A 72,089-nucleotide genomic window follows, 5' to 3' on the forward strand; every position below is an offset into this window, starting at 1 on the left:
AGAGCCAGGGACTTTTGGACTAAGGAGACCCCCCACTGGTCTGCCTCCACCGACGGAGGATTCTTCTTTAATAAAAGTTTTAAATGCAGAGCATTTCAGTAACTCGCGATGTCACCCGCTTTGACGTCCGTAGGCGTCCGTAGTCGTAGTCCGCACCCCTCCCCCTACACTATATAAAAAAAATACTATCCGGCGCCTGGTTTCGATCCCTCGACCGTGCGGGCGGAACGCACTGTACATGGTGCTCTACCCACTTCGCCACAAAGCCGACACAGAATGGGAGGCTATGAACGAGCCTTATATCCTAGACTGCTTCAAAGTACTGCTGACGAGCGCTCTCTCGTCAGCAGTTGCCACAAGTGCAACAACATTAACGAAACGCAAACTACTTAACGTCGTCCGCCCCCGGAAATGCTCTGCATTTGATCGTGCCCCTCGCGAGGCGGATGTTTCACTGCATCGCCATGCGAACAGTTTGCCATTATAGTTTCCGCCCGCTCCTGTCGGTGTCGCCTTGGTTCAAACCACGGCAGGGGAGCTGCGCTGGCGTTCGTTGATCCGCGTGCGTTCCGGCGGGGTGGTTTGATTCTCTGTGAACTTTTTATTTTCTGTCCCTTGCCAACGTTTACAGGGCATTGTAATGCCTTATGCCCAAGCCGACATCCCTGAAAGCGTAGAATTTGTTTTCGTCTTGTATTTTCGCTGTTGTCGGTTACTAGCAGCTGGCTGTTACCTTTGTTCGAAAGATCGTTATATACAGAATCTGGCGCCTAGCTCCGACTCTTCGCGATCTGCACAGGATTGGCTCCGCAAGCAATGGGGCCTCGCGGGCAATGTTTCTTCCGTAGCGGTATTACAAACTATACTTTTACTGACACCTTGAAGTAGTGTATGCGATGTGAATTCTACTATACGGTTAAAAAATTACGCATACGCAAACTCTGGTGCGGGCAAGACGTCAACCGAAGGCAATGACACAGCAGGGAGCGCGAGCCCAAATGAAGCAGACGGCAAATGCAAAAATCCCTAAGCCAACATCACTTTGTTGCGCTTCGCAGCGCCGCCGGTGTTCGCGCTCACCGCCGATACAGTAATCGAAACGCTGATTACTACACATGCGGGATGCTTGGTACAAGCTAGCAAATCACCTGTGTTGCTTGATAATTGGAGCAAAATATGTCATACATATGTTAAAGAGACTGATGGACGCAGCCCCCAAGCTATAACCGAAGGTATCACAGGCTCCTTCAGATGTCTAACTTCAGAACGTTAGTACTACCCATGCTTTATTAGGGTTGCTTGCAGATAGGCTAAAAAAGCTATATAGAGTGTCCTCTTGTTACGACGAACACAATTAAAGTTATTTTTCGCTTAGGCCGAACGATGTAGGAACTTTTGTCTGGTTTCCAATAGACCCACCGAATGAAAAAAAATTCCGCTTCGGTTAATAAAGCCCGTACCATTTGAGCGATCCCCACGGCCTGTTGCCCTATGCGGCAAGCGATTAATTCGCTTCATCTACACAGATCACCCGTTATGGACTGCCGCCTTTCCTGCCCCTCGCCCGGTTGACCGCATACCGAAACAAAAATGCTGAGTGACGGATAAGCTACGCGAGCGCCACCAATGATCACCGAAACTACTTTAAGTCAGCGACACAACAGGCACATCACCATTTCAGCGATCAGCACAAGCTGCTGCACTTCGCGGCAAGCAATTATTTCGCTTCTTCTACCCAGGTTACCACCCGTTGTCGTTTGAGACCGCTCTGTATTTGGAGGAGAAAGGCGCATAAGTAAGAGTACAAAAAAGTAAGGAAAGCGACGACGCAGGCATCCTGTACGATAACGTTGAAGCTCTCCTGACCAATGCCGTTTCTCAGCGGAAGCATGTGAGCTCGCCACGGTTGGCCGTGCGAGTCCTACCATGTCACCGCCGAGGCAGGGAGAATTTCTCTCTCTGCCTCTGCTGCGTTGTTGCTTGAGGTAGCGGGAGCACGCTCTCAGTCTCCGCCTGAACTGGATAAAACCAGTCAATGCATTTTAAGAGTCAACTATTATGTTGTGCTCTCAAATAAATAATTTCTTTTCTTTTTCGTCGATTGTAAGCCTACTTCCTTCAGCGTCCTGCCGCATACATCTGCATGCACCTGGGCTCGTTGCGGATTCTTTTGTTGGTTGTGGGGGGGCTGCTGATAAGAAAAATTCTTATGGAACGACGAACTTAGCATGATGCCTTCTTATTCGTCTTAACGGGAGCTCGCTGCATGTTCTTACGGTTTACCGTAACAACCCGCGTATAATACGAGGTTTTTTTTCCAGATTTTACTATGTTAATTTTGTGCCTCGTATTATATGTGGATCCCAAAGTTTTCAGCCGAAAATTTGCACTTTCGGTTCCGGTTTCAGTGGAGGCTGCGCCATCTTGCGGTGGCATTAGCTGGCTGCTGCCTCTCTGTTCAGTCAGCCGGTGCCATGTGGATTGTTTTGACCACGCGAAGAATCGGCACGTTCACCGCGAGTCTATCACGATGTCGGGTGTACGAAGGCAGTATTCGGCTGCAATTAAAAGAAAAGCTAATTTATGTGCCGAGACCATCAGGAATTGCGCCGCAGGACGGCAGTTCGGAGTCACCGAAGGCAGCGTTCACGGGTGGAGAAAGCAACTGGTGCTTGACTGGATAAAGTCTGTGTGATGTCGGCGGCCTCGAGCACTGTTGGGGGTTCCGTCAGTGCTCGTGTTGGATGCCTTTCGCCGCCACCTGGCTGATTCCGTGAAGAAGGTGTTGCGCGAACCCCGCACCGAACTCATTGTCATTCCAGGAGGAATGACATCCCAGCTGCACCCGCTAGACGTTTGCATCAACAAGCCTTTCAAAGACTGCATCAGGTCCTGCTACCAAGAGTGGATGAGGTCAGGAGACCCGTAAGTGACAGCTACCAGATGGCTGACGCGGGCTTCTCCAGCGGTGCTTTGTGGCTGGATCGTGGATGCGTGGGCCAGCATCCCAGAGGAGCTCGTCAGCCGTTCTTTTAAGAAATGCGGCATCTCGAACGCCCTTGATGGCACTGAGGACCACTTTCTGTGGGAAGACATTTCCGACAAGGCGACTTCAGGAGACAGCGGCAGTGAACCTGACGATGACTGAACGGACGTCGGGAGACAGTGCCAGCAAAACCTGACAATGACTGAACGGTAACTGCAGTGCAAATAAATGTTTTCTGTGCTCTTTACCTCGGAATATATGCGGATGAAATTTTTTTTCTGATTTTGATATCCCCGAATTACACCTCATATTATACGCGGGTCCGTATTATACGCGGTTTTTTACGGTACTGCCCGTGTCAACGCGTTATATATATTTTGGGAGATTTTTTGCTGCCATTCCAAGGACGCATTGTTGGCATCAACCTTGCAGCAAGCTCAGAGGCCAGATGCAAAACGGCAAATACAGCCAAGAGAGACAAGTTGTCTTTGTCTTACACAAAGCGAGTTCATGGGCGATCTTCCATTGAAGTCTAAGAAATCTGGAAGCTGATCTTTTCATTACATCTGCGGCCGCTTACCGACCCTGCGTAAAATTTTGAATGCCATTCTGTGAAAGCTCAATTTGAATCTAAGCCATCAAATTGCAAACAAAATCTGGAAGAACCACGCGTACAGTATTTTTCGGCAAAGTATAAAATGCAATAAAATTTAATATATGTTAGGCAAACGGAATGTGATATCCCGATATTCCTAGAATATCCAATTTTATCTGTCCAATTAGAGTACAGAGAAATGGCTCTGTATTTTGTGTATCTTTTGGCTAGCTGCGGTTTAGTCGACCAGAGAGGAACAGGAGTATTTCCCGTCATTTTTATGTGCTGCTGGCCCCGTCCTTCCGTCCTTATTTCCGTAGGTTTCGTCGGCCGCTGTTGTAGAGTGGTTCACAGTGAATTTCTCAACATGCAAGCGCCTCTTTGTCTCAAACATAATCTTGCCTTAAGAAGAAAGTTTCATAATAATACCAGACATCTGAAATAAAGAGGAAAAGTCTACAGACAAGCAAACTAATCAGTTCAAAGTTCTCTCCGCCCACCTATAACCAATATTTTAACAAAAGGTAAAATAAATAAATAGTCATTTGAACAATACACCCCACGCACATATGCATTCCCGTATTAACTCACACAGCCGCTGCTTCGTGCCTAATTTTTCATTGCGAGTTGAAACGCTCCCTAATCACATAGTTCCTGGGGTCGACAGAAAAAATGCAGGGTGTTATGCCATACAAAATATGAACAACCCCATTTTTTTCAAAACGCAACGACGGGTTTTCCAAACAATCCAATCAGACAAAAGAATACTGTTCTGCCATCAAAACCAAAGTGACAGGTATGTTTACACCTATTGTCCAATCCAGGCTGGCAGACTAAAAAAAGAGTCAAGCCTGTGGCTACATGGCTGAACAGGGAGGCAGAACTAACGTTTCTACATAATAGTCGTTGCGGTTTTCGTGTTGAAAGAAATGTGGAGCGTAAAACACGCCTGTATTTGACTTTGTAACGATGTAACATACGCTTAGTCGATCTTTAGTGTGTAAAGAAACAACCTAAGTTGGGAGTGTATTTACCTTGAATATTTTCGAAGCATTGCGTCTTTATTGAGGCCTCGATACGTAACTATGAATGGACGAAGTGTTATGCTGATTCTTGTAACGCTGGGAGTTATCACGTGAGTGTGGTTCTATTTCTTTCGTAGGACTTCTAGAGTTTTGTTGCGATCATCTGGCTTGTAGTCGTTGGCATATCCACGTAGGATTAGGGGTCCCCAAAAATCAATTTTTGTCAGCGTGGTCTCAAACAATTGCCGACAAGAATAAAACCTTCCTGGTCCTGCAAATTTTTTATCTGCTGTTAACCGAATTGCGCCACTTCAAACAAGCTATCATGATCAGATTTGGAGTATATATTTTTATTTATTTCTTTACAAGTACCCTCAGGGCCAAAGCCTTATAGAAGGGAGTAGTAAGTACAAGGAATAATAATATTAAAAAAAGGCGAGCTGTGAAAAATACATGTACATTTCAAGTAGGCTCAAAGCCAATAACATTCAACATCGAAGAGGATTTACACCGTGCTAGTCCAAAAAATACAACAGGGGTAAATCGCAAAAAAAAACGTTATACAACTCTAGGGGTTTCAATTTCACTGGTGATTGCAGACCTGAATTTATCAACGTTATCTATAGCAGCTGTGGTGGAGGGAAGGCGGTTCCAGTCAGTTGAAGTCCGTGGAAGAAATGAAGCAGCGTAAAAACGAGAGTGACACGAGGGGACAGCAACTTTGTGCCCATGGTCAAGTCGTTCAGACACGTTGGCGGGGGCATGAATGAATTCTGTTTTCAAGAGCGGGTGATGGTAAATTTTGTGGAAGAGACAGAGACGAAAAATTTTCTACGGAGGGCTAAGCTTTGTAAATTAAGTGTTGATTTCATAAAACGTATGCTGGCAGCTCTAGTGTAGTTGCAAAAAATGAAACGGGTGGAATTGTTTTGAACCATTTCACGTTTATGAATAAAAAAAGCGGGGTCAGGATTCCAGATTGAGGCGGCATATTCAAGTTTTGACCTTATAATCATTTTGTACAGAAGAAGTTTTATGGATGATGGGACTTGGGAAAAATTACGTCTTATAAAGCCCAAAGTACGATTAGCATTAGCGGTAATGTGATGGATGTGCCTATCCCACTTCAAATTGATTGATTGTGGGGGTGTAACGCGCCGACGCAACGCAGGCGATGAGGCGCGCCGTAGTGGAGGGCTCCGGATTAATTTTGACCAGCTGGGGATGTTTAACATGCGCCGAAATCTAGCACACACGGGCGTTTTTGCTTTTCACCCCCACTTCAAATTATTGGTGATACGGACTCCTAGATATTTATATGACGCGACTGGTTTTTTATGGTATCCCTTTAACAAAGTACATAGGAGTTAGCGTTGAAGTACGAGTTATTCTCATTGCCTTGCATTTAGAAATGTTGATTTCCATTCGCCAGTTATCACACCATGTAGCTATATTATCCTGGTCTGTCTGCAGGGTTGTTGCATCGGCGCCATTTTTAATTTCACGAAATACAACACAATCATCAGCAAATATAACGACCAATTAGGAAGGTCGTTATATATATCAAAAATAGTAACGGGCCTAAAAGTGAACCGAGTGGTACTCCAGATATTACTATTGCATGGTAAGATTTGAAATTATCAGCTGAAACAAATTGGTACCCGTTAATACCAAAACATTCAATCCATTTGAGTAAACTAGTATCGAGGTTTAGGCTACGGAGCTTTAACATTAGTAAACGATGACATATCTTGCCAAATGCCTTCGACAACTCCAAAAATATCCAATCTGCGGATGAACGCGCGTCAAGAATAACATGAATTTTCTGGGTGAACGATAAGAGTTGCGTTTCACAGGAATGGTGTTTACGAAAGCCATGTTGAGTGGGATGCAAGGAAGAATTAGATTCAAGAAATCGGACAAGGTTAGAGCAAATGATGTGTTCCAAAGTTTTACAGGGGATGCTGGTGAGCGATATCGACGATAGTTGCTAGGTGATACAATACTACCGGATTTAAAGACTGGAACCACCTTAGCCATCTTCCAATGAAAAGGCAATTATCCTGATTCTAAGCATTGTTGAAAAATCTTAGCTAAGAACATCAAAGAGTACTGGCATGCGCTTTTTAGAAACTTCACATTGATTTCGTCAATGCCAGCAGAATAATACATTTTCAAAGAAATAATTATGTGCAAAATGCCTGCTGGGTGTATCAAGAAGGACAGTGTAGGAGAGTATTCGTAAACGGGAATCTGTGGAAGTTGATAGGCATCAGTAAAAGTGGAGTGAGAGATATTGTTTATGAAAGTTAAATTTAAGAGTGTAGGACAATCCTCGTCTGCAACCTTGTTGCCGTCACCATCTATTAACGAGATAACTTTACTGTCACGATGATTTATACAATTCCAAAACTTTCTAGGGTTTTCTAACAACATAGGGGGCAATATGTTTTGTAAGAAATTAGCTTTGGCGGTCTTAACAGCAGAATTGTATGAATTAAGATGCATCATAATACGCCAGCCATCGCTCATTGGTTCGGGATTTTTTTGCGGAACGGTAAAGACGTTTTTTTTTCGGTTACCTAACCTTTTGATATTCCAGTTGTACCATGAAGCATTCGGACTTGAAAACATTTTTCTTAGGGGAACATATTTGTTTGTTAGTTTGTGCACCTTTTCTTTAAACATATCCCCGTTATCTTGAATGGAGTGTGCTGCAAAGCCAGCGATAAATATATCAAGAAATGAGCAGAGGTTGGCGTTAATTGCATCAAAGTGAGCTGCGTGGTAGTCCCTAATAAACTTAGTGGTATTAATTTTGGTTTAACATTGGCAATAACCGTAAAGTTAAAGAAACAATGGTCACTAAGGCCAGGAATGTATGTTATGTCTGAAGAAAGATCAGGGGCAGTGGTCAACACTAAATCCAGAATGTTGCAAGCAGTCGCGGATGTCCTGGTGGGCTCATTGACAATTTGAGACAAATTAATAATTGAGCACATATGAAAGAAGTCCTGGGCCGGTGAAGGACATGATGGGGGAATGGCTACATTGCTGGCCCATTGAATCTGGAGAAAATTAAAATCTCCCAGAAGAAAAACTGGAGAAGTCGGAAAGCGGGTGATGACCGTATCAATTACGTCATGTAGCTCGTCAGTCAAGCCGCGGGGGCACTGGGGGGCCTAAAACATACTGCAAATATTATTTTTCTACTGCCAGTTTTAATGAGTACCCAATTTGTTTCGAGAGACGAGTAAATGTGTATCGGTTATGACGTAATGTTACTTTTTACAGTGAGAAGTGTTCCCCCTCCATGCCTTTGCGTGCGGTCACATATATACAGGGTGTCCCAGCTATCATGCACCAAGATTTAAAAAAAGGGTAAAGGCGTAACTCGAAAGAAACCAGCTGCATAATGTTTGCAGTACTGTGAAGAAGCGGACAGTATTTTTTTCTTTAATGAGACCTAATTAACTAATTGTAATTAATTATCTAACTCGAGAAATACTGTCCTAATTACTAAAGTGTCAATGAGGCATTTCTAGGAAACCACGAGGGGCATCTAACTGCGGTATTTTAAGCGATGAACTAATTGCGTACGCATTTATTCTGACTGATAAAGGAAACCCGCGAAATATGAAAAATACCACGTGACGGCGCCTCCGCGCGCACCGTAGAGCAACGCCCTCAAACAGGCTGCCTCTGAGTTAGCCAGAATGAAATAGACAAAAGAAAGAAAGTAGAAATCGCGACCGAGTTTGTTCCTTATCTGCACACGCGTCCCGCGAATCTTGCTGCTGCTGCTCCTTCCATGCATGCTATTATCAACGTGATGCGCTGTCTCTTCGGGCGGGTAACACGCGACGCAGTTGCTTTCAATCAGCTTTGTTTGGGGACGCTGCTTTACAATGCGCGCGTAAGCGTCGTCACGTGGTATTTTTCATATTTCGCGGGTTTCCTTTATCAGTCAGAATAATTGAGTACGCAGTTAGTTCGTCGCTGAAAATAGCGCAGTTAGATGCCCCTCGTGGTTACCTACAAGTGCCTCATTGACACTTTAGTGATTAGGACAGTATTTCTCGAGTTAGATAATTAATTACAATTAATTAATTAGGTCTGATTAACGAAAAAAATACTCTACGCTTCTTCACAATACTGCAAACATTATGCACTAGGTTTTCTTCGAGTTACGCAATTTCTCTTTTTTTAAATCTTGGTGCATGATAGCTGGGACACCCTGTATAATCTGTAACTGCTACGTCGATCGAAGATCTCGGTATCAAAAATATTACGGTTCAGCCAGGTTTCCGTTAAAACTAAGATATCAGGGTCGCATGTGTCAATGATAGAATTGAGAGCGATACGCTTGTATGTTACGCTACGTATGTTAGTGTAAAGAACAGATAAGTTTGACGAGCACGCACCACGACGCTTCGATGTTTGCTATGAAGATGGCTGCCCTGATTTTGGAGATGTATTTTGTGCCGAGTCGTTAGTAAGGAAAAATTGAGGTTTGTCGTCGACTTCTTTGATCGTGGCAGTAAGCGTGTGGTAAGCATATCGCTTTTTGTTCATATGCAACTGTTTGTATTTGAGCTGGAAAGCGGGAGAACCAGGCTGCGATTTAGCGAATTCTATTAGCTTTTTACGGACCAATCTTGTACCAGCGGAAAAGTCTTCAGATATGGGTAATTCTTGGCCATTCAATTGAGTGTGCAGTGAAAAAACTTTTTCTCTTGTCTTGTAGTGATTAAATTTAACAATCACGGGACAGCGTCGAGATTGAGAGTATGAGCCAATCCGGTGCGCACGTTCAATACTGTCTGTGTGAAAACGTTCCTCTGTGCAGCTGGACAAGATTGCCGCAACCTTGTTTTCGGTTTCCGCTCATGTTTCTTCACAGTGAGGGATACCATAAAAAATCACATTATTCCTGCGGGAACGGTCTTCAAGGTCGTTTGTGGCGTAGGCCAGAGAATCGTACTGTGTAGCTAGGTTGAAATCTCAGTTCGTGCCTCAGACACTTCAGCGGAAAGACTGTGATTTCCAGCGATTTTTTTTTCAACGTTGGTGAGTCTTTGACTGATGTTGTCTAATTTCAGCCTAATATCATTCTGGCAGTCTTTTATTTCGCGAACATTTTGAGCCAGTTCGTCATGCTTTGCCGCGTGATCATGCGAACTAGCCGGAATGTCTTTCAGCAGCCGTAAGATTTCGCGGAATTCCGAGGAACTTCCAGCATTTTCCGTTACTTCAGTGGTGTCGTCGGTCGGAACTGCATCTGTTCCACAGACTGCATCGGAAACTGCATTAAAGCGAGTTTTAGGGCCGGCATTTGACTCTACATCTCCCGGGCGTAACAGAAGAAAACCCATATCGATACACTCGCATACCAAGTCAAAAAGCACTTGTGGGCACGGGAGCAACACTAGACAAACATTGCTGTTCTTTTAGCGTACAAGGAATGCCTTTCACTAACCTGCAAAACGTGAAATTGCAAAACGTGAGCCATGCTGAACGCACGGTAGCTCCCGTGCCCACTGAAGGGCGGCTGGAAGGGCCGTGGCTTTATATCCGGAGCTTGCGATGATGGCTTTGTCGATGATGTAGCCGGGGGGAACAGCCAAGGGATCCAAGAGGGCGTGGAAGTGACGTTGTGCGTTGGCGGATCAGGGGCGCATGTGCTGATATCAACCAGCGACGGAGAGGAGGGGACGCTAGTTGAACCGGCGTGGACTGGTTGAGCGCAGAAAAGCAGGCAAGTAGAAATGACCTGCAAAACGTGAAATTGCACAACGTGAGCCATGCTGAACGCACGGAAGCTCGCGTGCCCACTCATTAGTGAATGAATTCATATATAAGTGAATGGAGGTTAAATTTAATTGAAAGCCTAGAACGTACGCGATTTTTATTGTGGTGATGGCAAAATCTGAGGGAGAAAATACCAGCCGTATGGCTTTTCTGGAAATAACGAAGCTTATAATAGCAGAACTGCTAGGAATACCACTTTGCCCACCATCTCTGAAATGCATTTTTACACCCGTACGTAATACGGGAAAGTAGTCTTACCCAATTCAAGCCTTTACTTATAGTTGTGTTCATCCTATAAGTGACGGCGAAATTTGTCATTTCTTGATTCTGTGTGCTGCAGCCACATTGGCAAAAATGCAAGGTTTTTATGCAAATCGCATCTTTAATCATTTTGGATGGTAGAGCTTCCAAGAGGGTAGCATACGTTGAACCAAAGAGCTTCGTATTGCGTTGAGCGTTTCACTTCTTTAATTTCTTCAGCAAAGTTTTTTCCATTTACTCAAAAATACTTGGATAGTACAAGTATCCTCATCCAACTTGTAACGCATTGCTCTCTAGTTCACGCACCTTAAGCAGGCACGTTTAGGTGGAGTAAAAAAAAATTAGTGCCTTTCCACTCTGTGAAGACGGATGAACAACGAAGCTGCACTCAGGCTACGCAGTGCACGAAGGATAACACGTTTGCTTGTAATTTGCAATTGAGCATCTCGCCAATTAGCTAAATTAAACTTGGAAGAAAACGATCTTCCGTTTCGCAGAAAAACACGGAGCGGACAATCATCACGAGGGAGTGTTACTCTCGCGTCGTAGGCAACTTACTATTTGTGTACCGCACTAACCCAAAACGCTCTACCACTGAGAGGACGCAGCAGAACACGCCTTGGGCCGTTCGACAGCCTCGTTTAAAACTTCCGTTAGCTCAACGAACTTGAAATCAGTAAGGGCATACAGCCTATAGCTTCGCGTGCACCGCTCCCCGTTCCCAGCCCATGCACGCCGCAACCGTTTATGTGCGTGAGCTCAGAAGTGCAAAACGCATCCGAAATTTCTCTAGAAAAGCGCTGTAAGCTGAACAATTAATATTGGCCCATGTTCGCGTACCAAGCGGGAAAGCTGGGTTCAGCAGGGAGCAGTTTGTAGCTACTCGACGAGCAGGAACCTGAGGACGCAATTATGGCGGCCGCGGCTTCTTGTTGTTTGCGTGCCTATTGGCGCTTTTTTTCGGGACGGCGCTTCTTCAATTCCCGTTCTTCTGCCACGCTAACGACCTTCGTGTGTCCCATCGCGAGCTGAAGGTGGATCTCGGTCTTTATTCTAGCGGAAGAACATGTCACTCTCTGTTTCCGTCCCCCACCATCGGCCACTTGCTGTCTGTATAACACACCAAAGCAGACTGAAACTGCTCTATTACGGAGGCCGGCTTACAGGACGCAGTGAGCCATGAGACTTCCATGTTTTATATCTCGAACCAGCCCAACGGGCATTATCGGCAGTGGCCTGGAGCCCCGCTTTTCGTGCACACCCTACTTCTCCACTCCGACCCCCCCCCCTCCCCTCCCCAAAACGTGCACATATGAACCGGCAACGGGTGATGGGCGCATACGTAGACGTGAAATACACCGGGAAAAATGTCTTTCGGAAAGCTGTAGAAGTCCAAGAAAAATTATTGGCTCATGCCAGCGCTCCAGGCGGTAAAGTAGCTCCTCAATTCACACCTACACGACGAGTTGGGATTTGAGGCGGCAACGGCGGAGGCGGCTTTCGGCCATTTTACGTTCATTTGCGCTTATCTGTGTTCTCCGCGATCATCTGATAACTGCACTACCGCCGTTGTCAGCTGATCACGCAACTAGTGAAAGAGGCATCGGTGCAGATGAGAGATGAGGGGAATATTACTTGTTATAGAGTTGTCGGTGGTGGCGAGGACGATCACTGATGCGGCGCTGAGTAATTTGGCGTCAACGGAATCAAACTAAGGGGGCGGGGGGGCCAGAGCGGCTAGACATATACAGCTTCGCCGTAAAAAACGCGGATGATTTCTATATTTTTAATTTCGAAATTCTTGCTCCGCACGAGCTGCAGTCTTATCAGTCAAGCCGCAAAGGCTCAGTTTCTTACAAAGTGATGGAGTCACCACCGAACGATCTGCGGCACGCGCTACTCTGCCATTATCACAGAGCGCGTTGCCGCCCCCGAGCATCATGTTGTAAATAGTGTTTTATGCCACTTTGTTCGAATGGGTCACACAACAACGAGGACGCCGAAGGATCGATGTACATGCCCCACGCAGCGCGTGCTGGGCCTCGGTCACGCCTGCTCTCCACACTGCCCTACCTTGCACAATTTCGCCAAACTTGCGTCGTCCGCTTTCCTGTGCGTAAATATTCGGTGGCGCCTTCGTTCTCTCTGTTATATCGCATCGTTTGGCCGCCGGACAGCTGCTCGAGCCACGTCGGCATACCACCCTCCTCTCACACTCTCGTCACACCTTCCTGCATTTTTCTTCGGTTGTAGTCGTTCTTTGCGTTGAATGGTTACCAGACCGGACACGGCGCGAAACCGAAGTAGCGGACGCTTAGTTGCTCCGCACAAAACAGCTCTGCAGAGTTACAGTACCTCTTTTCTTAAATTCAAGGAAGACCATAGTCGTCGCGGAGGTTCGGCAGCCTACTTGGAACAACGCAATATGCGCAATACGGGGCTCACTTGAATTCACTCACGTGGCTCTACGCAGAGTGAAACCAGTTATTCTACCAGACATTACTGAATATCGCGGTAGCAGCGTCCCGAAAGCGGCAGCAGTGTTGGCCACGGCCGGGATAGAGCGGCGGATGCCACCGCTGTAGCCCGGCGATGAGTCGGGAGAAAGAAAACGAAGCGGAGCGTGTTTCGAAGGGTGAGACAACGGAACCTAGCCATCCTGATGTACTAGCTCAGGGATACACCACCGCGTGACACAAACGCCGACACCGAAACATCACGGCATGTAAGCCTAGTGATTCCCATTTATACGAATTTGAGCTAGTTAGTTTAGAAAGTTTCAGAAGTGAGAGAAAGGTGAGGGAACCTTTATAATCGCTATTTATCAGAACCAGTTGCTACTTTAGCCTTTCGTAATACCTCTTAAAAGAAAACCAAATTAGAATTCACCAATTTAGAAACGGAGTCCCAATTGCGGTAAGCACGGCGCAAAAGTCTGTATGTGGTTAGTACATTTTGTTTTCCCGCTCTGCAAACCAATCCTGAATGTAAGATTGCCGTAAGACTACTTAATTCCCTCGGGTGCGGGTCATCCTATAGGCGCTGTCGAACATGCCAATCAAGCCCCGCAATGGACGCGAAGCTGCACCAAAACAGGCCCAAAACAGTCGCCCTTAAAGCAGACCACGAAGCTTGATCGATTTATTGTAAGGTTTAACGCGCCGACGCAACGCAGGTGATGCGGCACGCTGTAGGGGAGGGCTCCGGATTAATTTCGACCACCTGGGGATCTTTAACGTGCGGCGAAATCTCGCACACATGGGCGTTTTTGCTTCTCGCCTTCATCAAAAAAACGGCCCCGCCGCCGAGAATCGAACCCGTGACCTCGTCCTCAGCAGCGCAATGCCTTAGCTACTGAGCCACCAAGGCGGATCAGACGACAAAGCCCTACCGGCGACGCTGCCGACGGCGAGCAGGCTCTTCCGCGCGGGGAACCCTGTGTAAATTCGCTTCGCTATCTTCGGCACGCCACGAAAGAACCGTTGGTTGGTAGAGCTAGAAAGCTTTGCTTTAATAAGGAACGTCGCGTGCCCCTGTCTACCACCGCCAAGGCCCCCTGGGCTGGCCGAGAGAAACATGGGCGAGGGCGGACAAAGGAAGGCCAAGCCGAGCAACACGTACCTGCGTCCACTTAGCTGGTATTAAAGAGAGCAAAGCTCCTGTTCCTCCGTCGTCCACCCACGACCGGCCCGCCGGCACTTCGGTCACATTGTTCACGTGGGGGTGTTGGTAGCGCTGGAACCGTCATCTTCCCGCGGCGGGGAATCGCGAGGCCGCTAAGAGAGACAAAATGACTCGCCTTCTCTAGAGCCTAGAGGGCCCCCCTGATATGGTGCTTACACCCGACGCCAGGCAATGTCGGTCCGTTTTCATCCATATCCCCCTCTTCGAAAACCTCTTAGCATAGCGTAGCGAGCCTAGAGAGATAGAGAAGACGGCTGAACCCAGTATTCCCAGCGGGTTCAAATATAAATAACAATAATATGCTTGACTGCGTTCACGCGCTGCAACGTAATATCAGAATAGCGCGCCGCTGTGCGTTTGTTGATCCCTGCGTCACTTCCTGAGACAAGGCAGCTGTGTGACTTTACCGAGAAGAATGCAACTCGGGCTGCGCACACATTTTGAAATTCGGGAGTATCATATTCGTCAGCAATTTTTCATTTAGATTTGGTTTCACGCAGTGCCCGATAGGAGCGAGGGATCTTATATAGCCCAAAGGCTGACAGCTTGTAAATGCCCCCTCCCCCCCCCCCCAAAAAAAAGAATTAAATAATGAACTCGACGGAAAGAATCGAAATATGACAATGCAATCTTGTAGAGTAATCATACATGCATTCATTGGTAAATTTAGTTGTGATGTACGGAATGCAGTGGTGAATGAATTGAAGATGAGCAATTCAGATATTCTCGCTAGTTTTTGGACGCTGCATAATGTTCCATGGGGTTCTGGATCTGTATGTAAGTCACAAAAATGGGCTTGTGCGCTCGTCACACGCTCATCACCCCTAAAAAATCTTCCCGAAGCTATAAACACTGCGAACGTTTTGTTGAGGGCGCCATTTTCTTGAGATAACTAAAATTATGGGGGTATTTTACTACAATGAGCTTTTTTAGCAATGAAAGTCTCAGGTTTTGTTGTTTAAGTAAACGAAGTTCGATGCTTTATGTTTACAAACATCTAAACCTAAGGTAGCGCGTTTCCACGGTGCCGGTAGCAATATAAATATTCGTTAGGCAGCATAAACGAATGCAAACGTGCTAGTGCACAATTGGAACATCGCCAGTCTCATTGTGTATTTGCTTTTACAGAAAAATATTTTGCGGGGTTTCTGTTTCTCCCCTCTGGCTTGATAGCGATCCAGCGTGCCATAAAATGGCTGGGAACGGACGCGCCATCTATCAGGTGGAGCTAAACGTAATCCCCGACGTCACCAGCTTTGCTTAGCTCGCAGTGTGACCAGCGACTAATGCCATGAACGTAGCCGTTCTACCAATCGACACTGGCCCGTCTCGGAGTTGCAGCATTGGCGTGCATATATTTCCGTATATGGTTACGACTGAGCGTGGTTAGTGTTGCGACTGATTTGACGGGGAAAGGGAATGAGAAGTTCGTAAGTTGAGGGTGCCCGAAAGAGAAAAGCCCGGAATGGCGTTGACCGCCCATCATAAACAGTGGCTGGTGTAATCGTTTCGCCGTGAATCGGTAACCGTTACCTTTTGTTTGGTTCAGTTCCGGCTCGGGTTCGGAATGCTCAAAAGTAAAGGTTCATGTTCAGTTCCGTCACAAGTACCGGTTCGGTTCAGCTCCTGTTCGACACCCTGGTTTATAGGTAGCTCTATTTTTTCAACTCCACTTAACCGTAATGTAATGATATAGAGAAGCTTGAGTCTACGAATTCTTCTTTGGGCGCATAATGTTTGTCACCCTAAGTCATCATGGATGACAGCTTCTGATAACAAAGCCGAAGTTGCCTGTAACCTATCTTGCTGCGCACTCCTTTAGCTTTTCGAACTGTTGTTTTAAACCTTCTGTGTACGGGTCCTCACTGCACATGCATAATCGAAAAATATGCCTGATGATGTTTATATAAGGTTTTCCTTAAGTGATTGAGGTGAATCGTACAAATTTGTCTGAAAATGTGCAAGAGTCCAGAAGCTTGTGCCGCTGTTGCATGAATATTGTCAGTGAAATCTAATATATAGCTCAAAGTCACACGAAGATATTGCGCCATTTGTACGCTTTCTGATACATCATTGTTTAGCTGACAGCTACATTGCAAAGGTTTTTTTATTAGTAAAAGTTACAAAGTATCATTTATCTAAGCTTTAATTTATCTGCCATCGCGGACACCAATCTGAGACTTTAAATACCTCTGTTTGTAACACACGGGAAAGAGCGACACTCTCGAAAGTGTTGTTTGAATATATTGCGTCGCACGTAGTAAAGTAACCAAAATGAAGAAGAGGACATGACCCGATGACGCCAAGGAAAAAAAAAGTGATGGCAAGGACTAAGTGCTGCGGACGCCATGATCATGTTAAGAAATAATACAGTTTTATGTGAAGACATTCTTTGTTTGTGGCAGCTTCAGACTCCTTTGCTCATCATCTTACACGCAGTCATGAGCGTACAATCGATGATATTATCGGAAACCATCGGGGAAATCATTGACATAAAACAAAAAAGAGCAGGGGCCAAAGAACCGATTCCTGAGGCACGCCATACAAAACCTCAGTGAGGGCGCAATGATGATTTGCATTTATGGAAACTCCTTGGAGACGCGTAATAACATTCTGTTTTAGCCAACCAAGAAGGCGAATAGAGATTCCCATAAGGGATAACGTTTGTGACAAGAGGTTGTATGGTACTACGCCAAACATTTTTTTTAATCTAAAGATACTGCTTCCGGTTGAAGACGTGGTCGAAAGAGAAACCAACATCATCAATAAACTTGGTTAGTTGGGTAACACCAGACAAACCAGCACGAAAACCGTGCAGCGCTGGTGAAAAAAAACGGTTAGCCTCAAGTGGTTTTATGATAGACGAGCACAAAATATGCTTTGGTTTCACACAGCAAACCGACGTTAAAAACGTACACATGATTCCTATTCAAAGATTAGTACGTGAGTGTGCCATGTGCACTTTTCCGATCGCGGGGTAGAATTTCGATTTCCAGCGATACATTGAAAATTAAAGATCAGGAAGAAGCCACTGCGGCTACGCTTCGTTTTAAAATATCGTTAGATACCATCAAGACCATGCAGGGAGTGCGGTTTCAGATTAGTAAGTATTGAAGTTCACACCCTGCCCGGCAATAGCAATTGAATTCTTATATGGCAAATTTGGTAGCGCATGCGGCAGGAATGTGGAATCTTGGATCTGAAAACATTGCAAAAAGTATGCGGTACAAGACTGACCTTTAGGGGAGCTATCTGGCAGTAATTGACCGTTGTCTGTGATAGCAGTAATGCCAGGGTAGCTGACACTTTATTTTTGATATACACCGTAATTCTCTGGGGTGTTTCTTTGTTATACCAGTAGCGAATGATAAATATCGGAATTTGAAAGCGTCAGGTCGTTTTTCAGTGCGGACATATTGTTTTTCAGCTGTCTACTGATGATTAAGTTGAGGTTTAATGGCGCAGCAGCCTTTCGGTTATGATATACCAAACACATCAGCTGCCTTCTTAAAGGAGCCATGAAGAGAAAATGCAAGTTGGTTTTATTCGAAAGATTTCGTGTTTTATAGTGCCCCCAGCGCTTGTCCGGATACAAACGGTGCTTTATTCACTGAGAAATTAAACAATTTAGGTTAAAATTTTGATTTTCCCGCTCAATCGTGCGTTTTCGTGGTCCCAAATGACATCACAGGAACCGACCGCTCTGCAGCCTAGAGTACCTTCATTCACGTATCCGCCGTACAGGGTAGAGACACGTATACGCTGGCGCCGCCATTTTCGGTTGCTCGCTCGCCGCCGAAGCAAGTCATTGTGTCAAAACCGCGCTAAAATTATCGCCGCAACGCGGTTTACTGAAGAAGTTTGAATCACATTGTCTGTTTCGCGTTGCTAGGTCTCGCGGGAAACGAAAAGAATAACGCGTTGAGCCCGTTGGCCCAATGCGGCGGCACGGGACCGTTCAAAGTTTGTCTCCACCCTGTACAGCAGTGTTGGTTTGTTCCCACGTTTCTTTACGTTCCGTAACCTAGATGGCGCCACCATACCGTAGCAAGCGTTTGGTTTGTTTTTTCCCGCATTTAAACCTGGCTTGTTTTTGTTCTGGGAGAAAATATTCGTTCCCTGAAACAGTGCTCGCTCGACAAATGGGGTCACGTAAGACACCGTTGCTTGCGTCAATTGGCCAGTGTCGTCTGAGACAACCCCAAGCCCCGTAGTGCTGTGCAGCTAAACCAAGCATGCTGTGCGCAGTACGAACAGCAGAAAACATCAGTACTTCTATGTTTACATGTGCTTTCGTAACTTCCACTTTTTGTCCCATCATTCTTATTGCTTTGTAAAGAATGTGCCCTAAATTTAAGCGCAAATTGCTCGTTTGTCTAGTTTGTAAGCTCTACCTAATTTGCGTCTGCTTCTGCCAGCCTCCGCCAATCACAGAGCTTAGCTCATGTGACATCATAGGTTCTGTTACGGGAAATGAGCTGGTGGGTCGCATGACCATTCCCGTTTTTCCTAATTATGTAGCTTATTTGAGCGAAGTTTACGTTAAAAGTGGTGTCAGTATGATTCTAACGAGACGATCTTTTGAATGAACCAAACTTGTGTTTTCTCTCATGGCTCCTTTAATAGGCTGTGATAGTATATGTACATTCTAGCCTTGTACATTCTAGATAGTATATGTAAATGCTTTGTACATTCTAGCCTTTGCTTTTCTAGACATACGTAATTCTTTTCTTATACAAGGTTCTATCGACACACTGATTCTTCTTTTTGAATGACAGAAACTTTTTTGTTATTGAAATAATGTTCCCGTTAATAGGATCCAAAATCTATAAACTGGTATCCGTTGTAATCAAAAAAGGATGCAGGAAAGAATTCAAATTCGCGTGCAAGTATTCGTAATTCCTCTCGTCATTTAAACAAATTTGTCGTAAACATGGTATGCTGTCTTTGACCAGCGTACACATCCATCTACCAGTTACAACTTCATGATCGCTAATTAATGGTAATGGTATAACCGACCGAAGAAAATCCTGTTGCTTGCTGAATAGCAAATCCAGGGCACCATTTCCTGAAGCTGAAATTCTCGTAATAAAATTTCATTTTTGGAAAAAGCCGTGTGCTCAAACCATTTAAAAAAGCTGCACGTGACTTTCCGATCGACTATCTTCAGCCGCATTTGTATTGATCCAGCGAACGCCAGGAGTCTTGAAATCCCCATCGAAAAGACCAATTTCAGACGAAAGGGGGCGGGGCGGGGGGGAGTGATCTTGATAAACTAAGAAGGGGTGCGGTGCTTACAGAACCAGACGGTCAATAAAAGGAAACCAGGAAAATATTCTGTCCGTACGGAAAAATTACCGTACCCCGCACAGATTCTTAGGTAGAGTACCGGAATAACAGGTATAGTATAGCGAACTACAATGAAGAAACCAGCACCTTGCGTATTGCGATCGCTCCAGTAGGTAGTATATCCCCAATAAAACACTTCATAATTGCAAAGGTCACCATGCAGAGAGCACTCATCCACAATAATATGCGGTTCGGTGATGTCGACCAGTCTTCGAAATTCGCTGGCCATTTTTTGACGCTGCGTAGTTCACAAGAACAAAGTACAGGTTATTTAAGGAAGTTTTATTTCTTTGTGACGTCCCATGCGTTGGGCGCTATTGAATGCATTCACGGGCTGAGTCAGTGGTGCTATTATACATGAAGTACTTGCCACACAGCATTGGGGTATTGTACCGAAGTTTAATTTTGGCATCGTGCTCCCGTGCAACATTGATATGCTTTTGTTTTACTCGTCGGATGATTTTAAAATCTTCCTTTTTTTCAAATTTAAGTAAATATATTTTGGCGCAGCCGGAAACACCCATTGCTTGTCTCTAAAAAGGGCGGACTTCACTAGTGTGGTAGAGGGGTTATCATATTTAGGTTTGCCTACTTAGTGAGCCCTTTACATTGATTACGGGAGAATTCATTTATTTATTTCAATTCCTTCTATGGCCGCATGGCGTCATAGAAGGGAGTAGTTAAGCGGCACATAAAAACAATTCTACATGGACTGATTATTTCAGTTACACAAAAAAGTGCTTTACTCAACGCAAACAATAAAGTTTTCAGAAGTTACACAGCGCTAAAAGGTTAGAAATTGTCACCGTTGTTTCAATTCAACATAAGCGGTGCAGAATTTGTTGATTCAAGCTTTCCTGTTATATACCTGCGGCAAAATACTACCACACATTGAGATGTGTGAGGTAAGTCAGCTCCTTCGCACCCTCATCTGTCCTTGCTTGAACACAAAGTAAAAATAAACCATAAACGAACTAGCCAACATGAAGACTATGAACCAACTAACTAGCAAATACATCTTATTAGTAGTAAACAGTGGTTTTCCGCATGAATCAACAAATTTTTATTGTGACGCGGTATTTAATTTTTAACCTATCCTGGTAGCCATTGTAACGCGTACCCTAGAATTGGATCACAATTTTATGGTAAGTAACGATGCACAAAGCATCGCTGTATGACCACGGTAATATTCCCTTGTGGGTTACACAGAAATCTCCCCCGAGTTATGTTTTTCGCTAATGCACAACACCGTTCGTTCACTGAGTGTAAATGCCAGGAACGCAACATGCTTGAGTCTGGCGTCGACGTCGGCTGTTCCGGACAATGTAGCTGTGAAATGTTCTTCGATGCGCCACATTGCTCGCAGGGACAATATGCCATAAAAGGTGGCTTTTACTATTACAACAGGTACACGAAAATAATGAATTTACACTTCCAGCTCTGCGTTGCAGCTTGACGCATTTATCGTCATCCGTGCTTTCATATACTGAATATGCGTGTAGAGAGAGAGAGAGAGAGAGAGAACAGTCTTTAATGAAAACTGGCGATGTCAGCCCAGCTAAGATGCCTGGCTTGCTACGCCAGATCAATGCGATGACAATGATAATTATAATGATGAAGAGGAATACATATGATTTTAACTAATTACAAAGTCTGATCAAGACTTGTGTCTTTTAGGTATGCCAATAAGGCTTTCGTTGCATGAGCGACACGTTTGGAAGAGTTCCAAGGACCTAATACGTCGCTCAGTTCTAGTTTTGCGGACAGCGGCCGGCCCAGGGACACTGAGAGAGACACTCTTTGTGTAGTAAAGCGCACACAGTCACATATTAGGTGTTGGAGGTCTTCACGCACACCACACTGTGGGCACAGAGGCGAGGAGGACTGATTGATTTCGTAGCAGTAGTATCGCGTGTAGGCGACGTTCAACCGCATGCGGTGCAGTACTGCTTCATCATGCTTGGATAGTCCTGGTGGCATCTTAAAATTACAATGCGGGTCGATAGAGTAGAGGGGCGCGTAATGGCGGGATGCGTCTGCCCAAAGCGATCGCTGCATGCTCCATGCCACACTAGATGCAAGGGCTGAAGCATCTTTGCGAGAAAATGGCACCGGTATTTTTGATCCGCGTTGGTCATGCGCTTTGGATGCTACAACGTCCGCCTTCACATTTCCAGTTATCCCGCAATGGGCAGGGAGCCACTGAAGTGCTATTTGATGGTGCGCTTGCAGAGCTTGAAGATGTAAAGCTTGTACATCAAGCACAAGCTGATCTTTGGGGAAAGACGCCAGACATTGAAGTGCAGCCCGAGAGTCCGTGAAGATGGCCCACGTGCGTGCCGGCTGCTCGATGATGTGAGCCAAGGCCATGTAACTCGTGCACCTGGCGTACCTTGTAACGATTTCTCTACTCTCAAGAGTTGCCAAAAAGTTGCTTTGGTGATTGGAGCTTCTGAAGCCGTACCGAAGGACGGGTAGAACGCCGCGCAGACCACGGCCATCATTATTCCCCGAGAATTTGGCCACGGGCGGCGCTGTTGGATGAAGAGGCGCCGGTGCCATACAATGCCTGCCTGGTACCTATATCAGGGTGCAAAGTCCGTTTGCTACTTTTACTGTCTCGTCGATAATTGGGTACTGTTACCCTCGTCGTCTCAGCTTGCATACATTGACCGTGTCTTTCCTGTTGCTCTATTTCTACAGTTATGCTAACCCACTTCCATTCGCCGCAGTACACATTTCGACGTTTATGGGTTTTCAATCAGTTCCTTTTATTTCTGAGATATTTTTTTTCAGGTGGTTTCTTAGAAGCTGCTTCCCCCTCTCAGACCGCCTTGGTTAGGGTATCTTTAGCCTGTCAAAGCTTTCCTGGTTTTTCTCGTTTACAAAAGTAAATTCACTTAAAACAGTTTTTTTTTTAATTTCCTGCGTCCAGGTTTAGGCTGATTCCATGCTGGTTTTCTTTAATTTCCAGAAGGTTCCTTAAGGTGACTGACATTTAACCCTACCTTGCCCTTTACCATTCAACGATCGCTTCTCCGAGTTTAGCCAGCACCGCCAATACATCCATAATACGTTTGTTTTCACTTAAAAAGGTAATTTTACGTTTGTTTGATTGTTCGTGCTTTTCCATGTTCTTTTTTTCTGGTTACAATTGCAATACTGTGCTCCATACCTTCGTGTTGTTTGCTCTCGGCAAATCCCACTAAACATTCTGCTTGATTCTGGTGACGGTTTGTATAAAGTTTACCACGGACCTTTCTCCCTTCTTCATTTCCCCCAAATTGAGTTAAAGTCTGTCATTGCAATAGCTAACGAAATTTTCCATTCATTGCCGATTTGACGTCCTCGTAAAAACCGTCTATGGCTCCATTATCACAGGTAGCTGTTGGCGGATCGGCTTGGACAACCTTTAAACTGCATCTCTTCTTTAGCTTGACCACAACGCCTTTTGCTAATGCTGAAGAGTTTTCTACCTTTCTTTCTAGTATTTTGTTTGTAAAATATCTCACCCCGTGCTCTTTCTTTTTTTGCGCTTCCCGGTAGCACAGAATATGCCCGCTTGTCAGCGACATGTTCTTTTAACTTCGCTTGACTCTATAATATCCCCCTTATTGTGCAAGAGCCCAATAATATTACAACTAAGCTTCTCTCGCTAAACATTTCGGGCGCGTTGAACGTTTGCAAATCCAAGATTGAAAGCAACTTCTCTGGACCCGCTATTCTTCTCGCCACGCCAGCTGCGCGCTATTGCCGCTCTCTCTCCGAAGCGCACACACGTCTCTCCCCCATTCTCATCGCCGCGCCAGCTGCGCGCTAACGCCGCTCTCTCACCGCAGCGCCATCTGCGTTTAGCGCTCGCAGGCGCTCGCTCTCGTCGCCGTGCCAGCTGTGTGTCAGAGCGCGTTAGCGCTCGGTTAAACACATGCGCATGCGCTGCTCTCTCTCACTCCGCTACATATAAACGCGGTAACTGCGCCGCTCCATTCAGTCGTTCCGCCGCCGTTCCACCGCGCCGCTCCGCCGATGACATCCGATGACCACCGATGATTTGAATGGAGACTAACAGGACTGCTATCGCGAGCTAACATAACGGAAACGCAACGGAAACCCACGATGCGTCCCATCTACTCATGGTTCCCCTCGCGGGAAGGCGATGTAATTTTCAAAAGCGCGCCCACTGAACAGGCCCTGGTATAGCGGGCTATATTAACATCATGTGTAATGTCTCGGTTTTCTAAAAGTCAATACGCTTCTGTGACTCGTTTTCTCAGAATTATGAAGATGATAATAGCTCGTTTTCTCAGAATTATGAAGATGATAATTTTGTTGCATATTCTTTTTACGGGCGTTTCACGGTAAAGACGGATCTTGCAACAGCTATCCTAAAATGCACCTAAAACCGTCTTCCATTTCCTGTAGTAACCTCTGCGATGCCTTTTTGTCCCCAGTTTTTTTTTTTTTGTGGCTTCGAAAGCTTTAAAATGGTGTTGCCGTTTGGATCCGCAGAGGCCCAATGTCATCGCGAATGGTTGTGATGATGCCACCTGAACGTGACATCAATCCCACGGCAGGCGGAAAACTCGCTGTTGTGTCACTGCAACAGCGGCCGGATGTTTAATTCGGTGCGCTCCCAATCAATGTGCGCAGTGATTCTTCAGCGTGGTTGGAGTTTCTGCATGTGGTGAATAACTTGCCGTTAATTTAGCGGGCAGGGAACAAGTACAAAGCACGCCGATGGAAGTTTTGCAGAGGGGCAGACACCCCCAGAAATTATCGTATATGAGCTCTTTCTCGATGCCACTATAGCTGCCGCCGTAAATCTTTCATCCGACTTCTCCAGCGCTGCGTCCGGTATCGTTTGATGTCGGTCGTCGCCACCTTTAGCCGCAGCAGCTGTAGTCGGCTGTTCTGTGGGGGCTCGATGAGGCGAGCTCTCATCATGCCATACAAATTTCCGAGATGTTTGGTGCGCGATTTACTAGGCACTCAGACATCGGTAAGGGAACATACTTGAGAACCTCGCGTGGCCATCGCCTATAGGTATTCAGGCTGACCCGCTTCCCTAAAGCTAGCTTGTGCGGCGGCTTGTGCTCCTCGAATAAGGACCATCCCATGTCCTGTTTCTCCGCCTTGTTCGCAACAAAACCGTGCACCGTACGAGCCTGTTGTCCAGTTGACCACTGCCCTATTTCGTTCGCATGGCCGGCGGCTGACGACAAGCAGAGGATGGCGTTCAGAAAAGTGACGATTGGACCAACCACAGATTTCCACAGTGCCCGTGAATCTTCAAAGCATCTGAAGCTTCATAGGGCCCGTGACCCGGGGAGAGGCCACTGAGTAGCTCCTTTCATCCCTACTACCACTTCGTAGGTCGCGCTGTAGTGTGCCCCACTTGTGAGCGTCACCCCTAGATATTTGCACATGGTAGCCCAGTGGATTGGGTTATCCTGTAGATTGAAGTCAGTGTCCCACGTTTTGCAACAAAAGATGGGAACGGACTTCATGGGTTCGTAGAAGCAAAGCCCATTCCTGAACACCATGTGGTGAACGGTCTGTAGCTCCTTCGTGCTACCGGCCAGCAGGGCTATAGAGTCAGCATACAAACGGGCAGACAAATTTCGTGCACGCTGTACTCCATCTTCCATAGAACTGAGGTCAACACGCGGCCTACTGTCCCAGATCCGTCTTTCCATTTAACCAAGAGCAGCATAAGCAAAAGTGAGAAGAATAGGTATCCCTGACGCAGCCCTCAAGACAGCTTTTTTGGGTCTTTGATGGAGTCTCCCCAGGGGATCACCACATGCGTGCCACTGTTAAGGCTAACAAGCAGGCGCTAGAACGTGTCGGGCAGGCAATGAGCTCTGATGATCTTGACAGCTTGGAGTGCTCCACGGAGTTATATTTGTGTGCGCTGTCTAGAAAAAAAGACAGCAGCGTGCGTGGTCACTCCGCTGGAATTTTCACGGCCTTCGTCAGTGGAAGCAAGTGGTCCTCTAAGTATTCCCCGGGTCCGAAACCATTCTGTAGCCTGCCTAGTGCATAGCCTCTTTCTGCCGAGCCCATCACATGTTCACACAAGATGCGGCCCTGGCGTCTGTACAAGGTCCACGTGACAGTAATTGGTCGGCAATTCTCGGGCAGGCGCTGGTCAGCTCCTCTCTTGTGAATTATTTTCATCCTAAAACTCGTAATTCATCCGGAATGTCGCCAGTGCAGGTAGCCGCATTTAGCGCTCCCAGCATCAGCGGTGAGCTATTGGCGCCATCCGCTGAAGCAGTACTGGAGACATACCGTCGAGCCATGCTGCTGTCTCTCAAGAGACGTGTTTCAAGAAACACTGCAGCTCACCCTGCGCGATTGCTTCAATAGTGCCCCGCCCTACCGGTGCCGGATGGACGCCGATGATGTGCGGCACGTGTTACTCGGCCGGCCGACATGTATTCTTCTATGAGTGGGAGGCATTTCACACCCTTGTGTTCAGCACCCGCCAATATGTCCCTAACAATATGAGAGCAGGAAGGTGCTGTCGATTACTGCTACGAAATACGCTGCCAGAACTTCCGTGCGGGGTCCCGCACTTGTTAATGAATATCGTGGAGCAGTTTAACATTAACTAAGTAGTAGTGTAGGGTTTGTTTGTCTCACATATACAGAAGCAAAACGACATTTTTGCATTTTTCTTATTTTGACTGGTTTTACAACACATTTCACCGGTTGTGTTTTCGGTATCATTAAAATGCAACGTTTATTTTTACGGAAAATAACGTATGTGCTGTGATGTGTTAACTTGCAATGTTTTGTGTAAAATGTCAGTGGTACTTTTTTAGTTTGAATAGTGTGGAAAAAATCCGGTCCAATGCATAGCTAAATCCCAACGTGGCCATATTTGTGAGTAATTTATTCCCCGGCGCTGAGCAGCTGACCCGATCAACATCCGAACCGAAAATAGAGACCAGAAGCTTGAAACACACACAGAAAGGCCAAATATTTGCTTTTCGTTAGGCCCAAAAACTGTCTTCTTGAAACTCAGAACTCGTTCAATGCATCGGTAACCTTGAAATCAATGGTTTCTTTACTCGAGTTCTCGATAAATCTGTTTCCATGTTCGGCCTTAGTGAAGAGGAAAAGCGAGAGAAGCTTTTTATTTGAAAACAGAGTTTTGACGGCTACAAAATTTCGTGCCTACTACTCTGTTTGGGAAGGGGAAAGAACAAACAGGCCCAAGGTAGAGGTGAAAAAAAAGAGATACAAGATAAAAAAATGGTTTACGAAATTAGGTAAGAGAACGCAAGCGCAAAAGTATCAGGGTAATAAGATCCAAGATATCAAGACCGCGTAAGTTAAGACGTCTTCAGGTTCAGTTATTTCAAAGTTATTGGGTAGGGGTAACTGAATAACGCTCGCTGACCTAAAGAAAGCAACACCGGTGTTGTTGGGCAGTAGGCACTATCTGACATGGTAGTATTGAAATACGATTGGGCTACCTCTGGCATACATACTAGAGGTTCGCTCCCGAACACTCTTAATCCTTATTGCAAAGAAAACAACCCAGTGAATATTTTCTACCCTTTCTTGAATCAAATGCCAGAAGAGAAAGTTGTCTATAAAGGAATTTCTGTCATCCGCCATGCGTACACGCATGTTCCCTTCAGGAACATGCGTGTACGCGTGCATTCAATCATTTCTTCTCGTCGGTATTCACCCAGGAAGACCATTCCACCATACCCATGGTTCCCGAATCCGATTACAGATATATGCAGTCAATTAATATTACTCCTGAAGGCATCGCTTCACTAATTGGCAGTCTTAAAGTCTCCACTTCATCTGGTGTCGATAAAATCAATTCAAAAATATTAAAGAACACTGTGCACATCTCTAGTCAAATTCTGTTCCATATTTTCAGTAAATCATTGGCATCAGGTAAGTTACCTGCCGACTGGAAAATCGCCAAGGTTGTTCCCATTTTCAAATCCAATAACAAACATGCACCCGAAAATTATCGTCCGATTTTTTTGACGTGCATATGCTGTAAATTACTGGAGCACATTATTGCATCTAACGTGTATAAACACCTCGAATCCAACAACTTCTTTTTCGTCCATCACCATGGTTTCAGAAGAGGCCTGTCATGTGATACACAACTGCTGGAATTTACAACCGACCAACAATCTAACATAAATGCTAACCAACAAACAGACTGCATTTTTCTTGATTTTTCAAAAGCATTCGACCGTGTTGCTCATTCCCGCCTTCTTACAGAATTATCAGCCCTTTGCCTGGATTCTTTAACTTTATCATGGATTCGGAACTTTCTGTCTATGCTCCAACAATTTACCGTGGTCAACAACTTTTCTTCACACCTCGCTGATGTTACGTCTGAAGTTCCCCAGGGGAGCGTCCTGGGCCCGTTACTGTTCCTGATCTACTATAATGACCTGCCCCTTAACATCTCATCACGGGTACGACTCTTTGCTGACGATTGTATTATATATTGTACGATTACTAGCCTTAACGACCACCTTTTCTTACAAATTGACTTAAACATAAGCTACAATTGGTGTAATACAAGGCAAATGTCACTTAATTTGAGTAAATGCAAAGTAATGTATTTTAGTCGGAAACATGGAAATTCAGATTTTCTTTATTCCATCAACCACAGTGCAGTTTCGCAAGCCGCTTCCTATAAATATCTTGGTGTTCATCTAACACCTAATCTCTCTTGGAGTACTCACATTTCCGCCATCTGTGCAAAGGCTTCTAAATCGCTCGGTTATCAGCGACGAAATTTACGATGCGCACCAGCCCTTGTCCGCAAACATGCGTATCTAACCTTTATTCGTTCACAGCTACAAATCGCGCCGGCAATCTGGTCCCCTCACCAAAACTACCTAATCGTCCAGCTGGAATCTATTCAAAACAGAGCCGCCAGATTTATTACACGCAAGTACGACCGTCATCTTAGCGTTACCCAAATCAAACAAGAGTTATCACTTCAGCCGTTAGATACCCGTCGCACTATCGCACTATTATGCCTTTTTCATAAATACATAGTTCGCCTTAGACCTAACCCGCTTCCTATTAACGCCCCAGTACGTACGTCACGACGCCTTCATAATAGTCGTAGTTTCCCGCGAATATTTGGCAAGACGCTTGCTTTCAACTCATCTGAATTGCCTCGAGCAATCATGCACTGGAATGATCTTCCTGACCAAATTGCATCCTTACTTAGTCAAGATAGCTTTAGCAAAAATCTGCACCGACATTTTTCTTAGTAATTCTGTAATGATGAATTGCTAGAATAATATTGCCGCGAACCATACATTGGGTTTGTTTATTTGTGTTTTGCTTTTACCGCCCGGCTGCGCCGGTCTGTGTTATCTCTGCGCCAAGGGAAGCGCGTGTTCCATTCTTTCTTTCTGTGCCGCATGTGTTATCTGTCGTGATAGGGAGAGCATTCCGATCTAACGTGAACAGCCCAGAATAATCTTCTTGGATCTACTATGTTCTCGATGTGAATCGACGTTTCGAGAACCACGCGCACCGAAAGATAAAAAGCCTGCAGTGCGGACGCCGGAGCATTCGATTCTGCGACGCTCGCTGACGCAAGTCACTTTGTTGACCGCTGCTTCGCCGCCTCTGTATTCTTTTGAGTTGTTAGGGGAGCACAAGTTCGCTCCAATAAACTTGTTTCTCCTGCAAGACAACTGCGTCGTCCTTGGCTTCGTGACATCTGGTGGAGGTGCTGGGTACGCACCCTTCATGCCCACTACAACCTCGAAAAGCCGCCAAGCCAGTCCAACAAGAGGCAGCCCCCGCCTGCAAGATTTACCGCCCGAGTTCGGTTTGATGCTAGAAGGGCCCAAGAAAAGGAACGCTGCAACCAACACCATGGTACAAGAGACAACGTCGCCAATCATGCTGCAGCAGCCCCGGGAACCGCCATCGTTCCGGGGAGCCCCCGCTGAAGATCCAGAGGAATGGTTGGAGAAGCTGGAGCGCGTGCGGATCTTCAACAGGTGGGACGATGAAGAAACCTTCCGGCATGTTTTCTTTTACTTGGAGGATGCAGCCCGAACTTGGTTTGAAAACCACGAGAGCGCCTTGACCGACTGGACGCAATTCAAAAGCGAGTTCCTTAAGACCTTCACGACCGTGGTGAGAAAAGAACGAGCTGTGATTTTACTGGAAACTCGAACGCAACACCCGAACGAAGGAGTCGTAATCTTCGTCGAGGAAATGAAGCGACTTTTCCGCCGTGCGGACCCAGGAATGACGGAAGAAAAGAAACTACGGTTTCTGATGCGAGGTGTGAAGCAAGAGCTCTTCGCGTGCCTTGTTCGCAACCCCCCCAAGACCGTGTCCGAATTCGCGTCTGAGGCCGCCGCGATGGAGAAGACGCTCGAAATCCGAACGAGGCAGTACGACCGCCCAATCAATGCGCTGGTTTCGGAGACGCTTGGTGCCAGCGCTATCAACTCCGACTCACTACGCGACACTATCCGCGAAATAGTGAGGGAGGAGCTGCGGAAACTGCTCCCGACGCCGCCGCAACCACAAGTCGCTTCTCTTACCGACGTCATTAGAGAAGAAGTGCAGCAAGCGCTGGGAACTTCAACGACGCCAGTAGCACCTCGCGAGCCGCAAGCCATGACCTACGCGGCTGCTGTACATCGCCCTCGCCCACCTGCACCCTATCGTCACGAGGCTCCGTACCGTCGTCCCCTCTCGCCGGCCCGACCACCTGCGGCGCAACCCCCTGCCCCAAGGAAGACCGACGTGTGGCGAACGTCCGACAATCGTCCGCTGTGCTACCACTGCGGAGAGGCCGACCACGTCTACCGTCGCTGCCCCTACAGGAGGCTAGGTTTGCGAGGGTTCTCCGTCGACGCACCCCGCCCCCGAACTGGCCAGCGCCCATCGGAGATCGAAGAGTACCTGTCCAACACCAGCCGTCGACCAGCCCGTTTCAACCGTTCGCCGTCACCCTACCCATACCAGTCGCCGAACCGCCGTAGCAATGCTGAGTTCTCACGTGGAAGGTCCCCCAGCCCACGCGGGGGAAACTAAAAGATGCAACTTCTGGAGGTAAAGTTGCACGATCGCGGAAAAATGAAAACCCTCCAACGACGCAACGACTCGCGGAAGACAGTGACTCACAACATGCCCTCATCCCGACGACCCGACCCAGACCTGACGAGACTCCCGTACACGACGACAGCTATACGCCGCGACGCGCACCCGACCGGACCGAGACGTCCGCTGAGAAGACGACGACAACGACGACGCACAGTGCCCGACCGTCAACACGCACAAGCCGAGATGCGACGCCCCGACGCACCCGGAACTCGAGGAAGGCGGCATCCGACGTCAAGGTGTCCATCGACGGCTTTGATGTAGTCGCCCTCGTAGACACGGGAGCCGACTACTCCGTGTTGAGCGGACCATTTGCGTCTAAACTGAAGAAAGTTATGACCAGATGGGACGGTCCGCACATACGCACAGCAGGAGGCCACCTCGTGACGCCAAGTGGAACGTGCACATCGCGCGTCACCATAGACGGCACGACGTACCCTGCGGTGTTCGTCGTTTTGCCCAACTGCTCCCGCGACCGAATTCTCGGAATGGACTTTTTGACGGACAACGGCGCAATAATCGATCTGCAGACGAAGTCGATAACTTTTTCCTCCGACCACTCCATGACGCCGGAATCGAACCCCGAAATCCGTGCAGCTGTAAGGATCGCCGATGATCACGTCACCCTGCCACCCCGCGCAAGCTTGATGGTCGCAGTCTACTGTGAAGATGCTGCTCCTGACGTCGACGCTATCGTAGACACCGATCAAAGGGTGCTTCTCAACCGTGGTGTGTCGGTCGCAAGAGGCATTGCGCGCTTCAAGGAACACCAATCCCACATTTTGGTTACGAATTTCACCGAGGAGTACCAGCATTTAAACAAGGGCGCGGCAATTGCATTCCTCGAAGAAGCGCAAGAAGCAAGTGACGTGATCGCGGTCGCCGACTTTGAGCGCACACCTGTTGAAACCTTCAAGCTCCCGCAGGCTTTCGACGTGAATCCGGCGCTACCGCAAGAACAACGGAACAAGTTATTGGCTTTGCTGCGTCGCTATAGCGAATGTTTTTCGTCGAGCGCAAAACTACGTCAGACCCCTCTAGCGAAGCACCGAATAATAACCGAAGATGGAGCCCGACCCACCCGACAGTCACCGTACCGCGTCTCTTCACACGAACGGGAAGCCATCCGGACTCAAGTCGACGACATGCTCAGCGACGACATTATACAGCCCTCGAAAAGCCCCTGGGCTGCGCCCGTCGTACTCGTAAAGAAAAAAGACGGCACATTAAGGTTTTGTGTTGACTACCGGCGACTGAACAAAATCACGAAAAAGGACGTGTACCCCCTCCCCCGAATCGACGACGCCCTCGACCACCTCTGCCACGCGAAGTACTTCTCATCGATGGACCTGAAGACCGGCTACTGGCAAATTGAAGTGGACGAGAGAGACCGAGAGAAGACTGCATTTATAACCCCAGACGGCCTATACGAGTTCAAGGTGATGCCGTTTGGGCTGTGCACAGCACCAGCGACGTTTCAAAGAGTCATGGACACTGTGCTAGCTGGCCTTAAGTGGCACACCTGCCTCGTATACCTCGACGACGTAGTGGTATTCGCCCGGACTTCCGACGAACACCTTGGAAGGTTGGAGTCTGTACTCGAGGCCATTCGTACGTCGGGGTTGACACTGAAGCCTGAAAAGTGCCGTTTCGCATACGGGGAACTCAAGTTCTTGGGCCACGTCGTCAACGCCGCGGGAGTCCTACCTGACCCGGCAAAAACTTCAGCCATTGCGAACTTCCCAAGGCCGAAAGACAAGAAGGGCGTGCGAAGATTTCTCGGGCTGTGCGCATACTACCGGCGCTTCGTCGCAAACTTCGCACGCATTGCAGAACCACTCACGCGCTTGACGAAAGATACCACCCCTTTTAGCTGGGAAAACGACCAAGAAAAAGCATTCTGCGAGCTGCAAAAACGCCTGCAAAGACCGCCCGTGCTCGCTCATTTCGACGAAAATGCCGAAACGGAAATGCACACGGACGCCAGTGATATAGGCTTGGGTGCCGTCCTTGTCCAAAAGCAAAGCGGCTGCGAAAGGGTAATCGCCTATGCCAGCCGTGGTCTGTCGAAGGAGGAGAAAAACTATTCTGCCTCTGAGAAAGAGTGCCTGGCAATTATATGGGCGATTTCAAAATTTCGCCCATACGTGTATGGAAGGCCATTCAAGGTTGTAACAGACCACCATGCGCTGTGTTGGCTCGCCAATTTGAAGGACCCCTCTGGCCGTCTTGGGCGGTGGAGCTTGCGCCTGCAGGAGTTCGACGTTACAGTCGTTTATAAATCCGGCAGGAAACACTCCGACGCCGACTGCCTGTCCCGCGCCCCCGTCGACCCACCACCACAAGACGCTGACGAAGACAGCGCGTTCTTCGGGATCGTGACGGAGAGCGACCTAGCCGCCCAGCAGCGTGCCGACCCCGACTTACGCGTCATAATCGAGTACCTCGAGGGATGCAACGTTGCCGTTCCTAGGACCTTCAAACGCAGCTTACCAGCATTCAGCCTGAGAAACTCCGTCCTCGTGAAGAAGAATTTCAGCACCGCAACAAGAGCGAATTACCTTCTCGTCATCCCCGCGGACCTTCGTGACGAAATTTTGGAAGCGTGCCACGACGACCCGTCTTCCGGACATCTCGGCACAGCGCGCACTATTGGAAAAATCAAGGCGAGGTACTACTGGCCCGGCCTTACCTCTGACGTCACCCACTACGTCCGGAGCTGCCGTGACTGCCAACGACGAAAAACGCCGCCGACAAGACCCGCCGGACTTCTGCAACCGATCGCCGTCCCATCGAGACCATTTCAACAGATTGGAATGGACCTTTTAGGCCCGTTCCCTACGTCACGATCACAGAACAAGTGGATTGTCGTAGTGACAGACTACATGACGCGCTACGCAGAGACCGCCGCTCTTCCGAGGGGGACTGCACAAGAAGTGGCAAAGTTCTTTATAAGCCAAGTTGTGCTGCGACATGGAGCCCCGGAAGTCCTAATCACCGACCGCGGAACGGCATTTACTGCGGAGCTGATGCAAGGAGTATTACGCTACAGCAACACGGATCACCGAAGAACGACGGCGTACCACCCCCAAACGAACGGACTAACAGAACGTCTGAACAAGACAATCGCAGATATGCTGTCAATGTACGTTGACGTTGAACATAAGACTTGGGACGAAGTGCTCCCGTATGTCACGTTTGCGTACAACACGGCTATCCAGGAGACGACGCAGCTGACGCCGTTCGAGCTTGTCTACGGTAGAAGGCCAACTACGATGCTCGACGCCATGCTTCCGCACGTAGAAGACGACGACCTCAACGCCGACGTCCACGGATATCTTCAACGTGCGGAGGAGGCCCGCCAGCTCGCTCGAGTTCGTATAACGGACCAGCAGCTGGTGGATGCGGGCCGCTACAACCTCCGACGCCGAGACGCCGAGTACCAACCAGGGGATCGTGTGTGGGTTTGGACTCCCATCCGACGACGCGGACTCAGTGAGAAGCTCCTGCGACGGTATTTTGGACCCTACAAGATTCTACGACGTGTTGGCCAACTTACCTACGAAGTGATCCCCGATGGTGACTCCGGCACATCACGACGACGCACGCGGCCTGAAGTCGTCCACGTGGTTCGCTTAAAACCTTTCTACGGACGATGACGAACTTTTATTTTCATTTGTTCGGACTGTCGCTTATGTTAGCATCGGGTCGATGCACTCTTAGAGGGGGGGTAATGCCGCGAACCATACATTGGGTTTGTTTATTTGTGTTTTGCTTTTACCGCCCGGCTGCGCCGGTCTGTGTTATCTCTGCGCCAAGGGAAGCGCGTGTTCCATTCTTTCTTTCTGTGCCGCATGTGTTATCTGTCGTGATAGGGAGAGCATTCCGATCTAACGTGAACAGCCCAGAATAATCTTCTTGGATCTACTATGTTCTCGATGTGAATCGACGTTTCGAGAACCACGCGCACCGAAAGATAAAAAGCCTGCAGTGCGGACGCCGGAGCATTCGATTCTGCGACGCTCGCTGACGCAAGTCACTTTGTTGACCGCTGCTTCGCCGCCTCTGTATTCTTTTGAGTTGTTAGGGGAGCACAAGTTCGCTCCAATAAACTTGTTTCTCCTGCAAGACAACTGCGTCGTCCTTGGCTTCGTGACAATATTGTTACTGTTTATGGGTGTTTTCCCTTGTATTTGTGTTTTTGTGATGTTTTTATTCCACAAAAACCCTGTGCGTTTGTGATCATTGTCTGTCAGAAACGTGTACGACGTTTTTCATTTACGTCTGTAAGCCGATTACCCAAACTCTATATTGTGTACTTGTCTTTTTTTCTTTGTCCCCAATATTTTTTTGATGTTCTTTCAAAAATGTAACCCCCCTTACTCAATGCTCTTGAATGGGCCTGTAAGGTTTAATAAATAAATAAATAAATAAATAAATAAATAAATAAATAAATAAATAAATAAATAAAAAAATAAATAAGAGCGATATTCTTGCCTCCGTTGTTGCAAGTTTACTTAAGAAGCGAATCGCATTTCGTCCTAGTTGAAGCAAAAGCCAGTAGCATTGTCATACACTGGAATTTATCGGTGTTAAACGGATATGTTTTTCATTTTCATTGCAAACGGTGACCAATTTCAATTCATCCTGATGTTGACACGAAGTTTCAGCTGAATAACAAGCGTTGTAAAATGCTGCATGCAATGTTTATTGAGGACAGCAGAAACCCTAATCAGAAACGTCGGTTTTGGCTTTCTGGTGTGTCTAATCTGCGAGTAAGGAGATTGCACACCTACAATATCACCTGGCAGCATGCACACGACGTGGAAGATTGAGTTTGGCTTTACCCCCGTACGTGTACCGAGGCCTACAATAGGGGCTACATTTGTGGTCTAAGTTAGTATTTGTTACTGCGACGCGTGCTCCTTTCATATTCTCAAAGTACAGTTAACCTCATACCAAGATTTAAAGTGTCTCTATAAGCGTAGAGGAAATTTGTGGGAATGAGGTGAATGACGTAGACGATTGTTTGGAATGTATTAGGGAGTCCCTGGATTCTACAAGAAAAAGCGCTATTCCTAAAAAATAAAACCTCCAAAACATTGCTTGGGGCCAGTACCGTGTTTAAAGAGGAGCTTGTAGTTCGTGTCCTCAAACTATGTGTTCGGCCCAGTATTATTCTTGTGACCAGAACTCCAGCTAACGAAAAATCTTTTCTTGTTTACAAGTGCTATTTTACCTCCGTGATCTTGCAATTTGGTTCTTCATGGAAAATCTACAGTGTGCATCTTATTCTTGAGAAAAGTAACCTAACTTATGTAGTTCATTACCTGCCGACGACAGATAATTTTCATTTTCGAAATTTTTGAAACCTTCGTCTAATGAGAGACAGCATTGTATCGTGCGTGAAAATTGAGTGGTTACGAGGGAACCCTGGGCTCATACAGTAGGTGTTCAACTATACTTGCTTGCTTATACGTGAGCGCTTTACAGGTATCTCAGAAAACAGAGAACAAGACTCAGCCTAATGCTTGCTTATTAGTGCGGTTGCCATCTTCACCTTCACTCTAGAAGAAATTCCTCCTTAGAGGCACATATCTGCATTTTCGTTACCCTTATACGCTGTCATTGGCTAAGAAAGGCTTAAGCCTAATTGTGAGCTGTCATATATCTTTTGAATAAATTCCTGCCCTAGTATCCTTCACGTTCTCTTAGTCGGTCTCTTGCTATTAACTCTTTTTACTACAAGGCATGAACGCCCTATGAGTATACTTTTCACCAGCGGGCTGATCCTACAAAGGTACCTTAATATATCTTCTGACAGAAGATAGCCTCACCTTTAGGTGTCAATTCAATCTATAGCAGCAGCAGTGAAGACGAGGGCTTAATTACCAGCAAATAAATTCCACTCGTCATCTGCAGCCACAAACAAAATCCTTCAATATTTCACATTGTCAAATAAAGTATGTATTTCAAAAGTTACGACGTAACGACCTCCTCCTAATCGTTCACAAAACCCTGAGTCTCTCCCATTGACAGTATATCGTTCCCAGTAACACTTGAAAAACACTTTGTTACCTACGATTTGCGCCCAGGTTTTCAGCGTTTTTGTTCGGTCCATTTTTTACAGCTTTACTTCATTTTGTGACTCGGGTTACTGACATATTCACATTTGGATGTGTACCACGGGCGAAGTGCACGACCGTAGAGTCTGCAGCAAAAATTTGTGATAATAAAAAGACGGGTTTCTTATGTAGCCACGCCTCTAAGAGTAGTTAACGTCTGCTCATTATTCCTTCTTAACGGTTTTGCACGTGAGAAAGCTGATTTGCTTTTCCGTGCATGATTTTTCGCTGAGCAACATCCCGCATAATTATCCTGTCTTTAAGATTTTAATGCTAGAAGCTTCCTACACGTGACTGCAGCCCCAACAATATTATCCTATGGGCGAACCTTTTAGGCCTCTGAAAGACATCTTCCACCACTTTAATTGATGCTACATCGTTTTGAGTGCTTCCTCTCAATTGTGTGCTCAAACCAAAGCCATCTTTTCTGGATGGTGTTGCTGTATGCCCTCGGGTAGCCAAAGAAGACTTGCTTTTCTTTGCGTTCAACCTTTATATTTTGCCACAATCCTAACATTTACCTATGCATTACTGTGCATTGTTTTTGTCTCTCTTAAAATTTTCACTTCTCGTTCATTCAAGATCGCATGCTTATTCTTTACTGAGTACCGTATTCGACCAACGCGTAACGATAACCAACTGTAACATATACAGCAACGGCAATGCTGAACTCTAAAAATCTAGCAGAAAAGACAACCATTACTGATTAGGCCACTCTATGTATAGTAATTTCGGGTTTATATAAAAAAGTGAAGCAATGCCCAATTTCCTAAAGCAACACACACATTATCCAACCATTTTTGTCGATCTTTCCATGGACTAGTGTAACTTGTGGATTCTTCTGTAACCCCAGTAAGACAAGCCGCCACTTCTCTTAATGGCGTGGAAAATTCGTTCTCCCCAGTCCCCATATGGGAGAAAATGCGGACAGCGGCTGCAGTGGCACTGATCGTCGGACAAAAAAGTTTTGTGTTGTCAATGATTTCTTTGCTTCCCGATTTCCTGGTGTCTTAAAATATTATAGAAGAAGCATCTATGTCCCATGTTATTCTTCAGACCTGCCTAACTTTGGACTGTAAAAATACGCAATATTTAAACATTACGCTACACTTCGAAGCTTTCTTCTTGATGTCAAACGACAGATATGACAATCTACTCTCGCGGAAATTCGGGGCAATATTGTTTAGGTTACTTGTTGAGTATTTTTATAAGGACACATGCCGGAATACCGTGCGGTGGTAATTCCAGTAGAAACGAGGCTTTTGTATAAGTTATATAGCTCAGCTAAAATACAGCGGCACCTTGCTGGTGGATACAGACCCCAGTTATAAGTTAATGCCGCACACTAAGGTAATACCACTTATAAAGGTGGTTGGAACTCTCGTAACTTTTTATCCCCATTTTGTTTTGCAGCCAATGCCCGATGGTGATCACACACCTGCCGGACTCCTTCACCACAACGTAAATATTTTCTTATGTTGAGTGCTGGTTTGCGCCGTAACCGTGCGCTTTCTTTCTTCTTACCATACAGACAAATTTATAAAAGCTGCTTTTAAATAGAGTAAAAGGAACTTTCCGTAACAACCTCCTAAATGACGTATAAAAGAACACGAATTTGTAAAACGCGAAGATAACGAAATGCTAGGTTGAAGTTGTCATTAAGTTTAATACGAACATATAGAAAAAATACTGGTGCAAAGATAACGAGGCCCACTAAGACCGACTAGGTTTTTGACCCGTCATCTTATCTCGGCTTAACAGACAGTTTTTCTGCGCTGAATGAATCATAAGCGGAAAAGACATTTCCTGTACAAGCATTGCACACAAATATTTCAGAGACAGCAATAAAGATGATTACACCTCGTCTTGGTTATGCAGCGCCCTCGCATTTTAGGTATGCCGAAACAGCTTATAGGCTGAAGGAATGTAAGCCTGTCCAGAAACATAGACATCCTATCTTTTTTTGGTATCACAGGTCATCCTGGTGATGCGCTGCTTTGCTCGATCACATGTGTTTGGTGCCCGGTAAATTGTACCGGGTGTGTTTCCGGCGTTTGTAAACGCATGATTGAAACATGACCATGAGGTAAATATTCCTGAACAGCATGCAGGGTCAAACCAAATTATGCGCTCTGCAAATGTCCGCGCAGGAGCACGGTGTTACCACCTTTAAAACAATTATAATATTCCTACCAAAAAAACCAGAATTTTTACTCAAGAGCGCCATCTCGCACTATCCTAAAATGTGCCACGCTATTACCACCAGGTATGACCCGTGAGATTAGGCAACAAAAATTTCGGTGGTGAAAATTTACGGTGTACGGGGTGTTTAGTTGCAGGTTCAATTTTTTCCACTCGTGTTTACGTACTTACGTGTTGTACTTACGTACAACGAAAATGTAAAAACCATTCACGCTCAATAACACAAACTCCTGATAGTGCGTACAACTTCGCAATTTTATCAGGACTGATGTAGAAAAGGGAATTCCTATCACCCATCCGGCTCAAGCAAAACACCGAACACCAAAGCGCGTTCAGTCATTCGGTAACGGCCGTATTCACAGCGCGAGGATTATAATATCTTTCCAGAGTTCACTGTGAGCATAAACACGTTCTGCCTATTACTTTACGTCTAAATTTGCTGCGATTGACCGAAGAAGCACAAATTTTGGAGATTATTTCTTTGTCTTTCAAATAATATGTATATCACCAACCTTAAGATTGGTAATAGGTTTAAGACGTTGGATAATTTCAACCTGGCTGTAAATATGTTCACAAGATTCTAAATATTTGGTTATTTACAAACTTTAGTTACGTGCAATATTCCAGGTAAAGCTCTCGTAAAAGTGCAGAAACAAAACCAAAATGCTAGCCACCACTGAAGTTGTTCTCGCCTTCCAAGGATTTATTTCTCAGATGAAAGCAGCATAATTTGCGCCTTTTGCTAGACAAGCTCAGGCAATACGCGGCGCTCGCAAGAAGCAAAGTCACTGACCGCCTTATTCACAAAGTTAGCTTAAGTGTCACTTCTGCATTTTACACTTTTAGGTACCTTAACGGTTTTTATAAACCAACCTAAAGTACCTGAACACTAGCGGCACCATGGCTGCAGCGCGCCATTGGGTAACGTCGGCAGTCAATGAGGACCTGTTAGGCCGGGGAGAGCTTTTTTGGCTAGCCGCTAAGTAAATTTCTCCGAATGTCATTTAGGCCGCGCCCCATGCCCCTGTGCCAATAAGATAAGGCCGGTGTTCTGGTGCACTGGTGACGGCTTGCACCCACCTGTTTCCGCTTCCCCTCCACGTCTTCCGTATTGTACGCACTGTCTCGGCGAGTATAAATTTCGTTTAAAAAAGCGGTAGGTTAACCATTCGACAGTAGGTGGGGCCTTCACCGGCGGCTCGATTCCGCCACGCCACTATCGGCCGATAGCGCGCCCATAATGTTTCCGACGCTAGTGTCCATGCAGCTTTACGGTGAAAGGGCGCCTTTTTACGAACTTGAGGGTTTTTTTCACGCACAAAATTGTTGAGAAGCTACCAGCTATTATAGTTAACATGAAGGCATAGATAATTGCACTCTTGTATTGAAAAGACAAAATTTTCCATTTTTCGGCAGCAGAAGACACAGAAATGACACCAGAGACAGCAGTGGAGATACGTGACTACACGCCAACCGGCGTGGCTATAACCGCAATACTTGATCTCAAACAAGCGCACTCACCATTGGAAACACACAGTAGTTTGCTGTGCAGGCGCAAACAATGTTTAGTACATGTACAACGTGGTGTCATGCTATCTTAATGATGTGCCACTCCACACACACCAAACTTTAGCATTTAGGAAATAGAGAGAAAAATCTACTCCAGGGTTTAAAGGCTTCAGGTTGTAGGCTATAAAGTGCTTATTGTAAATTTCTTGAAACCTGTTTTGGCCGGCATCCTTGCAAAAGTATTCCTCCAGGATGGAATACCTTGCCGCAAGCTTTGAAACACTGACGCTATGAGCTCAGGTGTTTGAAGTTTGAGAAGCTCACAGCGAACTGGTATTAGAGGAAGGTTGAGGGCCACAGAACCACGTAGGCTTACAGCAAATGTTTTCAGTTATGCATGACATTCTGGACAGACAGAGGCCAGGCAATCCCAGGTGGCTAAGCATAAAATATGGAAAGAATACTTCACAATGAAAGACAGCCAAGGCAATCAAACGAGAAGGAATACAGCGAGAAATAAATAAGTGAAGAGAAAAATGAAAACTGCCCCTTTGTGAGAGATGCGCAAGGCAGAGAAATTAGACATCAGAAAGAAAATTTATACCACACTTCCAGGGCTAGTGGTTTGGTTTTTGAGTCAATAGCAAGCTGCAGGTCTGAAAAGTAACAGGTTTCAGAAGCATGATATTCAGTGAGAACTCTGTAGAAGAATTTTGTGCTGTATGATAAAACATGTATACACCTTGTTTTGAAACAGTCAGAAACATCTTCCCGCCTTTACAAATCACCAGTTGGAAATTATGTTCTCTTGAAAATTTGAAGGCAGCCAAACAACACAGAACTGAAGCCGAGAGTTTGAAAACTAGTTGCCCCAATGAGAATAGTATGCGTAAATAGAATGCGCTCAACTATGAAATGGTTATTTATTTTAATATGCTCAAACGTATATTCCCCTATTTTACGGTTCGGATACAAATTATCACAAAATGCGTCAAACAAGTTACCTCCCAGAAAAAGCCAATATGGTGCGCGAAAATAACTAGCAAAGAGATTGATTTTGGATCTCCTGTAATGTTCGATTTTGGTTTGACGATGAGTCTTATTTTATCACCCTTGACGTTGTGCCGTAACTGCCTCATGTACAAACACATGTAGGAATAACATGCTGGCGCATAAATGTTGGAGGCGGTGAACTCACCCGCGTTATGAAAGACATCCGCCGAACACCTGCTTTCAAGAGTGACGGCTTCCTGTACTGTAATAAACAGCCCTTAAATGCCATATCTGGTTCTCTCGGTGCCTGTGCATCGCGTTCTAAGGACTGACACTTGACCTTTTGCAAAGCCACGTGCTATTTTGTTCAATTAGTTTGTTTTGTTGTTCTGTGTTATAGTAGTTTTATTCGCAGATACCGCTGATGTATATTTTTAAGGGTTAACCACATGACGCGAAACTTATGTTAACCAAAAAATAAAGTGTAACTGCCTATATGTAGTTCTACCATTTGTGTGTATAAGGAGAGAAAAACTAAGAATGACCATGTGGTTTAACGTAGGCAATACTCATTACCCGAATACTCAGGACTCCTGCTCGTCGCGTTCCCTTTAGTGAGATCGGATCAGTCGCCATTGCTTACACAAGCCGAATTTAAATATATTAGAATTGCTTCATGCAGTCATAAAAGGCTCATCCCCCTCCTAATAATACACAGCCCTGTCACCATAAACCTTCTGAACAGTGTAGCGCCATTCTATTCGGTACAATACCAAATTGTTGCTGTCCATTTATATGGGTTTTGTATTGCTCGCTATTGAATTCTTCTTTGGTTATCCACATTTGAATGTCCTTGGTCACGTTTTGCTAATTCCTCTTTCAGGAGCTGTTAAATAGGCACGTTTCTTGAATGAAATTTCTTTTTCAAAGAAATTTCATTTAAACTGTTTTCTCAGAAGTACAAAATATAATTATGAAGCACCGACTTCAGTTTGCTATACTGAGCCGGTGTGTTTGATTCCCGCGTATACTTTGCTGGCCTTGCAACCTGACTACGCATAAGCACTTTTACACTAAGTCACAACAAAATTGCTCACGACTACGCTTAACAAAACGTTTATGAGTAGAAATGTCCTTGGTGCATGCAATGTAATTCGGGTAGCTCGTTTTCATGTTTTTATTCAATTGAAGTTGTGGCGGCTCAACCTAATGATGTGTAAAGCAGTTGGTAACTCTGAACGCGCGCGTTTGCTTGCAGGCCTGCGTGACTCGGTAGATATTGTGTGCTACGTATGTAGTATGGAGCGTAAAAAAGGGGGCACGACATATTTCTCCTGGGGTGGAGCTCAAGAACGCACAAGATACCCGCAACTATGAAGAGGGGGGTGCAGAATCTTCCTCCATCCCTCCTAAGATGTTTCCGTTATTCCGCTAACTGCCTGTCTTACTCGTCTATTTCGAGTTTGGATGCTTCCCCTTCTTTTTTTTACCAGTAGTTAATCGTTACGTCAATTCACCTAAGGCTCGTATGCGTATAAAAAACCCAGTGATATTTACTTTCCCGTAGGTGGAGGCGTGCTATGGCGATTGTTCGCCGTTTATAAATAGGCAGTATACAATCCGCCGAATGCCTCAATGTCATGTTATGGTAGTTATGTCATGCCAACAACAACCGACATCAAATTTTTAATAGCTGTTTGAGCGTTTAATTCCGTGGTATAATGTTACCAGAAAAATACCAAGAAAAAAATCGGGAGCATGGAAGCGTGTGCCTCCTGAGTAGTGCCTGGTTTTGAGCAGGTTTCAATATGTGCTTGCGCCATTTAAGGAGCCCGCCAAAACCAAGAAAAAAATAGTGACCGCGCACGAGCATGCGCCTTATGACAAGCGACTGGCGTCGGTCAGCTCGCCCTTAGAGCATACTCTGCCCAATGTTCGTTGCGTGATCTCTCGTGCACTTTTCTCCTCTCTTGTTCTTGTGCGTTGCTCCCCAAGTGGGGAGAACAGACCCTAAGTCCGCGCTACTGACGCCGAGTTCGCAAAGCCACGGATGGTAGCGCGTGCTTGCGCGCCCCACGTTTGGAGAGATGTGAAAGCCTGCAGTCAAAAGGAGGCGCACCAGCAAGTAATAAGGATCTGGCTGCGGCAAGGTAGAAAATCTTTTTGAGGGGCAACAGCTAGGTCTCCGACAAAGGGAGACGGGCTGCAAGGTCGGCTACTTTTTCAGCCTTGCACCACCTGTGCAGGCAGTACCATTTTTTCTGCCGCCAGTTATGCTGTGAAATATAGCGGCTCCTGTGTCTCTTCTCCCAACAATTATTAGGAAATTCACAACGCACCTGAATGAAGAAAGGAGGACTAAACAACAATGGCGGCTTCCAGAGCTTGCCGATGGTATTCCTACTCTGCTTTACTTTGTAATTGGTGACTCCTTCCCGTTGCTTGCTCTTTTTTGTTTTTCTTTCCCGTTTACTGTTTTCTCCTTTGGTGTTGGCTGTCCCCTTATTCCACTTCTACCTCTCACGCTCAAGAAGAAATCTTGCGGGCCCCACTTCTACGGTGACTTTTACCCCTAGGGATTTATTGTTATGCTGACGTACATGGAAGGGGATTGTTTTGTGGCTCTTCACCAGATGTTTTTCATAACAGCAACATCAGCATCAAGCTGTGCCACATGTGTGTAGAAACGAAGCTACAAATACTACGTCGCAGTGTTGTAGGAAAGTAAAAGTGCAAATATAGAATATAAACACATTCTATGGAGGTTTTCCCGGCTATATCATGCTGGAATCCCGTAATATGCTGTGATTTTGAAGTAACGTAGTGTAAGTATATTCCTCTTAACACTACCACACCTGTTCAATGAACACCAAGAAAAATTTCTGAAACGAAACTTTGAACGTCACAGAAAAATAAAAACTGTAGAAGTAAAAGTGGCCGTCGATTACTACTCTGTTTAAGAGAAATGTATGCATAGCGCTTTCAGCAGTCGGTTCGGCCACAGCGCATAGCTGCTGCGTCTCAAAAACTGATTGCAAGATGAGCCAACGCGCGGGAGCGGGCGCTACTCTGGCGTTATCTCGCAAAGTATCGTGGCCGCTGAGCATGTTCTTGTAAATTGAGTTTGTATCTTCCCTGCGCATGTCAGCGATGCTATGGTTGTGCGTCGGGGCGGGAACTTCGTACCAGGAAGTTTTCAAAATCTGCGTATCATGAAGAGACTGCGAGTTATATCTAGGAACTGCGCCATTGTCGAGCGCAAGACTGCACGTGCTGCTATGCGTCATATCTCAGACGTAAAATCCACCCGGAATGTCTCGCAGCCACCCCGCCCCACTTTCTGCATGCGTCACCACCGAGGAGCGTCTCGCACGGCTTTTCGTTTAATAAATAGAATTGTTTTGGACTCACAAGTCACTCAATACAGGCTCACAGAGAGCATACAGAAAACGAAACTCGTACGAAGAATTCTGTCCCATAAAATTCCTCGGAGAACCTGTTTGGATAAAACGGTTTTAATGAAACGTCTGTCGATCACATGGACTTCAAAGAATGGGCGCTTGTTAAAACAGCGTTGGTCGTCACGTCGTCACTTGTAGTTTCCTGATTGGAAGTTTACCCACAGATCAGTTTGTTACAGCAGAAATATGTGACAGGGTGATTGTTCGTTCCGGAGTACCCTTATACAAGTGCGTTATTCCAGTTAGGTGGTTTATCGAATGCCGTTTTATCGGAGTATTACCTTTATTTTTATACTGTTTTATGAAATACCGTTTTATCAAAACACCAATGTTCGTTTTATCGGAAGTATTGCTTGCCTGATTTTATTGTTAGTTTCACTGCTTATCTTGCTTTACTGGTCATTGCCCTAACCTGTTCTAGAGATGGCTTCATTAAATATTGCTCGTGCCGTGCACCATATATGTGCAAGAACGTGCCTTCATTTTCGGACGGTGCTTTCCCATTTTTTGCTGTTTCCAAGCACGTTTTTCTTTGTTAGTTTTATTTAAATTGTTTGTCTTTATTGAACGCTCTGAACCATGTATGTCGAAGAGGTGGCACCATCTGTCGGCGTTACGGGCACAATTTACATAAAAAACTCTGCTGTCAAAAGCATCAGCCGGTGACTGTATATCTCTGGCTTTTTGCAGAGTAGTCTATTGATGTCTCGTGTGTACAATGGACTACGGGTTAAAGCACTAACAATCCTTTCTTGTGTTACCTTTGTGAGCCGTTCCCATCTGCCGCCGAATACGGAGACTCAACTTCCACTTAAGAAGGCGTTCACTACCAAAGAAACCTAGCCCACTGGTGAAAAGCGAGGACATGGTCCGAGAGAGTTGTTAATACACGAAGTCACACTATGGAACGCCTAAGCACAAGCGAAGACTTGGAGGTCGTAATGTGAGATGAGAGCAGCAAGTGAGAGGCCTGCTCCACGGCGCAGAACTCGAGCAAGGAGGTGTTCTTCTTTCCTAGATAAGGGGTTGACAACTTCTTAAGAGAAGGGTTGAGTTGCAAGAAGGCGCCACGCCGGAGTGCTGAATAGAAAATCCCGTCGGAAGAGGGGCAAGGGGCCACAGGTTGCCGAACCCGCTCTAGATTGGCCGACCGGTAGTACAAGGGTATTCATATATCACTGCCCATCACCGAGATCGGGTAACCTAAAGTGTTAATTCATTCCCGTCTAGCTGCACAGGCACGAGCTAACTCAGCATTCAGCCTCCGCCTTCGGAATGGCAAGCATGTACACCGACCGGTTTTCACGAGCCCACTATCCTGCAATGTCAAAGCGGCTCACCAAGTTCAGGGAGTGTTATCCCACCACCCCCTTCCCGGAGTGTATCAATGGGTCATAAGTAGTTGTTATAACGTGGCGCCTGAAGTGGTCCGAGACAGGCGGAAGAAATACCATAAGAAAAAATGTGAAAGGCAAGCATATCGGATGAAGTTTACAAAGCTGCAGGTCACGAATATCTGATGTCTAGAATTGATTAAACTGGTATTTCGGGGGGGGGGGGTTGCATTTTCCAATAAACGTAGCGTCGTTAAACGTACGGGTTCTTCTGTCCGCATGCTGCACACATGCTGCAGGCACCGTCGTAGAGGTCCCAGCAACTCTTCCACTGAAGCGCAAATCCAAAAGTTTTAAAGAGGATCCTACCTTCAATCAGAGGATCGAAGTAAAGAAATGATCGAAGTAGCGCTGTGCCCACCTTAAGAAAACGATACTAGAACGTTGGGTTCACTCAATATCCTTCTTTATTTGTGTTTAAATGTTTAGTAGAACAAGTTTGCCGCCTTTTGATGCATCGATTATATGCAATGGAGTATTGGACAGCTGGGCCCTTGTCACTATCTTGAAATTTGTGGCTAACTTCTAGTATTTTTTAAATAATAAAATACAGGATGTTTTGCTCGTTCATTTTCATTGCAGAGAGTGCCTGGTACGCCTGAAAATAGTCTCCGAGGCCTGATATAGCGACGTAAAATTATGATATCATGCGGTAATAAAACCAACAGAAATCGCAGGCAAAGACACGATGATGATGAGCACTCTACTTGCTCTCAGTTTTAAACATTGAATGGTTATGATAAGAATAAAGAAGCTATTGTTTCCACAGCGTCTTTAACCAAGCTTTTTACGGAATTACCATACTAGCTCTGAAATTGCTAAGGACTTTATTTACGACGACCACAAGCTCGCCTCCGAGCCGCATTATAATATTTTCGGGAAGAGGTGAGCAGGGCAGGTTGTAATATTCTTAATAATATAATGTCCGCTGATTGAAATTCTATTAAAAAGGTCCCGATTCATAATGTCAAATTTATACAGCTGCTTATTCATGTTTACCAGTACTGTCGCTTTATATTTTTGTAATTACATGCAAAGATGGTACTGTGTACACAATAAATGTCTTCCCAGCAATGCACTGGTAGCAGTTGCAGGAAAAGGTTGTATTTTCAAGTTAATTTTGCGGAAACCCAGCAGCAGAACTCCAAAAACGTGCGGAATTTGTGCCTCGAAAAACGTAATAACCACAATGCAAGCCAGAACCCTTTACCACGCCAGTTTCACTTCTTTTATACCTTCACTTATGTATGCACTGCCTTCCACGGACGAAGCAGTATACTGTTGGGACCATCATGCCATCTTCATAAAACGCTTAGAGCCCACTAACTGCAGGTTTTCCACTTTTGTATTTTTTCCTGTCTAGGTCAACCGCTCTCCCTGCTACCGAAAAGAGTGGACTCCAGTGTGGTGACAAAGTAGGTGTTCACGGAATGCTTTGTTTCCTTAGTTCAAAGCTAGGTTTTAGAGGATCAGACAAGCGATTTTTCTGGAATTGATGTCCTCTGGCTCATATGAAAGCTACAGTTTTTTATAGTGGTGTAACAAGTAATTTTTAATACACACGCGGAAATATATTTACTTTACACTAAAATTCGGAGAGTGTGAAAGCTGGCGCCATTTAGTGTTAACCGTGACACAACCCGGAATCGTCCGGAATCGATCTAGAAGCCAAAACTCCCCGCCCAAGCGCCTTCGTGCCGTAATAAATGTGGCTATGGTTTGCTAGTTTTCATATTGCAATAAAATTGGTAAGGTTTATGGAGCTCACAAACGCAACACTGGTGCTAATGCGATCAATATTTTCGGATACGATGCTTCGGCCTTAGTCTGCGGGTACTTTCTCCCCCCCGACCCCTCCGGAGCGGCAAACGTCACATGCCTGTGTCACGCGCACGCGTGTAGAAAATCTAAGGTCAGTTATGGGAAGAAGAAAATTTGCGGAGGTGATTTAGGTGCTAAGGAATCAATGTCGGCCAATGTTTTTGGCTTGAATTGTAGAAACCAAAATACGGCTAGCTCTATTCCCGATGTGCGAATTCGAAGCGGCTGCCGGGCACACATTTCGGATCGGTTTTTTGCCAGAAACAGCGCAGTTGGTGGTGATCATCTGTGGGAGCAGAGAGGGAGGGCAGGCAACGTTACTACCCAAAGTTGTTTTGAGAAATGTTTATTGTTTGAGCCTGATTTTGAACCGGTTAAGAAACATTGATGTTAGACGCGAAGGGTGGCCTCGATCAAACGTAAAGGGTGTTTCCCCAGACCAACAGCCTTGTGCAAACTCCATCTACACTGCGGGCCCAAATTCCTCCTGATTGTTATTTTGGGCGGTTTTTAAGTGGCATGATTGGCGTATTTTGCGGCGAATTTATTTTGGGGGGTGATTTTAGAGAACAATCACATTTCTCAGGGTAAATATGTTTCGAAACACTGTGCCGCTTCTTAGAACCACAGCAATCTCTTTTACTTTTTGCAACTCATTTTGCGTAGTCCTATATGCATCGTGGCCCTGCCAGACCTTCTATATTGCAGGAGGCTAAATTTTGGCAAGCGTATACATTATTTATCAGCATATTTCACATGATACAAATGCGCTGTTTATTATTTTTTTATAATTCTGCGGTAGTAGCAAAACTGGCTTTTTTTCTTCCAAGTACGTCAATTACCGTGAAGCGATGGAGTACGCACAGTACGGACAGTACACATGCGAGCACGCACGAGCGACTTCAGTCGCAGCTGTAGGGGCATGGCACTCCAGGCTGAGTAGAGAAAGAACAGATCCCCGGCGGAGAGTGAAGGCGGCGGGCTATAGGGCGCGCGGCTGTCAGCATGCAGTGACAAGCGAGTCCCCCAAGCGACCAGTCTGATGCCTCGCCACTTTCTTTACACCGCAGGCGGTTGACAGACAATTGTAGTCGAGGCGGCCTAACGTGGCCGCAGGCAGCTCACCAACACGGCGTCGCCCGAGCCATTCCTCACGCGTTCGGGCTAGTGGGATCTTCCCAGTGCGGATGGTAAAGCATTCCTTGCCGGCGAATTTGTGGTCACAATTTCTAGACCTCTTTAAACTGTCGTTTTAAATAGTTTACAATGATGTGGCTGGTGACAAGTGGAGAAAACGTGCGGTGACAGCGGGTTGTTTTTTCATTTACAAGCTTTTAGCTAATACTCCCCGCATTACATATTACTTGCTAGGTGAGTACTAATAAATATATTTAGTTGGTTATATACACATCCCTTTATGGGCAGAGGTTATATCACGTTTTTTTTTCGCTAATAAATGCGAGAGTGTACTTCCAAGTGTTTGACCCTCCTGGTATGCATGATTGGACCGCGCTATCAGCAAGAACAGATGACTTTGGAATTGATATTCCGGCCACCTGCAAGTGACTTACTGCTATGGAGTGGGCGTTTAAGCAGCTGGGTTACGCACGTTCTTTCCCGCAAATGCGGGAACTAAAGTGCGTAATTTCAGTAAACACAAAGCCACCCTACCAGGAGCGGGTCCAGAAGATCTCGACTGATCATCTTGCCGCCACGCGGCCTTTAAACTTTCGCATCGGCGCTGCTTGCCAAGAATAGTGTTGTTTCCTGCGAAGCAATTTTAAATTTATGTAAATGATTTTCGTGACTCAAGTTTCAGTTTTGGCTTGTTGCTGCATCATAAAACGTTGAAAACAGAGGTTAAACGAAGACAGTGAAACAAATGCACAGTCGTGTTTGTATACTCGTTCAGCGCTCGCGTCTGTGTACCTCTGTGTACTGTGGTCTCTCTTCTTCAGGCACGTACAGCACATCAGAAAGGGCGTTGGCGGAAATTTCCGCCGTCCCGTCACAGACGTTGCGGAATGGGCTTCATAAAACATAAGGCTTTGTGCTGCTGAGCACGAGGTCGCGGGTTCGATTCCCGGCCACGGCGGCCGCTTTTCTGATGGAGGCAACAACCAAAAAAGCCCGTGTGTGGGAGATTTCGGCGCACGTTAAAGATCCCCCAGGTGGTCAAAATTAATCCGGAGCCCTCCACTACGGCGCACCTCATAGCCTGCGTTGCATCAGCGCGTTAAACCCTACAATCAATCAAATCAATCAATCATAAAACATCCATCTCGTCAACGCCGCAGAAATACGATAACGACATAGATATCATGCCACTTTTGCCTGCATTGCAGTCGTCAAATGCGAAGGGCAGTAGTCTTTGCTATGGGAAACCCCAAGCTCCGCGAGTCAATGGCACTGATTTCGCTTCAGTGATGTGAAAAAGAAAAAAAAACAGCCTAATTTAAATCGACTCAAACCAAAACAAACTTGCCAGTTTTTTTTTATGCAGTCGAACCGTAGTGGTGTATTCAACAAGATAGGCTATATTTACACCGTAATACACCACTATGAACCCCAAGTAATAGTGTTGCAGTAACATAATTTAGCAAAAAGATATGACGAGATTTTCACCAACTTTCTCCTTGTGAGAGAGGATGACCGCAGCATTGCCTGGGAGGGTGTGGCGTTGCTTGTAGCTCAAGACATATTTCAAAACACAATAAAACTCAAAAGTACACTGGAGACTGGTGCCGCACATTTTACGTCAACAAGCGCAAACCATTTTCTAACTTTATTGGCTACCATCAGATAATATTTTAATGGGAAATTTAATGGTGGTGTTCAACCATTAACTGCACCGTTGGGTATTACGGGATATTTTAATGCCCATCATGACCTGTCGAGAGACAAACATTTACCCGCGAAAACTAATTAAACAGTTTGTAACTCCTACCTGCCTTGCATTTTCAATATTAGGGACAATGATTACCTTCTGAAAGGGAAGAAAGTTGCATTTTCCACCCGCCCATTTAATAGGGGGATTTCCCGTGCAAGCTCGGTCTACATAGATGGCGGCAGGTACGTTGTCAAAAAAATAGAATTTTCCAGCTGCCCCATTCCATCCTGCGACTTCCCGTACAAGCCGGATCTTATACGCAACGGTTTATTCACAAAAAATGGCCGAGCGCCGGGCCGGCAAGTCGCTTGTACCTATTTTTCTGGTAGGTGCACTGCACTACCAAGGCGCGCGATTGTGCATGGCGAATTCTCCACCCACGGTGGACGCTCAACTCGGTAACTGCCTCTGGCAGAACATGCCACCAGATTGTTTTACCTAGGATAGGAAATAGTGATAGGAAATGTCACTGTTAACAATCAGATCTGCCTTGCCATCTTTCGTGATATTACATAGACGTATCATACAAGTTGGGGGCGTACTTGTCTGCGTTATATGGCTGGAATTTGAATCGAAGGGGGTATATTTTTATGTATATAAGGTCTTCTTCAAGAACAATCCTTCATTAAAAAAATTGGCAATGCGCGGTTTCGTACGTTCAGTTAGGAAAACGGAGTTCATCAGGGCAGGGAGATAAATTGACCCTTTGCGCCATTTACAGAAGTTTTTTTCGCAAAGGTTATCCCTCGACCAGTTGCATATTTCCCTTAGCACGATCACCTGCTGACGCTTTTTCTTGATACAACCAGCACGTCTGGAAAGACAGGTCAAGAGTAATTTGAATCCCTTACAGCGGTGGGTGGATGATATTGGTTCCGGTATTCTCCTCAGGATCACGCATGTTAGTGCTTCACTAGGACACCAGCTTGTGATACCAACCCCGAAAAAAAAAAACCAAGGATACGCTCGTTGCAGTACAGTGAACACAGATTCTTAGGGATCATGTGTTTAATGACCTTTTGGGCACACGTAAAGAAACTCAAAATAGCTTGCATGAGCAAACTTATGCACTGAAACTTTTGTGGCACAAGTCATGGGGTGCCACCGTGTATGCAAGCTAAGCATTTATGGCTGACTTGAACGGTCTCGTCTTGATTATGGCGGTATTGTGTGCGGGTCACCCCGCGATCCTCTTTATCATCACGATTGGCCTAATGCAGAATCTGGGCCTCAGGCATTCCTGATGTGCATGTCGTACCTGCTTTGTTGACAGACTTTATATTGAGTGGAATTAGTGGCCCCTGCAGTACCATCAAGCATACCTAAGTGTAATAAGTAGAGCCAAAACGGCATGCACAAACGACTATCCCGCTGCCGGTGAATTGTTTGAGAACAATTGCAAGAAGCTCTATGAAAAGAAGCTGAGTGTGGGCTGCTCTCTTGTCCTTCTTTTGGTGGAATAAATGTCTCGTTATACCTTCAGGACATGTCCATCAACTCTTTTGAGTTTCACCGACGCTGGAGCCTCCTGCGACCGAAGTGCCCAAAATGTAACATGTCTGTTAAAATATGGCAAAAACGCTTTTGCACGCATATTTGAGTGCAACTAATTTCTTGCATTTAAAGACAAGTATATTTTCTTTGACAAATACTTTACTGATGGTTCAGAATCTCCTGGTCACTTGGGGTATGCTGTTGTGAACCCAGTAGTTATGTAGCACATAGGATATCTTACACGTGTAGTGTTCTCACTGTATAAATCTCCGGTATAAACCTGATAATAAAGACAGAACAGTAAATAGAATACAAAAAGTGGCGACTTTACGGATTTCTTAAGTGCAAAACGTGCTATAGCTTTTATTGTGCCTGTAAAGAACGCAGCTGCACCTACGCTTAAAATTGATTGGGTTGTCAAACATAGGCGAGGAATAGGGTCGTCCTTTGTTTGATAACAAGCCACTTCACAAAGAGAAATTGACATTGTCGATATAGCAGCCTACGATACCAAGCATCGTGCACTAACATAGTTCTAGCTTCCCTACCAAAGCCTTCGGGAAAGCATACAAAAGCCAACTACATTCTACTGAAGAACTGAATGGGACCAAGAAACGGTAATACGTTACACCTTGTAGTACCTATATGCCAAAATGCAAGGGTTGCAGACGATAAAAAAGGTCTTTTGGTTATATTGTAGCGCATGCGTATAGGTCACACTGGGCTTTAACATGGCTTACTCATGAAAACGAACGAGAAGCCATGAGTAAAACTGTGGAGAACCTGGACAAATTGCCCACACCTCGAAGCAACCCCCATTAGACATTTCAAAGCAATATACACCTTTCAAATTCTATTACATAGGATTAAAGATACGAACGATATCGGCGACAAACGCCTATTTGGGTTTAGTAACGTTTCTGAATTCGTGGAGCAGGCTAACCTCATACATCTATTTTAGCGACATTCCGCTTTGAACTCTATACAACCGATGGTACTCAACCTCAGTATACCTTCATTTATAATATTTAGTCGTCACTGACACAATATAACCGAAAGGTTGGTTTGCGATAAAACTCCAACTTCATCATCGTGTTCTTCAATATCCGTCTGTAAAAAGCAGTCCCTACGGCATTGTAACTAGCATTAGCTTGAACCAGAAAGAACAGGTTGAAACCTTCCAACCACAGGGTCGTGGTGTGATCGATGGCTCTTCGCAGAGACCTGAACGCGTGCTCTTTTTAAGCCACCCAAGGCAAAGTAGTGTTGTTCCTTAGCAGGTGAGAAAGGGCCTTGGCCTTGCATATTTATTATGGTGTGGTACAAGGCCTCTGCTAAAACGGACACCACCCATGAATTGCTGCGTGAGTTTCGCGTACTAAAAGTTTAGGGATCTTCTGGGTAACCTTAAGATTTTCTTCGAATTGTTAGACTGATGCATCGATATAAGTTCACGAGTTCGATCCTGCTGTCCGTTAGTTGTACCATTCCTGTTCTGCAAACATTTCAAGCACCCCCCAGATGCAGTTTAGCTTTCAGACTCTATATGAAATAAAACTCATCAGACGGATAAGCAAACACGCAAAAAGCACGAACATGCCCCGTAGTGATATAATTTTCCCCAGAAACATTGTCGGAAAAAGGAACAGAATCCTTCATCACGCGCGTGCCCGCGAAAAAACCAGCAAATAATTTTTCCAGCCCTGATTTACCATAAGCAGGCGATGAAGTCACTGCAGTTGGAACCGTGCACAAGCAAACCTCAGATACCGTATTGGACCGAAAAAGTTTTGTGTTAGTTATACCTAACTCCACGCTCACTCGGACTAGATGGAACCCTAACTTCACGGCTGAGCGAAAACGTTCTCGTGTGCTTCGGCGACATGCCGCGGTGACAATGCGCTATGCGACTAAAAGAAGTCGACGACCAGCCTCGGATGCGGTGACTGCAATACGATTTCTGCTATGCCGAAAAAGCTCAAACCCACTTCTTTTGCACCTTTTGTCACTAGCAAGTGGCTCTAGATTTTGCTGGGAGGTGGCCGAAAAGTACCGTACGTCCTCACTCTCACTACCCACGAGTTAGTCTCGCGTGCTGATTGACACAGAAACCTGAGCAACGTTTACAGGGCGTCTTTGGGTAAACAGACATCAAGCTCCTGTCACAGCGACATACTACGCTTTCACTCCTGCTAGGTTGGCCTTTGCTCTCGGTTAGTGCACCATAATAAGGAATGGCAACTTAGGGATGTACGAACACGAGAACGCATTTCTCCTTCTGAAAAGCGGCCATTGGCTGTGCGTGCTCTCCGCCTGCTACCCCGGCTCCTGCGACGTACTTTTTCTGCGGTTCCCGGCGGTGGGAAACCACAGGAGCGACCTCTGCACTACGTGAACCGGCGTTTCTGTGCTGCTCCCGGATCACTCACTAAACACAATATGGTTGCTGAAGCGGGAATGGCCCTGGCAACAAGATCGTGAGTGATATATGGGCGTGGCGAACCAACATGAGTCACCGGTCCAGTGCTCTCTCTCCCGTAACATTGGCCCCGGAGAATACTGCTTGCCACCGGCCGCCTAGAATTGAAGTCATTCATCCGGAAATAATAATTGGTTTGGTCCGGCCTGCCGCTTCAAGCGACAAACGATATTCCCGTATCTAGCTGCAAGCGACCAATTGGGTATCTCGTACTATGAAGGCGCGTCAGCGTTCTATGACAACTGATACCGTCCCTGCATCTTTGATAACCCCGGCACGGGTTCAATTACAAGTGCTGCCGGTCTTTCCTTTCTTAGCCCAAGCCTGAGTGTTGAATTTTATGCACAATGTGCAAACCGAAACTTAACAATGCCTGTTTTTTTCCCAAAAAGAAACTAAGAGACCTTAAGCTTGAGTACGTCCTCAAGGTTGAAACGTTGTGTCAGGGGAACACACATAATTCTATTATTTACGTCACTCGTAAAAAGCAATAAGAAACGCCAGTATTCGAAAGCCCAGTTGTATAACTAGGATAGGTACTGGCAATGCTAACACAGTTACTCAGACAATTGTCAACTATAGTTTGTGTACCAATTATTTTTTACTATAGTGATGTACTCAGCATGGTAACATAGGTCAAGTGAGAAGACAAATAAGATAAGATGATATAGAAAAGTGCGGTTCATTCCCAGGCAGCGTTGGTGGACGATGGTGGTTGCCGTGTTGGCGACGACTGAATCCACCCGGGGGCCAGTGAATTTCGAGCATGCTTGCATGGGTGCCTAATACCTCGTTCTACTGCTGACACGAGATTATTTCAAGAAATGCTACAATATAATCAATCCCAAACACATTTACCAAGCTAATATAAAAATTGTCAAAGAACGCGAACTGCTTTCACCACCCACGATTGTGAGTTAACATCAGCCTTTCTTGGGCAACTTATTGCCGAAAGCTTGGTTCTGTATTTAGCTATGTATTTATCAACCCCAAAAAAGCACTCGGGCCAAAAAGTAGAAAAAATCTTGGTTGAGATGTTTGTATATGCCATATATTCTCCACCAATAAATCTGGAAACAATCTTCATATTTGTCAACATTTTTCAGTAAAAAGCCAACGTTTGCTATTTGCAGGGTTTATTAAAACGAAATAGACATCTATCACTAACTTATGCTAAAGTTACTAAAACTTTACGTAAAAACAATATTTTGACTCTAAAATACAAGGAGAGTGCGTAAAGACCTTACAGCACGTTGTGGCGTTCAAAGTTGAACAGTTACAAATCGTTACACAAGATTGTATGCGAGCTGTGTAACGTGCGAAAATTGGGTTCATTTTTCGGAAATTTCCTCCGAGCTCCTTACAGTAGGCGCGAAACGAGAGAGATGAGGCGGGACCGATTGGCAGGTGAGAGGAGAGGGCAAAAGAAGTCTCATTCAGTTATGCTCTCTTTTACCCAATAAAAAACTTGCGCTTGATCACACCCCACTTCTACCCTAGTAACAACAAAGCTTATCCCTCGGAAATCTAAGAAAACCCCGCCGCGCTGGCTCAGTGGTAAGGCGTTGCGCTGCTGAGCACGAAGTCGCGGGTTCGATTCCAGCCGCGGCGGTCGCTTTTCTCATGGAGGCGAAAAGCAAAAACACCCGTGTGTACGATATTTCGGCGCACGTTAAAGATCCACAGGTGGTCAAAATAAATCCGGAGCCCTCCACTACGGCGCGCATCATCGCCTTCGTTGCGTCGCTGCGTTAAACCCTACAATCAATCAATCAAATCTAAGAAAAAGAACACTAAGCTCCTGTGCATGAATCGCGAGCACGGACCGCGAGATCTTGCAACCTTCGCGCCGCGTACGCATGCTAAGGCAAGCAAATCGCACAGATAAATTTGGGAGATTTCAGCTATTCATGCGGGCGAAAAAAAGAGTTACGCCGCTAATCGAACTCGGAAAAGGACTTGTTTTATCAAAGCAGACGAGGCTTTTGAAAAAAAAAACACGAAGGTTTTGGTCGTCAATATCCCCACAAGGCTCACCCTGGGGTGTATCGTTGTTGGCAGCGAAGTCACCAACGACCCGGTTTTAGACTCCAACACTTTCATTGCTGAAATCCAGTCTGCATTTTCACCCTATTGCAATGTCTATCCCCCTTTTCTTCACGCTGACCGAGGCATCTCGATAACTGACATTGACTTCCCTGTTCAACGTGTTTAAAAACAAGTTTTGAATATTGATTCCAACAGATTTGCAGGGCCGGATGATATACCAAACCATTTTGTCGTCCGTTACACACAGTGGATGTACAGGTATCTCACAGTAATTTTTCCATAATCACTCAGTTCTGGAATGGTACCAGTTCTTTAGAAATTGGGTCAAGTTCACCCGTTTTAGAAATCTCGTTACAAACAGAGCACCGGTAATTACAGACCTACTTCACCAACCCGCATTCACGCAAACTCGTTGAACATATATTATACAGACATATAATACAATATCTTGAAGTGATGACCTCTTGTGTGACATGCAACACAGTTTTAGGCGTTGTTTCAGAATACTAACACAATTAGCCGACTTTTCTCATGATATATGGCATAGTTTAGCCAGGGGTACCAAGGTTGATGCCATATTCATGACCTTTTCTGAAGCGTTTGGTATGGTATCTCATCCCAAGCTATGCTAAAATTAAACTCTCCTATATAAAAATCCGCAGCATTTTATTTGGATGTATAGCTTCCTTGTGCTACGCACACGCTTTGTATCATTTAACAGAGTATCCTCATCCGTAGTACTGGTGTCATCAGAGGTTCCACAGGGGTCTCTGCCGGGTCCTTTTCCCCATCTCTATTAACGACTTGCCCATCCATATTAAATTCATACTTCAACTTTACGCGGACGATTCTGTGTTATATTCTAAGAATTCTTCATTCCAAGGTCACTTATATTTGCAGAATCCTTTTAGCCTTTTTGATCTTGGTCGGAAACATAGCGAAGGAAAATTAACTTTCGTAAAACCGTGACAATAACGTTTACAAATATTACATCTTCCTTTTTTTTTCTTCCACATATTTAAGTCACAATCAGTTGATACCCTAGAATAATATAAATATCTTGGAGGTATTTTTACGTCAAATTGTCTACGTCAAAGCATATTGATTCTATCAGATGCAAGAAAAAAACTCTGGCTGCATTAGTTGCACGCTGGCTGAAGCACCAAAGAAAACAAAGCTGATTTTTTAGAAGTCGCTAATACGCCCCATGCTCGAGTATGCTTATCCAGTTTGGGACGTGTGAAAGTGTAAGAAATAAACCAGACTGAATCTGTGCAAAGAAAACCGTTCGCTTTATCTGTCGCAGCTTTTATTGAGAATTTTCACCCACTAATGTACATCATTCCTTAGGGATAACACCTCCAGATGTGTGTCGCAATAGCGAATCACTGAACTTTTTTTATCGTGTTATAAACTGGTACTGTCATCTTTCTAATAGTCATTACGTCATCCCGGTTGAGCCGTGCAGTACGCCTACATGTCACCCCCTGAATTTTACTCCGTATTTTCCCGCACTAATATTTTGAAGTCGAGTATGTTTCCCCCTAGAATAGCAAAATATAATTCTCTCGCCAGCTCAACCCGCTCCCGCCCATTCGATGTATTTGTGTGTAAAATTGAGAGTCATCGAATATTATTGTATAACACCGTTTGAAAGCTTACGTTGTTTTATCTTGTGCACTCTATCTGACCCACTCCTGCGATAGCCCTCTGCGATAGCAGTATAAAAAATTAAATAAATAAGAAAACCACGTGATTTCAGTGGTTTAGTATTATGAAAACGCATATGTAGAGATTTCTGCCTTTTTAAAGTAAATAACAGGGAAAGAAATTTTCTGAATCACCTAATTTTGCTGCGGTAACACTTCGTTGCATTTGTGTGTGTTATGATATACTTATTTACTATTACCCTGGCCTCCTGCTCTGATCGAATTATGGTGTGAAATTTGTATCGAAAAACAAAAACAAAAACAATATTCTCTCTTTCACTTTTGTTCCCTCTTTCACAGTTGATTATGTTCATAATATGTTTTTATTGTATTTAGTGGAAGAAATGGACGTTGGCAGGGCATGTAATGCGAGGACAAGATAACTGTTGGTCATTAATGGCAACAGAGTAGATCCCCAGAGAAGCCAAGCACTGCATCGGCGGGCAGAAAGTTAGATGGGCAGATGAGATAAATAGGTTGGGGGTCGGGGGGGGGGGTGAATTGGTCGCAGTTAGCACTAGACCAGGATAACGGGAGAATTATGGTTGAGGGTTTTCCCCGGCAGGGGGGGGGAGATAAGCTGGTGATAAGGATGATGATATTGGTACCGCAAGAGCCCTTTTGGGGGCAATACCTGAGTGGTTGACCCAAAAAAATGCAGGTAAAATACAGAGGGAAGGCGTCAACAGATAGGGTTACGGGTATGACGCAATTCTTAAATGGCATACCTAAAACGACTGTTATCGGGAACAACAAAAATGTCGGCAGGAACATTGTTCCAGTCGTTTGCTGTATGAAAACAAGATGAACAGTTGTAGTCTGAGCGTGTGGCGGGTAAACAGAGTTACTTTGACTACGGCGTGAAGCTCTACGAGCGGGTAAGATAAACTGATTATGAGAGGGGAGGGGCAAGGAATAAATGAACCAGTTATAAGGAAGCAGGCGTGCTATCAGTCGACGGTCCCGCCGTGGTTGATCAGTGACTAAGGCGTTGCGTTGCTGATCACGAGGTCACCGGTCCGATTCCCGGCCGCGGCAGCCGCTTCTCTAATGAAGCCGAAAGCAAAAGCGCCCTTGTGTACGAGATTCCGGCGCACGTTAAAGATCCCCAGGTGGCCAAAATTATTCCGGAGCCCTACACTACGGCGCGCCTCATCGCCTGCGTTGCGTCGGCGCGTTAACCCCTACAATAACTCAATCTATCAGTCGACGGATGGTGAGAGCAGGAAGGCGAAGTTGCGAGTGTAGTTCCGAAACGCCTGAGTGGTACGCGTAGCCTGAAAGAATAATCCTGGCTTCGCGGCTTTGAACGGATTCAAGAAAGTTGCAGAGGTTGGCTTGCTGTGGGTTGTAGATCGTGTTGCCATAATCAAGTTTTGAAATAAGGAGTGTTTTGTATGCAACTAGTTTAACAGAGGCTGGTGCCAAGAAAAGGTTGCGACGTTCTCACAAACGACCCGCGAGGCCCTCGATTTTTTCATTCGGGCGGCCAACATAACGGCTTCCTCTGCAGAGGACGGCCATTTTTGATCGCGCTTCGGCAGCTGAGTCACCCCGTCTGCTTTTCCCGTGTTCATATTTGTCTGCCTTTCGTTGTCACTGCTCCGAAGAGGACACGTGGCGGGGTCGCAGCAGTTCGTCTCGCTCACGGCTGTACCAATTTCTCGGGAGGCGACGTCCATGCACCAGGAGGAACCGGTATTGTCCAGCTCGGGCTGCTCGGGTGCCTCTGCGATTCCGGGAAGGCGATGTCACAATCGGGAGAGCAGCCCCGCACTCGCAGGTGCGGCGTATTGGCGGGGGCCAAGAGAGAGAAAAAGGAATGGGGACAGCGGAGGTGCAAACGTGCATGAGAGTCGGGCGATCGGGCGAAGTCTATTTAAAGGTGTGTGAGCAGGACCTTGCGGCAGTCGACTGGAGATTTATCCGCGTGCAAGACACTGGGTAGGTCCGGTGGTGAAGCGTCTTTAGCGGAAGCCCTTCGGTAGATCCGCGGCGGAACTGCTAGTACCTCGGGATAGAGCTCGCCTCGTCATCGCGAGTACCAAGGCTGAACCGACTCCGCACCCGGAGCCACAAACAACGTAAGCGGCTGCCCGGCGAAGCCGACTCCACTTCGCCGTGACTTTCCGTCACTAAACTCGCATTTATCTATAGCCACGCCTAGGGTTAAGATGTATGCCTCCTCCAAGACTGTTTTATGTCCCTTACAGCTTTCGTACTTGATAAGTTTTTGTTCTTGTTGTTGTTGGTCCCTCTGATGCCCAAAAATTTATTTTCCAATCCAGGAAGCTAGAATGTTCAGTATAAATTGAATATACAAATTACCATAAAACGAGTGAAACAAAACAATTACCGTTATTTATACATATCTAATGAATTGTTGCTCCTCTGCAACATCGGCCATTTAAGGCACTACTTTGTATGGAAGGAGAGGAAGCAGTTCAGGCGTGGCAGAACGCACAAGTGCACATGGCATTTCTCGCACTAAAGGAATGTGTACCCTCTATTGCAGAGCTTGCACCTGGGCTGGCATTCTTGTAACTATCCCTTTAAAAAACGTTCCTTTTGAGTCCCTTTTGTCAAGACGTACTTCCAGTTAAGCAGTGGGCGTTGGCAGTAGGTTTGTTGCGCATGCGTTACGTCACTTCCGGTTGTCTGCTTTTAGCCAATCACGGATCGCAAAAGGGACACTTTCGAAAGAGAAGCAAAAGGGACAAAACTCGACAATACCGCCCCTGGTCTTCTTTTCGCCGTACTGAGGCCAGTGTTGTGTGCCGTCGTACACGACATCCACAACAAGCCGTGCTGCAAGAGAGAAAGTTCTCTTCCCTTGGGTCATACTCGGGGTCATCCGGGTCCCTGTCGATATCTACGTCGGATATTTCACCATGCGGCAAGAAAATTATTTCCTGGGTCTTCTCGTCTGTGAGAGGCCTCCGAGATCTTCATCTGTCCATCTGAATAGAAACAAAAAACAAAAGCTTTGTAACCGAATGTAATCCTTAACATGTAAGCAGTTTATGACTGCAAAGGCTGGCAAATAGAAATAAATTGTGAAGTATGTAAAAGGTTTTTCAACCGTGAGAGCTCGCTGCCTTCAGAACACCCATTTTCGCATTGCACCCACAACTGCCCGACGCTGCTCCTGAACAACATCATGTTTTGCACGCTTTGCGTCATTAGGCTGCAAGCCGTTTTCTCAGTGCTGCTCTACACGACTATTGTCTGCTCAAAAATAAATAGTTGCATGCAGCACTGATGTCCACAACAGCGCTTAGCTTGGAGTAAGAGACAACATATCTCACCTTGTACAGAGGTGTGTGCGCCCCTTCTGGAACGTGAAAGCGTGTCCTCTTCGTGAGCATGAACGGATAAGTGCTGCTATCTGTTGTTTTGTTGTAAAGGTACAGGACTCACAACGTCAACACGAGATGGCGCTACCTACCTAAAAGCGCGCTAAGTGAGTAAAAAAAATGTTTGCGTGTTTTGGTCTTAAGCAACATTGGACATCAAAGGGTTAAGATGTAAACCCCGCCAGAGAGTGTGTCTGCATATTACCCGCATTGTGTAAATTTTTTCTGTGTTGTTGTCTCCTCTGTGGTTAATGCCGTGCGTTAGCCGCCCGGCGCGTACAGTCTTCGTCAAAATTTTGTGGGCCACGGCGACCATGGCCGGAGAAGAAGCGCGGCCGAGCAGGGGCGCTGCGCTTGCTGCTGTCGGCTGGTTACGCGGGTAAATAGAGTGAGGGGAACTTTTGCTGTTGCTTTTGTATTGTGCCCGGAGCGACAAGTGCTGCGCAAAGTATGGCTGGCGCGAAAAATTCAGAAGGGCCGGTTTCTCAGAGCAGGCGCACTTCGCTTGAGCGCAGGCACTTTGCGCAGCACTTGTCGCTCCGGGCACACTACAAAAGCAAGAGCAAAAGTTTCCCTCGCTCTCTTTAGCCACGCAACCACCCGACAGCGGCAAGCGCAGCGTCCCTGCTCGGCCGCGCGCCTGGTCCGGCCGCGGTTGCCGTGGCCCACAAAATTTTGACAAAGACAGTACGTGAGCACATTGCACAGCATCACCCAGCTTAGTGACTGCGCGCGCAAAGCCCATGTAAGCGTAACGGTTTTTTTTTCTTCTTTTTTGGCAAGCGTTGTCTGTCCCCGTGTAATCTCGTATTGTGCATGCAGTAAACTGGTTGGTTTAAAACGTACTCGTGCAGACAGGGGTGCATGAGTACGTGAACTTTCAGTAACTCCAGTAAATTAGGCACACGTGCGTACGCACGGGCAGGAAACCCTGCAAACTGTTTTTGCGCATCGTTGTTTGCGTGAGTGGGCAAAGAGGTTTGTGACAGACACGAATAGCCCAACGCATGATTTTGTGCGTTATTAACATGACTGATATGGTTGGAACTGGTTTAATCGTGAGATATGTAAATGCCTAAGTATTTGCCGGACGTAGACGCGGATAGAACAGAATTGTTCAGCTATAACGTTTGGGGGGTATAATTCAAACGACGGTGAAAAGAAATCAAAGATATTTGATGACGTTAAGCGACATGAGCCTCTATTGAATAGCAAGGTAATCGTTTTGGAGAGCAGTTTTTTCTAACGAATCGATTTTTGGCCGCCAAAAAAAGGAATCATCCGCATAGAAGTGGGTACTGTCAGAAATAACATTGGTAAAGTCAATAAGAGGGTCTAAAAAGAAGGTGCCTAAAAACGGTGCCTTGGGGCACACCCAAAGAACTGGGGATAGGCAGGACGAGTGGAACTTGGCATAAACAAACTGTTGGCGATGCGCAAGAAACCCTTCAATGCAGTTTAATATAAACGGATCTAGCTTGAGCCGAGATAGCTTATGTAGGTGTCGAGAATGGGGAACGTTATCGAAGGCCTTCTCGAATAATGAAAAAAAGGGCATCCATTGACCTGTTGGTGTGAAGATGCGAATGCAGGTCGTGAACAGATAAAGCAAGTTAGGTGTCACAATTTTGGCCTTTGCGGAAACCTTTGGTTTGGATTAAAAATTTTGCTGAGGTAAGAAAATGGCAGCATTGGAGTAAAAGACGTGTTTCATGAATTTAAGCACACACACACGATAGAGATACGGCGGTAATAAAGAGGGATGAACGGTTTTTCTTTTTGAAGACAGGGGTGATTTTTTCAATTCGCCAGTCTAATGAAACAATTTCTCTGTCCAAGGATTCTTGAAATAATACAAAGAAGATGATTAAAGACGCATATTTGATGTTTTTGAGCACTTTGGCATTAATTTTTATGAATTCCAGTGTAGGAAGAGTTACCGAAGTAAGTCAATCACATTAACAATACCAGAAAGACTAGAATTATTGCTAGTATCACAAGGATGTTGATAACCTTGCATATCAAAAAGATTGCCAACAGGCTCATCAGTGAATACTTAACCACCAAGAAGGTACGCCTCAAGAAATCCGGTACCTTTTGATTAGTTCAAGCTTTTGTCCTTTCGAGAATCACTTACGTCAACCCCCTGTCATCTGCTCGGCAAGCAGGACATAAACATGCTTTATGTGGGATCAGAAAGGTGGTTTAGCAAGCCATTGGTCTTCCCATGAGTGCGTCTACAGAGAGGCTCCTTAGCACGTGGCTCTGCAACACGGTGGAATAGCTGATAGATGGCCATCTTTCTTTCCATAGGCTCTGAATCAGCAGAACTGCGGCGGGTCGCCATATGCTTCACCAGATTGGCTGGGCAGCACATAATGTCACTCCACTTGATGTACTTCTGGACCTTCGGCTTCAAGAACTAAAGATGCTCTATTTGCTTATAAATATGAATCCCTGTCATGACGAGGGTCACCGAAAGGACAGGGCTCAAGCGCTCAACGCCACCCTCGGTAGGGATCATGCAGTTATCTATACAGATGCCTCCCAACATCGAGGGCAGCAGTATTCCCTCGTCGTGGCTACCGCCAGAACCAACCTTGTTGCTTGTGCCTCAATCAAGACCGAAGATATGACGCCAGCAGAAGAGGCAGCCATCGCCTTGGCTCTTACTCAACCAGGGGTTCGCAAGGTAGTCACGGATTCCCAACAAGCCTACCGGAATTACCAGTCGGATTTGATGGCCCGGCCTGCAATGCGAGTGCTAAAAAAACAATTCAAAATGTTTCTATTCAGCTCACCTGGACACCAGATCGTGCTTCCATGGAGGCAAGCAACTCGCCCACAAAGCCTGCAACCTTACCCCCGTACTATAGAGCTGCACCAGGACACTCACCCGCTTGTCTCGTTCAGAGACATAACCCAGCATTATCCCCTTCTGACACCGACACTACCTTCGCCCTACCCCGACCTTTCCATAGAACAACAAACTACCCTACGACTCATACAATCCTGCTCCTTCCCACACCGGAGGCGTGTTTAATTAACCCACCCAAATCGCTAAGACGCTGAATGTAGATCTTTCTGAGAAGTAAGAAAACTGGAACATAACCGGGGTGTGCGCCTTTAACCCTGAGCACCCTCCCCTCTTTCTGTCAACTACCAAACAAGAGCAATGGGAGATTGTGCTGTCCTGACCCTCTCTCCCTACCAAGCTTCAGCTGATGGACAGAGCACAGGTGGCGCGGACTGAATATGGGCTAAAGGGAAGAAGGAACCACTCCCCTGTGACGAACTCTGGTTCAGAAATCTGAATAGAAACGTATTTACTTCTTCTCCTCGCCCTCTAGCTCCTCTCCCTTCCCCGTCTCTGCCTCCGGTCTCGTCGCCTCCGTCCGCGAAGGGAGAGACGGAGAAGTGACATCGTCTAACACTGGCTTTGAGCTTTAATTTTATCAAAAAATAGTTTTCGCTCATCTACTACACCAATACCACCCTTGTCTTGGCTTGTCAATCGTTCTTGCGTCCTGTTTAAGCACTGTTATTGTCTGTCCAGTTTGTACCAACAAGCCCGAACCACCACACTTTTTCAATACCACCCAACTAACCACCCTTCACGCATGATGCATAATTTAACCTCACCAAGAACATATCTTTGAAGTGATAGAGGGTGTGGTTAAGTTCATTTCACTTCTCTCTGGTTTCGCTTTTTGTAGAGCGACGTGAGTGAATATATGTGACGTCGCAAGGGTAATCGTTGTGGTTGCCATTTAGAGCTTTGCTTTCCCAACACATTCACAGGGTGGACTGGTGCGATTTCTTTGGGTAATTGAAGGCTGCACTGAAATGTTGCGTATAAGACTGCGTAGTCACTTAGGAGATAAGAAACACAAGAAAAACGATGACGATCCGTTTTAAAAATTAGATCGACAACGTTGGCTCAATGATCAGTAATTTGCGTTGGATTCGTTAGAATTTGCGATAACCCAAAAGTGCGACATCTGTCTACAAACCGGCATGAAAAGTTCATCATCATCCTCCTAACCAGCCATCTACGCTCACTCCAGGGCAAAGGCCTCTCCCATTAATATCAATTTATCCCGATCCTGTGCTAACTGCGACCAATTTATCTCTGCAAATTTCTTGATCTCATCTGCCCATCTAACGTTCTACCTCTCCCTGCCACGCTTTCCTTCTCTATGGATCTAATCTGTTACCCTTATTGACCAGCGGTTATCTTGCCTTCGCCTTACATGCCCTGTCCACGTCCATTTCTTTTTAATTTCTACTAAGATGTCCTTAACACGTGTCTGTTCCCTGAACCATTCCACTCAGTTCCTATCCCTTAATGTTACACCTATCATCTTCGGCTCCATTGCCCGCTGAGTCGTTCTCAATTTAAGGTAAGTGAGTCTCAGAGTTTACGCCTCGAAGGTGACTACCGGTAAGATGCAGCAGTCATACACTCTCTTCTTCAGTGATAATCGTCGGCTGCCATTCATTATCGAAGAATGTCTCCCGAATGCACTCCAACCCATTCTTATTCTGAATTATATCTACCTCATGGTTGGGACCCGGGGTCGCAACTTGGCCTAAGTATGTATATTCGCTCACAACTTCCACTGCCTCACCACCTAACGCAAACCACTGTTCTGTGCCGGGGTTATTGATCAATACTTTGGTTTTCTGTATGGTAATATTTAGGCCCATGGTTATACTGTTTCTCCAGTGTGGAAAGCATGCTTTGGAATACGTCACCCGACTTGCTTAGCAATGCACCGTCATCAGAAAGTCTTAGGTTACTCAGGTATTCTCCATTATTCCTTACTTCCACCTGTTCCCAATCCAATGTTCTGAATACTTCTTGTAAGCATGTTGTGAATAAAAGAGAATATATTGTTTCTTCCTCTGACGCCCTTCCTTATTGGTATTTTACCGCTATCCTAATGCAGGATGATGGTAGCTGCAGACCCATTGTAGATCTCCTCTAGTATTGTTACATATTGCCTATCTACATCCTGGTCCCGTAATGCGTGAATGACTGCTGAGGTTTTGACCGAGTCAAATGCTTTCTCACATTCTATGAAGGGTATATATAGGGGTTCAGTATACTCAGCGCACTTCTCTTTCACCTGATTCATCGTTTGAAGATGGTCTATTCTTCAATAGCCTTTACGAAACCCTGCTTGTTCTTTAGTTTGACTAAAATCTAAGGTTGCAGAAATTGTGTTACCGATTACCTTGGTAAGTACCTTGTTGACTACTGACAGTAAGATAATCGGCATGTCATGTTTAATTCCTTGATGTCACCTTTCTTATGGATTAGGATTATGTTCATGTTCTTCCAAGATTACGGTAGAGTTGCGGTCATTGTGCATTGTGTATACTGGTTTGCCAGTTTTTCACGTACAATTTCTCCGCAATTCTTCTTTCGGATCATAACCAGGTGCTTTGCTCCCTTTGATTTCTTTCAAAACTTTCCTTACTTCTTCGGTCGTTACTGGTGGGATGTCTTTCTCCTCTGAACTACTTTTTTCTTCGGCATTACCCTAGTTGTCCCAATTACCTTAGAGATCTCTTTAGAACTCCTAGGCTACTGTGACTTTTTTAACCCTATTTGTGATAAAATTGATTAGCTTGTCTTTACGTGCATACATCTGATTTCCCCCCCCCCCCCGTCAAGACGCCTGTTTACTGCTTTCAGGCTGCCTGAGTTCGTTACAGCGTATTAGAAGCTCTCTATATTATACTTGCGTATGTCAGCTGCCTTACGCTTATTCATTAACTTCAGTAACTCCGCTAGATGTATTCAGTCATCTGCGGTGGAGATTGTCATACTTTGGCGTTTCCTAATTAGATATTTCGTCTTCTGGGTAAGTTAACCAGTATCTTATCTAGCCATTGTGCCTGCGACTTCTACTGCGCACTCCGTGATAATGCGTGTATAGTTGTCGCGGGGTTCCTGTGTCGTAAACCCTGCTTCCTGGGTAAGAACTGAATATCGGTTCGACAGCGCGATCCTTAATACTTTATCTTTGCGTCTTCCTGTTAGCTAATTGGTTGTCTTCTTTCGTACTAGCTTGGTACCGTCACTCCTCAAATCTAGCCTAATTCGAGATCTTACCACACGGTGGTCACTACACCTTACCCTTCCGAGCACATCCACATCCTGTTCGACGCCAGGGTTACCGCAAAATATGAAGTCCATTTCATTTTTATGCTCCCCATTCGGGCTCTTCCGCGTCCACTTCCAGCTCTTCCATTTGCAGAAGAAGGTATTGATGATGCATGGGTTATGCCGATCTGCGAACTAGACTAGTAGCTCCCTCCTGCTATTTTTACAGCCCAGATCATAGTTCCCAACTGCCTTGTCTCGAATGCAAAGTTATTAGATGCTAATGAAGAAAGGTCCGACCACTCTATTGAATGAAAATTGAAATCGCCGAAAAGCAGAATGACGGAGTTTTGATACGTAGTATTCATTGAGAACAAGGTGTCATGAAACAAAGCCGCAAAAAAAATCTCGCGGTTAACAGGGCGGCAGCAAAAAACAATCAGCACACGGAGAAAACAGCCATTGCAACAAATGCAGACCATTTCGAGTGATGTTGATAAGTTGATATTGCCCTGGAGTGTAACTGGCGATTAGTGGCTATTAGCACGCCACCACCGGGCACAATATTGGCTCTATCCTTACGAAATACGTAAAGATCTGAGAGGGGGGAGTGCTTCGATATCACGTACAGACAGGTTTGATCGATTGATTGTAGGGTTTAACGCACCGACGCAACGCAGGCGATGAGGCACTCCGTAGTGGAGGGCTCCGGTTTAATTTTGACCACTTGGGGATCTCTAACGGGCTCCCAAAACTCGTACACCCGGGCGTTTTTGCTTTTCGCCGCCACAAGAAAAGCGGCTGCCACTGCCAGGAATCAACCCGCGACCTCCTGCATATCAGCGTAACGCCTTAACCACTGAGCCACCGCGGTGGGTCATACGGGTTTAGCAACGTTTCTGTTAGTATGACAATGATACACGAAGATGAATTTGATACTTCACATAAGGAATCACGCATTGTAATCAGGCTACTTATGTTAGTGAACAGGATTGATGCGGGGAATGACTAGGGTGGAAAAAAGAGTTTCCCGATTTACGTGGTTCCTATGACGTCAGTTCTATAACCGTTCCGGTAGTAAGACCAAAAACGAAAGTTTTGCCATAACAAGCAAGCTTGCCGAATTTGAGATTAAACTTCGTATGGCGAGCATACCCGAACTCAATAAAGTTCCTTCGAGCAAGGTGAACCTTGAGTGACAACTCTTCAATTATGCTGAAATCTGATTTTTAAGTGGACTTCGCAATGAGATATTACTTTGGCTTTGTTATTACCTAAATTTTGCAACTACCGTACGGGGCCAGTCCTGGCAAAAGAAACCCAGCCTGTGGGCGCGCTCGATATTACGCGGTGGAATGATCTGGTTAAGCTGCTCAGCGCAAATGTCAAGGGCAAATTTTTTGGATGGCTCTCGAGTTTTATTTATTGCGTCCGTTAAGCCACAGAAGATCAGCTTAGAACGTCTTGATCTATATTCAACATTATATACACGTGCGGACAAAGGAGAAGTCTGGGGAACAAGGGCTTGCGTTGTCGACTCAACGACTTCAATTTGTGTTTAACTGTCTCGACGGAAGCGCACTCACACTCGATTTTTCCAATCGAGCCTTGGAGTGAGCAAATGTTATTTCGTGGCTTGCCTACATTGTGTGAATGAACTCAAGTTGCTGAAGCATAATTTTCTGCCCTAAGGTGTGATCTTTCCCTGCGTGGCGCACGTCGGGAGGGGGAAGGACACGCTAAGGATGGCCGGGGTTTGACTCCACGTCACTCGCAAGCAACACAAGCAGCTGAGGCGCCGTACAACAACAATCACACACGATCTCAAGAACACACCGTGGGCTCGGCAGCACAAGCAGATGACAACTTGTGCGCTTAGCAAACATCCTGTAAAAGTTGCTAACCTGCACATAAAACGGAGGATCTTGAGTGCCACCCATAGATGCTGTGCTCTCAAGCCCACTGAAGAGCCCCCGATCACGTGTCGGCCTTAAGTGGGGTATTTTCGCAGGAGAGGGTAGTCCAGATGCCCAACTAGTTTCGATACTGGTGGTAGAGGTCCAACAGAGCAGCGGATAAGGCTTCTGGGGGCGATTGCATTATCAGGGAGAGGGCTGCTTTGCAGCAAGGCCGGTGCGCCTTGCGGGATGCGCCACGTGGTAAGGGTACAAATGGTCTACCCATAAAATTTCGATTGCGGGCTGTGGGCAGTATCCGTTCGAGTAGAAGGGCCAAAGGTGGGATCCGAGTGCACAAGGCACAAAAAAGAAGCGCTACACAAAAAGCGTAGAATCGTGAGAAGGACACATCGATGCTGTGCTGCCAAGCCCACTCAGAAAATAGCTTAAAATATCTGATGAAACAGCTTTAACTGTGATCTAAAACATCATGCACTTTATAGAGTACAAGAGACACTTTTCTTAACAGTAATAAATGCTTTGAAGAGCAATGCCGCGGTTTGCTCAGAAATCGCAAAGAATTTTAAGGATGCTCTTGTGCTGGCTATACACTTCACCACCGGTGGTTCAAGAATGCTCTTGGGCTGGTTTCACATTTCACCACCAGTGGTCCGTTCATATTATAAGTATTTTCTATTATTTTTCACATTTTTAGGCAAAAAAACATCTTTTTCTCTCGGTCATTTATCTTGCACAAGAGCATTGCAGAACGTACATTGATTCTTTCACTAGTTTATATAACAAAATGTAACTGATATAATCGCCGTTTTTCTAAAATATTCAGTTTAGAAAGGCGCTGACAGAACAAAATCATTTGTTTTCTTAATAAATCTTGTTTTTTCTAGTGCTGGGAACACGAGGATTGCCCATCAAACTGCCCATGCGTGACTGGCCCGAGGCATAGTCGTGGAAAATGTGCTACAGCAGAGGACATTGCCAGAATGCAAGGAAGAGGGCGTTAACGTGCGCGCAAATATAGAGGCCCCAGTGCATTAGCAGGTGGTGCAAAATAAAGGAACAAAATGAAACATTTCCTCAAGCAAAATAGTGACCTGTGCCAAAATACTGTTTTTCTATGTCTGTTTGAAATATCGTTATGTTTATTGGATGCATTTGAGAAGCTTATTGTGACAGCTACGGCAGTAAGGCACATTTTTAAAACAGCTTATATTTTAAGGAATGACGCCACAGGCACTAAAATATTCCTGTGGGTTTCTGGCAATCAAGCCTACAGGGATGGCAAGGGGCACCAAAAGAGTAATAAACAAGGAAACATGCATTCCTATTCAAATTGAAAATCGTATACAGTGTTATCAAATTATTCGTGTGGTGAGCAAAATGCTTCTGGAACTGCCCTGCGAAATGTTTATTACTTCCAGTATTTCGGGAAACTCCACGGTGCATAAAAGCGGTGAATACTACATTGCAAAATGCAAGTAATATTTTGTTGCTGAATTTTTATTCCAGTAAATGAAAGTCCGCATAGAAAAAAGACTTCCAAAACGGCAAACTTGTAATTACGCTACAAATAAGGCAAATGAACGTCAGATTAGTTTAAGAGTCCATCGTTTTTCAAGAAAGTTCGTAGTTGCCTCCTGCGTCTGCTTGAAGACTGTACACGTGTCCAAGTGGTTCGTCTGCATTGTTTTCTGCAGCAAAAAAAAAAAACATTTGGGCGAGGGCAAGG

The 72,089-nt window shown here is 45.7% G+C and overlaps 1 long non-coding RNA gene across 1 annotated transcript; it reads left to right on the forward strand.

Annotated features, from left to right (window-relative positions):
- The first annotated feature begins 4,580 nt into the window (after nt 1–4,580).
- On the forward strand, nt 4,581–47,946 carry LOC144165080 (uncharacterized). Its single transcript, XR_013321344.1, has 3 exons — nt 4,581–4,716; nt 38,386–38,433; nt 47,895–47,946. It is a non-coding gene; the product is annotated as an uncharacterized LOC144165080 (long non-coding RNA).
- Nucleotides 47,947–72,089: the final 24,143 nt, after the last annotated feature.

Source organism: Haemaphysalis longicornis, unplaced genomic scaffold (assembly GCF_048455015.1).
Source record: "Haemaphysalis longicornis isolate Haplotype H1 unplaced genomic scaffold, Haemaphysalis longicornis Haplotype H1 scaffold_14, whole genome shotgun sequence".
Taxonomy (NCBI): Eukaryota; Metazoa; Arthropoda; class Arachnida; order Ixodida; family Ixodidae; genus Haemaphysalis; species Haemaphysalis longicornis.